General features: G+C 37.1%; 1 protein-coding gene across 1 annotated transcript; it reads left to right on the top strand.

Moving 5' to 3' along the window:
• Window positions 1-12,963: 12,963 nt before the first annotated feature.
• On the top strand, window positions 12,964-48,152 carry LOC129086111 (uncharacterized). The gene is made up of 17 exons (XM_054592603.1): window positions 12,964-13,015; window positions 13,639-13,905; window positions 19,655-19,752; window positions 20,411-20,575; window positions 21,012-21,246; window positions 21,687-21,830; window positions 24,141-24,250; window positions 24,699-24,796; window positions 31,431-31,486; window positions 35,982-36,236; window positions 39,573-39,679; window positions 40,637-40,810; window positions 41,987-42,221; window positions 43,244-43,387; window positions 44,588-44,697; window positions 46,171-46,274; window positions 48,048-48,152. The coding sequence occupies exons 1-16, from the start codon at window positions 13,003-13,005 to the stop codon at window positions 46,267-46,269; spliced, it is 2,310 nt and encodes a 769-aa protein (XP_054448578.1). The 5' UTR covers window positions 12,964-13,002; the 3' UTR covers window positions 46,270-46,274; window positions 48,048-48,152.
• The last annotated feature ends 23,937 nt before the right edge of the window (window positions 48,153-72,089 follow it).

Genomic DNA, 72,089 nt, shown 5'->3' with positions numbered 1-72,089 from the left:
TACAATTCTATTACAAAAAGTAAGAACAATTATGAATCCACACCCCACTCATACACACATAAACACCTACAGATGAGATAACAGAAGCACAGAAATATTAAATAAGTTGTCCAAAGCCTTTATATAATGAATGGAAGTTGATCCCAATATTTTGGATCTCAAAGTCCATGCTGATAACCTGCATGAAAGAGAAGGATTTAAACAAAGAAAAAATAAAATAACATGCATAGGTTAGTGCTCTTAGTAAGATGCATTAATCTCAATGCCCCAATATTCTTAAAATAATAAAGAAGAATAAGAGATACATAAACTGAGAGTGTAAGTGTCTTTCAAAGTGTTTAAAATAGCATAAACAGAGTATACACAGTGGTCTTCTACCTTCTATGTAAGAGCTTTTCATACTACATACTTTTATTAAAATTGATGTTGTTGTAGAGATTATCACAGGCAATTCTGACATGAGGATTTTTATCAGTATGATTTCTTTAAAATACTAATAGTAATTATACTGCTCCATTAATTTATTGTTTTTCAAATAGCTATTGTATGTATGTAACTATTTTCTAGGTACATATCTGAGTTGATAAACTTATCATTTCTTAAATTTATTTCCATTCTGTCTACAAGTACCCATCCAAATGTAGGGAATTCCATTTTAGTCACTAAAGTTCTATTATGGGTTTCAACTTTCTTTTGGAGTCTTGAGTATGTTCATAAAAATAAGAGCAACAGATCCTTTCCAATCTATTATATCATTATGACCATTGATTTTAGTTTTTGAAATTCAACAATATAATTTATATAACATAAAATATATGTCTTTTAAAGATATAATCTAATTATTTGGGACAAATTTATGTGGCAGAATAACACCCTCAAAGTGCAGAACATTTCCATGACTCCAGAATGTCCCTTCATGTCTTTTTCACTCAATTTTTCTCTACCTCCTCTTGTGGGAAACAGTGATCTGATTTCTATCAAAATACATTAGTTGTTCCTACTCTAGAATTTTATATAATTGGAATCATAGAGTATGTATTCTATTGTATATGGCTTCTTCCACTCATAATATAAGCATAATGTTTCCATCAAGGTTATTACATATATCAGTAATTTGCTCCTCTTTTATTGCTGAGTAGAACCACCACATATACATTTAACACAATTTGTTTACTCATGCAAGAGCCTGTAATATACATTTGCAATGTTTCCAGGTTTTTAGTATCTTCATTTTGAAGATACAGTGGTCCTTTGCTATGTAGTCATTCCCTACTTAGCTCCCAGGATCAATGCTTATGGTTCTATATCCCTAGGTATAAGGCCTGGCCATCTTTCTGTGGTTTTAAGGCCATGTCAACTCAGCGGTGTGTGACCTTGGCTTATACAGAAACCCTCATGTGAAGTCCTTAGCATTTCAGAAATAATTGAATAAATATAAATGTGTAAAGGGAGCAATGTACATGCAATTTCTGCTTTCTTTTCTACAAGTTTCCCTGTGGTAAAAAGTAAAAGATTGTGCTGCAAACTGGATCAGGTAAGTAGCAAAGTAAAGATAAAAACAACCCAAGAAAACCTTTAGATTAAAATCTACACAGCAGGCTGAGTTGAATATGGCAGTATGTAGGTGGGAGATGAGCCCACTTGCTCATGCACCCAACTGGGATACTTAGCCAATTTTCTGAAAAAACAAAGTGAACAGCCAGCAGGATCTCAGCCAATATGAGATTTGGAAGCCCAGTTGTGCAGAGGATGCTTCAAAATGGGCAGAACGGAGGTTTTATAGCCTAATGGAAAAGGTCCCCTGGCCTGGCAAAGGAGGCTGTGGCTGCCATAGGTACATTGGAGGAGAGCAGGGTCAGTGATAGCAGGCCAGGGGCTCCCTCCCCTCTCAAGGCATGGAATTCCCAGACCTGCACCAGGAGAGACGTTGATGCATAAAATCCTTGGGGAAAAATTAAAAAGGCAGCAAGGGAGACACAGCAGGCAGAGTACCCAGGTTGAGGCAGTGGTCACTGGCCGGGGCCTTGCCAGTAAATTTGAGAGATCCTGGTGACATCTGGAGCTGAGAGATGAGGTGGGCCTCAACTGGCTGTGACCCAGATAGACTCTGGACATGCTAGATGGTTGGACTGTGTGGAAAGCTGAGCAGTGGCTTGGAAGGCAGCAGCACTCAAAGGGACTTTTTTCAAAAGGGGAACTGATGTGCACTAGGCAGGGACTTTGTGTGCTCAGCTGCCAGGCCAACAAGGAGGGAATATTGTGAGCTCGATTTGTTCCCACCAAGTTCACCTCAGAGACTGATCAAAGGGGTGCAGAGTGAAGTGGTTTATCAGTGCCAGTGGGGTGCAAATGTGCAAAGTGGAAAGTGTGGGCTGCATGGAGCGCTGAGGACAGTAAGTGACAACTGAATACCTGTGATTGGTGTAGCCCAAACTGAGCCCCCATTCTTGTGAAACCACAGGAAAAGAAATAACGGAGCCCAGCCCTCCTCTGTCTGCAGGAATGAGGAAGATCTACAAAAATTGGCTGGGCAGGCTTTTTTCTTTTTCTTTATTTTTCTCAAGAGTAAGACATTAAGATCTGGAGCTGAAAGAAAACCAGAGACAGATTCAGAAAGAAGTCAGAACGTGAACCGAACACCAACAGCTGAGACAAATTTCACTTTTTTCTTCAGCAGAACTTGCATTTTTAAAAGTTTCTCTTTCTTCTTTCTGTTTAGTTTTTCTTTGTTTTCACTGTTCACTTTAGGTTTTTGGTTATTCTCCCTTTCATATTACATTTTAATTTTTTATCTTTCACTTCACTTGTATTTCAAACAACTCGCTACTCTTGGTCTTTTACTTTTTATTCTATTTATTCAGATTATATATTTTTTATCATATTATTGCTATTCCAAATCCCATACAACACCTTTCCCTGGGCTTAATCCATTCTGCCAACTTCTTGAGCTTTATGACTGTCATGTGGAACTTTATTTCTCTCACACTACACCAAGTTACTTTCTCTTACTCTTACTATTTTTCCTCCATTTCATGTCACATAAGAGCTCTTCTTTCTACAGCTCACACTGTATTTCATCTCTTATAAGAGCCTTATTTCTTTTCCACCTTTTATAAACAGTGGAAGATTGGATGAAATGCCACAATTATTGCTGTACTTCTCCAATAGAATTCCTATTTGTTCACTATTTGTACTTTGAATCCCATAGAATACTCTACCACTGTCTTACTCTATTTTGCCTTCCCCCTGTCCCTGATAAGTTGAGTGGGAAGTTTTATTTCATTGTTTTCTCCTTCCCCCTTTTTTTCCTCTCTCTCAACTTGGGCTTTATTCATTACTCTTATTAGGTAGCTTACCGCATCCTTTCAAAATCATTTTTCTTTACTGTAGACATCTCATATTCACTTTGTTTTGTACAATATTCTTATTCCCATTCTACCTTCATTAAACTTCATTCAGCTGTCATTATTACTGACTCTGCTGTGTTTTTCCTGAAATTTTGCCCCCATTGGTCCAATACTTTTCAATTTTACTTTAGAACTCATAGTATATTCTTCCCTGTTCATACTTCAATGTTCCCATCTCCCTTTTGTGTTTTACCTGTTTTAAATTGTGTTCTCTCCATTGCATCACCTCAGTTCTATCCCAATCCTTATCAATTCTCCTCCTTCTTACCACACAAAAACATTTCTCCCTTTTTTAGTCATCTCATATTCTATTTGACATTTCCTATAATATCTGCAATCTCTCTTCATCTTTATTAATCTTAGAACAACTGTGAGTGAGATTGCTGATGTGGTAAGGAGGTACGTTTCACTGGCATAGGTTTGATTGTCTAGTAGCACTGTGTTGTTAAACAGTACCTATACAACAGCATACAAGAGAAGATTGGAGTTACAAATTCCAATAAGCTCACTGGAGGGAGGAATCCACCAATTAAGAAGCCACCAACAGCTAAAGCCCTAGTACAACAAGAGAGTCCACACAAAAGAAAGAAAGGGCAATGCTAGAGGGTCCACACAAAGAGATCAAAGAGACCACACCACTGAGTCTCACAGAACCCCTACCACAAAAGTTCACTCCATGAAGACAGCTGGCAAAGCAGAACATCTGGAATTGCAGAAGCAAACAACAACAAAAAAAGAGTCACCTAAAATGGGGAGAAAAAGAAAGAACCCAAAATCAAAAGGAATGGAAGAACCCTGAATAGATGAGATAAATGAAATGGAGGCAAGCAAACTATAAGACATAGAATTCAAAGAATGGTTATAAGGGTGCTCAAGGAACTAAGTGACAGCTACAACTGCATGAAAAAGAAAATATAAACTATAAACAAGAACCAGGCTGAAATGAAGAATACAATATCTGAAGTAAAAATTACACTTAAAGAAATTATAAGCAGGCTGGATGAAGCAGAGAACTGAATTAGAGAGCTGGAAGATGGGGTAGAAAGAAATATCCAAGTAGAAGAGCAGCACAAAAAGAGACTCAAAAAATAGGAACATAGTTTAAGGGAACTGCAGGACAACATGAAGTGCAACAACATTCAGATCATAGGAATACCAGGCAGAGCAGAAAAGGTGTAAGGGATAGAAAACCTGTTTGAAAAAATAATGACAGAAAACTCCTAACCTGGAGAGGGGAAAAGCCATGTAAATTCAAGAAAAACAGGGCACTCCAATCAAGATGAACCCATAAAAGCCTACTCCAAGGCACATCATAATTAAAACACCAAATTTTAAAAAGACAAAGAGAGAACCTTAAAGGCAGCAAAGGAGAAACAAAAAGTAACATACCAGAGAGCTCTGATAAGGCTAGCAGCTGATTTCTCAACAGAAACACTACAAGCCAGAAGGGGATGGCAAGAAATATTTCAAGTAATGTAAAGCAAAAACTTGTAACCAAGACTACTCTCTGCAGGAAGGTTCTCAATTAAATAGAAGATGAAATAAGGGGTTTCCCAGACAAAAGAAGGTAAAAGAAAACACCTACATCAAACCAGCATTGCAGCATCTGTTAAAGGAACTGCTTTAAGAAGATGAAGAAAAAGAATGAAAGAGAGAGAGGAACAAAGATACAAAGGTGAAAAATGAATAAATACCTATCAATAATGACCTTACGTGTAAATGGGTTAAGTGCTCCAATCAAAACACTTAGGGTAGCTGAATGGGTAAGAAAACATGACCCTCATGTATGCTGCCTACAATAAATTGACATCAGAATAAAAGACCTACATAGACCCAAAGTGAAGGGTTATATGAAAATTATTCCAAACAAATGCACAGGAAAATAAAGCATGGGTAGCAATACTTATATCAGACAAAATAGGCTTCAAAATGAAGTTCATTAAAAATACACAGGACACTTCATAATACCCAAAAGAAGAACCCATCAAGAAGGCATGAACATTGTAAAAATGTATGCACCGAACAGAGAGCACTCAAATAAATAAAGAAAATCTTAGAAGACCTCAAAAAATATATAGATGGCAAAACACTTATCATAGGGGATTTTAGCACTCCACTATCAACAATGGATGGGTCTTACTAACAAAGGGTCAATAAGGATATTGTGGCATTGAACAATGCCCTAGATCAAATGTGTGTGTGTGTGTGTGTGTATGTGTATATATATATGAAAGGTGATATATATATATATATATATATATACACACACACACACACACACACACAAGTATATAATATATACACACATATATACACATATATATAATATATATCACCTCTTATCCCAAAGAAGAAAAATACACATTCTTTTCAAATGCACATGGAATATTTTCAAAAATAGACCACATGTAGATCACAAAACAAGACTCAAAAAATTCAGGAAAATTGAAAACATATCAAGCACTTTCTTTGGCCACAAGGGCCTAAAACTAGAAACCAATCTCAAAAAAAAAAAAACCCTCAAAAACATTCAAACTCATGGAGACTGAATAGCATGCTATTAAACAATGAATGGGTCAACAATGAGATCAAAGGAGAAATCAGAAAGTTTCTGGAAACAAATGAAAATGAACACAGAAGAGTCCAAAACCTATAGAACACAGTGAAGATAGTCCTGAGAAGGAAGTCCGTAGCAATGCAAGCCTACCCAAAAAAGATAGAAACATCTCAAATAAACAACTAACCCTATAGCTATAAGAACTGGAGGAAAAGCAAGAAAGCACAGAGTGACTAAAAGGAAGGAAATATCAAGATCAGAGCAGAATTAAATGATATAGAGACTAAAAGAGCAATCCAAAGGATCAATAAATTCAGGAGCTGGTTCTTTGAAAAGATAAACAAAATAAATAAGCCTTTAACCAGACTCATCAAGGCAAAAAAGAAAAAAAAAAGAGGGGACCCAAACAAATAAAATCTGAAATGAAAAAGGAGAGTTAAAACAGACACCACAGAAATACAAAGGATTCTAAGAGATTATTAAGAAGAAGTATATGCTAAGAAATTTGAAAACCTGGGTGAAATGGACAAATTTCTAGAAAAATATAATCTTTCAAAATCGAATCAAGAAGAAGCAGAAAGCCTGAATAGACCAGGAACAGCTAGTGAATTCAAAGCAGTAATCATGGAAGTCCCAGCACACAAAAGCCTTGGACTGGATAGTTCCACAGGAGAATTTCATAAAACATTTAAGGAAGGGCTAACACCTACCCCTCTCAGACTATTCTAAAAAATCCAAGAAGAGGGAAGACTTCCAAACTCTTTCTATGAGGCCAGCATCATCCTAATCCCAAAACCAGATAAAGACACAACAAAAAAAGAAAACTACAGGTCAATATTGCTGATGAACATAGACACTAAAATCCTCAACAAAATATTAGCAAATCAGACCTAGCAACATATTAAAAATATCATACACTATGTTCAAGTGGGATTCATGCCAGGGACACAAGGGTTGTACAATATTTGCAAATAAATAAACATATCACATAAAGAAAAGGAAAGACAAAAATCATATGCTGATATCAATAGATGCAGAAAAAGCAGTTGATAAGGCACATAACCCATTTAATGATTAAAAAAAAAACACTCAGCAAAGTTGGAGTAGAGGGAACATATCACTACATAATGAAGGCCATATATGAGAAACCTTCAGCCAACATCATACTCAATGGCCAAAAACTAAAAGTTTTCCCACTAAGATCAGGAAAAAGACAAGGATGTCCACTCTTACCACTTCAATTCATTATTGTATTGGAAGTTCTAGCCACAGCAATGAGACAATAAAAAGAAATAAAAGGCATCCAAATTGGAAAGGAAGAAGTAAAACTGTCATTGTTTGAAGATGACATGATAGTGTACATAGAAAACCTTATAAACTCCACCAAAACACTACTTGACCTAACAGACGAATTTGGCAAAACAGTGGGATACAAAGTAAATATTGAGAAACTAAAGCACTTTTGTACACCAACAATGAAATATCAGAAACAGAAATCAGGAAAAAAAATCCCATTTGCTATAGCAGCAAGAAAATAAAATACCTAGGAATAAACCTAACCAAGGAGGTAAAAGACCTGTGCTCAGGAAACTATACAATACTGAGGAAAGAAATTAAGGAAGACACAAACACATGGAAGCAAATGGTATATGCATATACCATTTGCTTCCATGTGTTTGTGTCCATAGACTGGAAGAAGTAACATTGTCAAAATATCCATATTACCCAAAGAAATTTATAGATTCAACACTATCCTTATTAACATACCAATGACATATTTTGCAGATCTAGAACAAACATTTCAAAACTTTATATGGAACCATAAATGACTCTGAATAGTCTCAGCAATTTTGAGAATGAAGAACACAGTAGAAGGGATCACAATACCTGATATCAAACTGTATTACAAAGTCACTGTAATCAAAACAGCCTGGTACTGACATAAGAATAGACACATAGATTAATGGAACAGAATAAAGAGCCCAGAAGTAAGCCCCTATCTCTATGGTCAATTAATATTTGATCAAGGGGACAGGAGCATAAAATGGAGTAAAAAGAGCCTCTTCAACAAATGGTGTTGGGAGACCTGCACAGCTACATGCAAAAAAAAAAAAAAAAAAAAAAAAGAAACTCAACTGCCAACTTACACCACACACAAAAAATAACTCAAGATTGGTAGAAGACTTAAATATGGGTCACGACACAATAAAAGTCCTAGAGGAGAACATAGGGAAGAGAATTTCAGGTATTCCACAGAGTGATATTGTCACTGCTAGGTCCTCTAGATCAAGGTACATAAAGGAAAGAATAAACAAATGGGACTTCATCAAATTTAAAAGCTTCTGCATGGCTAAAGAAAACATCAGCAAAATGAAAAGGGAACCAATTGTATGGGAAAATATATTTGCCATTGATAACTAAGATAAGGCTTTTATCTTCAAAGTATATAAAGAACTCATATGACTCCACACCAGGAAGACAAACAACCCAATTAAAAAATGGGCAAAGGACATGAACAGACACTTCTCCAAGGAGGACATACACAGGGCCCAGAGACATATGAAAGGGTACTCAGCATCACTAGCCATCAGAGAAATACAAATTAAAACCACAATGAGATGCTACTTCATACCAGTCAAAGTGGCCATCATCAACAAATCAACAAATAACAGGTGCTGGCAAGGCTGTGGAGAAAAGGAAACTGTAGTACACTGTTGGTGGGAATGCAGACTGGTGCAGCCACTGTGGGAAACAGTTTGGAATTTCCTCAGAAAACTAAAAATGGAATTGTCTTTTGACCCAACAATCCCACTGCTGGGATTGTACCATAAGACTCCTGAGACACCAGTACAAAAGAAACTATGCACCTCAATGTTCATAGCAGCACAATTTACAATAGCCAAGTGCTCGAAATGGCCTATGTGCCCATCAGTAAATGTGTGGATCAAAAAACTGTGGTACATTTACACAATGGAATACTATGCAGCAGAAAGGAAGAAGGATCTCCTACCTTCTGTGACGGCATGGATGGAACTGAGGAGCAATATTCTAAGTGAATTAAGCCAGGTGGTAAAAGACAAATACCTATAAGTGGAACCTAAACAAGAAAACAAACAAGTGAGCAAAATATAAACAGAGACATGGAAATAAAGAACAAACTGACAGTAACCACATGGGAGTCAGGATGGGAATAATAGGACAAAGAAGGAGAAGGGTCATCAAGGAACATATATAAAGGACCCACAGTCAAAGACAATGATGGGGGAAGGATTGAATGTAAGAGGTAGCAGTGGGTAGGGCAAGGGAGAGTAGTGGGGGAAAATGGGGACAACTGTACTTGAACAACAATAAAAAAATAAAAATATTTAAAAAATAATTAGAAGTGAAAGCCTGAGAACAATTAATTTGAATGGGAAAATTGATTGGTTTCTGCCTGATTTCAGGAACTATAGCCTTGCTGAGAGGCAAGAGGGCCCCAAGGGTGGAGCTAATAAAGGAGACCTTGGGAAAATAGGCCACTGAGGAGATAAAACCTGTCCCCAGGCAGGGGCACAGCCCTTGCCTCCCTCACATCAGGCTGTTTGGCCCTAGAGGATGGCTGGTTAGTCAATGACAAGTAAGACCTCTTGATGGCAGGGGCAACCTAAGACAGGCACAATCGCATAGCAACCATTATGGGAAGGACTTGGGAGACAGGGAAAAAGGGCAAAAGACTCCCCCTACTTTGGCTTTGTTATGGCCAGAGTCCTCATTCTATTTGTAAGAAGTCTCATTGTGTCTTTACTGCTCTGTCCAGCCACCTGGTCAGTCAGTGAAACAATCGAAAGGCAGGTACAGCCCTGAACTGGATCTGGCAGTTCCCAGGGACAATTAAGCCTGGAAAAGGAATGCACTAAATCTTATGAAACTTAATTTGCTAAGAATGCCCTTGAGTTAGTGAATACTGTTGTTGGGGACCCCTTTGTGAGGCATTGGGAACTGTAACCCTGCAAAAGAATACATTGTATCCACTGAAGCTTGCTCTGCTTCCCACTGCCCTGATAAGGAAAAACCAGGTGTTTTACTTCACAACAAGGAGATCATTTCTAAGCCCTGAAAACTGTGCCTTAATGAGCATCTGGTGCCAACTTATCTGATGGACCTTGATTTAAACAAACCTCTGTATTTCTTCAATTTATTATCTATAGTCTTTTCATTTAGATTGATAGGTTTTGTAAGCATGCTGTAAACCCTTGTGCATATCGTTCTCAATAAAAACCACTTCTAGGGAAGGGCTCGGGGTGTTCTCTGCTAGAAGGAATCACCAGCCCCTTTTTCTGACAGGCAAATTGTACCTGGTATAGTTTATTTCCCCATCCGTGGTGACCCAGAGTGGCTCTGTGGGACCAGAGCCCCTTCCCCCTACAGGCAGTGGTAGGAACCAAAGAAAATTTAGTGGAAAATAGTCATCTGAGCCAGAGCTAGCTAAATAATTTGCAGAGTTCAGTGCAAAGTGAAAATCTTCAGTTTTTTGTTCAAAAAAGAACAAAAGTATGTCTTACATGGAAAAGCCATTTCCTTTCTCAGTCTCTCTACTTGTCTGATTGTTTTTTGTTATTTAATAACATCCTAAATAAAGAAAAATAAAAAAGGAAAAGAATGTGCTACATTTGCATGATAGAATACTACTATGCCATAAAAATAGGAACTCTTACTCTTTGGTACTATGTGGATGGACCTGGAGAGTATTATGCTAAGTGAAATAAGCCAGTCAGAGAAATACAAGCACCATATAATTTCAGTAATATGTGGAATCTAATGAGCAAAATGAACTAACAAGCAAAATAGAAACAGACTCACAGAGAGCATGCTGACAGTTGTCAGGGCGTGGAGGCTGAGGTGAAGATAAGGGGGATGGAAAAAAGAAAAAAGAAACTCACAGACATGGACAATAGTGCAGTGATTGCCAGGGGGTGAGTTGGAGCAGGGGGAGGTTGAGGAGGATATAAGGGGCATAAATGGTAATGGAAGGAGACTTGACTTGGGGTGATTAACAGATAATAAAATATAAAGATACTGTGTTGTAGAATTGTGCACCTGAAATCTGTATAATTTTGTTAACCAGCGTCACCCCAAGAAATTCAATAAAAAGGAAAAAAATTAAAAATAAATTTAAAAATCTGCACAGTGAATTTTATTCTAATTAAAAATAAATTTAGCACTTGGCCTAGAACACAAGGAGAATTTGATGGTTCACATGTCAAAAATGCAAGTTTGTTTTTAATAGTGTAGAGTTTTAAAATAACAGTAATACAACTTTGGTTATTTAATTTAGATATATCCTACATTTATGCATATGCATACCCACATGCACACTCTGGCACAAACACTGAATTTTATAGTAACTTTGGGTTGTTTTTCTCTTAAGAAATTAGAATAATAATCCTACAAGTATGTTTAGTAAGTAAATTGATAAGTTTGAAAGACTAATAGGCTTTTTGTTAATAGTCTATCTTCCATCAACAATATCTATAAAATAAATTGGTTGAGTTTTTTTGTGGGGACCAGCAATTGAACATGTGCTTACTAAAACCGGTTATCTCTTTAGACCTTCCTGGGCTCTCTGTCTTTAAATTTAACATCCTCCAATATTTTATAAACCAGTTCTGTAATTAATTTCTTCTCCTTATCACTTACAGAGTCTTCTGACATTATCCCAGATACATATTGGGTTTCTTGTTTGTCTTCTCTCCTTGAAGGTGGAGCTGTGAGGGCAAGGGACCATTATTTCTTTTGACTGAACCCCTGGCACCTACAACATGTCTAAGTAGGTCATTCATGTATATTTGCTAAATGAATGAAGGAATAAGATGCACAAGGATTCTCACAAAAGAGAAATTTACCTAGATGATCTGCAAATAAACTAACCCTGGCTAGTCATTTTATTTTTAATTTAGAAATACTTAAATTGAAAATAATAATATTAACAATAGCATTGTGTACTTACAATTTGCCAGAGAATGTTCCATAGCACTTTGCACATTTTTATTCACTTAGTGCTGACAGGTGTGTAGCTATGTACTATTAATTAAATTATCTTACTAATAGAGGAGCCAAAGAATAGGAAAGTTCAATACCTTGCCCAGGAATGGAATGTCATTCTGATTCCAAAGCCTGAGCTGTTAGTCTCTCCACAAAACAGAACCATCTGAAAATAAAGAGTATTAGATAAGATATTGAATTCTGGTAAAAAATGTCTCCATTTGTAGTAGCAGAACTGTTTCTCAGGAACACATAGTTCCTGGGACACAGCCCAGACGGGCAGTGTGGGGACAGAGGTCACAATGATTCAACTGCCCCAAATGCTGTTGATTGAATGTATGTGTTTTTCCAACATTCATATGTTGAAAACTAATGCCCAGCCTGACAGTATTTGGAGTTGGGGCTTTTGAGAGTTAAACTGATCATGAGGGCAGAAGCCTCATAAAAGGGATTCATGCCCTTATACAGTGACTCCAGAGAAACACTGCACTCTATCTGATATATGAGGGCATGGTGAAAAGTAAGCAGTATGCAACCCAGGAAAGGACCTTCCAACCACCATCCAACCATGCTGGCACCCTGATCTTGATCTCCCAGGCTGCAGAAATGTGTGTTATAAATTCCTTTTGTTTATGAGCCACCATGTCTGTGGTTTTATAGCACCATGAATGGACTCTGACACTGACAGATGAGTTACTTTTCCAGATTACATTAACTAATGGGAGATTCATTACTGTGTAAGTTTAATTGTGTACACATTTTCTTATTCTTATCCTATGTCTAGGCTCTACTCTCTTCCTACCATTACCTGATCTAAGGGCTGGTGAAGGTATTTTTCAAGGATATAATCCCTAATACAATCTAAAGTTAAGCACTATGATTTCTACTTGGAGATTTAAAAACATGCATTTGTAGGAGCAGTTAGCATTTCCTAATATATGCACACACCCTGCTGAACAGGAAGCTGGAGCATGCTTTCAGTTTCACATCGCACATTGAAGACAAGAGAGAAAAGCGATGGCCATGGCCGGTGAGCTTTTGCTTGTTTGATTGTTTTACTGTCTAAAAGGGCATGTCTTTGGGAAAATTTCTGAAAAATAGATGTCTTTGGGGGGAAGCCATAATCAGGTTCTGTGAATGTTTATATGAGCAGAACTGAGGGAGAGGGAAGAAAGAAGAGGAAGGGCAAAGTAAGTAAAGTGGGGCCAGAAAACTTTCAGAGCTTTCAGAAAGAAAAAATCTGAGTCAGAAAGGAGCTGGGCTTTACTGGTATTCTGCTGTCATTTTGCAATCTTAGAATTATCTGACTGTGGGTGCCCAATGCATAAGATAGGTGCCAGCAGCTGTTGTCCCCAAGGGAAATGACATTCGCTGTCTCATTCTTTTATTATGCAGAGCTGAATAAACATGAGTTACTCTCAGGCTGGTTTTCAGGCACTGACAGGCATAGTAAATGTGAGACTTCAGGGCATTCAGTGAGCATACCTGGGTAACACTGATGGAAGAATAAGAGATGTGAGTATCCTCAGTATGGCTGAACTGTGTGGAGGGGACATTTAATGGGTTAAACCTAAAGGAGCTCTTTTCTGCTGCTGACATGAGAAGAAATTAAGGTTGTTTTAGTAACTTGAGGAATATGTGTGCTTCAAACAGACATGGTCCTGAGGTCGAAGAGGAAGATATTTATCCAATCAGTGAGCAGTGGCACGATAAATGGCTTGTTGGATGGATTATTAGATGAAAAAGTGCTGAACCAGGAGGAGATGGAGAAAGTAAGAAAAGAAAATCACACAGCTATGGATAAGGCCAGAGATTTGATCGATTCTGTCATTCAGAAGGGGGACCAGGCAAGCCAAATACTTATCAATCAAATTGTTGAAGTTGACCTGCAACTTGCGGGCAAGCTGGGGCTCTCCTCAGGTAAGGACAACAACTCAGACTAAAGTTCACATAAGCCTTGTGTCTTTGTACCCATGTCTGATTTCTTCATTGGTCTTGTTAGTTTGCAAACAACTTCTTTATGTCTGGCTTCAGGAACCCGTTTGTAAATCTTTGGCATTATTGTTTGTCCTGTCTCTCTACTCTTTTTCTTATTTTTTTAGACCTCAGTAGCCTTCTTTGGTTTCATACTCATTTTCCATCCTAATATGCAGTAGCTCAGTTGTTAAAGTACATAAGACCAATTTCAAAAGCTTCATACCATATTTTCTAGTCCTCCTGGCAAGGCAAATTGTTCATTTATTCAGTTAATTACTTAGAGTTAAGTCCAGGCCTCCTTATAAATTTATAGTTACCTGACATGAAGATTTAAGATGTGTAAGTAAATAAATTTCATTTTCTCTCTAAATTTTCCTCTCCAGGAAGAATAAAACATATTTTAATGATGGTGAAAAACTCAGAGAATAAATTCAATACTTACTGAAAAGCTGAAATGGTAAAAGTGGACTCTTTTTTCTGATTGACCTCTGCATTTTCTGTTGAGTATGTTGAGTAACGTTGTCCACTAGCATGGAACTAGGCTGTGGACCATTGTGTAAGGCTCACCCCTCTACCTCCTATCTTTCTGAGGCCCTGATACAGGACTTGGGCAATTGACTTGCCCCTCCTATAGTCCCTTATTCCCTCCAAAGAGCTGAGTTGGTATCTTGGGAGAACTCTCAGCCACTGGTCTCTCTATGCTTCCAAGGTCCAGTCAAAGGAAAAGTTATTCTTTGAAAGCAATAAGCCATATTTCCTAGGGACCTGGGAAAGCTATGCCTCTCCTACTGATTGAAGAGACTTTAATTCTGGGTAATTTCTAGTTTTTTGTTCCTTATTTTTTCAATAACACTTTTTCCCAATTTAAAGACAATCAATCAATAACAATTAGGGTTCAAAATAATTGTTTTCTTTTTTTCTTTTCCCTATTTCTTTCAATTCCTAGTCCTTGAATTCCAGAGGCACTTGTACAATCCACTGTGTTAACTGTAACATCTGGATTTAGCCTCTTCATTTGTCAAAACATACCTCCTCATTCAGGGTTGTCATGGATTCATCTCTCTCTTATCTACTTGCTGAGATAGATAGTAATTAGATGTCCTATTTGAATGACTCTAATAGGAGAGATCTTTCTAAAAGAAAATTCTTTGCATGTACACTACTGCCCAAACAAGGCCTCCTCCAGAAGATGTTCTTGAATTTATTGAAGCTTAATGTAGTCCAGCAGTGTAGATGCAAAAGATGGGACAAGTTGTAGCCTCTTAGCTTGCATTTGACATTTTGTGGGAAGCCTATGGCTCTCCCTTTTTCAAAACAGAGAAATGGACCACATTGTGTCTAAGGAAAGCTTATCTTCAATAGGAACTATGTAATACAGACTCATTATTTCACATTGGTTAGCTCCTGACAATTCTAAATTTTCTGGAATAAGCTTCTCAGGTATGTATTGTTACATTGAGACCCTTATAAAATCTAAGAGAAATTTAAATTTAATTCTTGAAATTGACAGTAATAATAAACCATGACCTCAGACGATACATTATAGGTTTGATTGATTTAATGCACCAAATAAAGTAACTGAGCCTTTTCAGTATTTTTCTAGAGTGTAACACTGAGTATAGCAAGTGCAGATTACAGTGATTGTGGTCAACACTCCTGTTATACGCAAAAATCTACAGTGTCCTTTGTGCACTGACAGAACAGTTTAGTAAATAAGAGCCCAAGATTAATAGTCAGGACAGATTTGTGTTTACATCCTATCTCTACCACTTTCCTGTTCTGTGGCACTTAGGAAATTGACTTACCAGTGATTGAGGGTAGACCAGTGAGTCACCCCATCATCACTTTCTTCTGTGATAAATCTTGGCAAGGCTAACTGTCAAAGTTTAGATGCTTTTTCTTAGTTTTCTCCAAAGTCCAGGTCAGCTCTGAGTTAGACAACTTCACTTTGCACATGCTTTTTACGTAGTAGTGGTCACCTCAGGATCCACCTTGAAACACGCATATTAAGAGAATTCTTGACTTTAAAGCTGATAAAATCTCAATTCCACCTTATCATAGAAAACAGAATTCAAGGGATTTACTTGTAGACACTCTTTTGTTCTGCTTCAAATGTTAAAGTCCAGTAATTCATATGCGGAGGTTTTATTTCCCAGTAAAATGTGTGGTACCAGGTAAATCACATTTTGAACAGGTTTAAAATTTGTAGAAATTATTTTCAATAGAGAGCTACTGACACATTGGGTCAAGATATTTCAGACATGGTAAGTGACTACTTTAATGTCTTTTATCTTTCCTTATGTCCAGAATCAGAAAACTGTCATAATACACAAGATTCCCAAGCACAGATACTTCCCATTCCAGGTATCATATGCTCAAAGCAAGGACATTTTGAAGCTCAACTTCTTTGATATTAAGTACTAAGTACAGATTCATGTGATGAAACTAGAGTGAGGATACAATGGGTATTCTCCTAGTTTAATCCTATGCCTTTTTATCTTTTCTATTCTCCTCTCACAGAAGTCATTCTTGCAGTTTTACTACCATGTTTATACTTACAAATTATGATCCTGTATCGCAAATTGTGACTATCCACTTGAATGCCATACTTCACTATCCTAGTGGCTACTGAACATATGCACTCATCTCCCACAGACCCCATTTTTATACATATCCAGAGCTGAGTTTGCCATTTATTCTTCCCCATATGTTGCTCTTCCTTGGGTTTTCACTCTTTGGTTCCTGGTGCCCCCATCGCCAAGTTATTTAAACCGAAAACATTACCTGAGCTGTTTAGCTCTTTCCTCTCCCTCACACCTTTCAAGCAGTGGCCCAGTTTTCTTGATTCCACTCTCAAATTCAGATCTGTCAAGCCTCTTCTAATTTTACTGCTATAGTTCACGCCCCTATTCCCAGGTCCCTATGACTCTTCAGCCATAACTCTCATTGTATTTTCTCTTGTGTTTTTAAAAATAAATTCACCACTGTCTCTCACTGGGCTTTAAGCTTTTTGAAAACATTGGACATTCTCGACTTATTCATAAGTATGATCCGATCTAACAGTAGTCGACTCATAGTGTGCGTGCAATAAATATTTGTCAGAGCATGATTTTACCAATGATTTCATCAAACTGTTATTATTTGCTACACCATTAGAAAAATATTTAGCATATGGCAACTGTGTCACAGACCTTGACCTATAGACTGTTTAGAGTGTAACAAACAAGACAAACAAGCTTCCTGTCTTTATACACAAGTTATGGATGACAAGGTATTTAAGAAACTCTACCACCACATTAAAGTTAGGCAAGAATTTAAGGATGACTATAACACTACACACGCCCATATCAGTTAAGATGGTACAGAATGCTGCTGCAGTAATTCAAACGTTTTTAATGGCATGGATACAATAGACGCCTATGTCTCGTTCGTGAGTGGGCGAACTTCATCAGCAGGCATCTCTCCACCGAGTGCTAAGTCAGATACTTAGACATCATCCATCCTATGACTCTGATATCTGTCCTATAAAATGCCAAAACAGCTGTGGTCTTAACCATCACTTAATGGCATTGGAAGAAATACGGAGAATCATTTGTGAGGGATTGTGCTGGGCTTGGTATGGCTATGTCACACCATAATCCTGCTTGCAATCCTTGCTTTGAGCTCAGTCACGTGGCCACACCGAACTGCTACGGTTCTGGGCAGCACAGGCTAGCTGTGTGCCCAGGAAGAAGAAGGCAGTGTCCCGTCGAACAGTAGCCAGTCTCCGCCACGAAAATTTAAATGCAAACCGTTTCATTTCTCACAGTGTTGAAGGCGGCCCAAGGAAATCCCAGGTCCAAGGTGACAAGGAAGATCTTTAAAATGTTTCATGCATCTATTCTGAAAAAAATGCTCTCAGATTTACTGAGTCTTGACAAGATCAATATGTGCTTGATTCCTTAAACGGCAAACTTTATATTTGTTTGCCTATTAAGCAATCCAGCTTCTTTCTTATGAAATAATCATTGTTTATTTGTCCTGGGAAAGTTTTTCACCCTCAGTCCTCAAGTTATTTAATCAGAAAGTGACCTTTTTCTCTTACAGTAAAAAGACCTTAGATCTGGAGGAAATTTAGAGACCATGGAAGTGAACATGTCATCAAGTTGAGAAAGTTCTGTAATAAATCTATTAAGGGTGGCTGTCCCCTGCATGTTTTCTTAGGTATTTCAGTGGATGGGGCATTCACTACATAAACAAAGACCTTATTCCTTAACTAAAAAAAAATTAACTCTGATAAAAACCCAGTATTTCTCTTTCATATTTTTCCTTGTTCTCTGGACTCATGTATCATGAAAGAGAACATTTCTTCCTCCTAATAATGACTTTTATAGTTTTGTCCAATACACTTATTCTAATTCTATTTTACGTTACCCACAGTAAACATTTTTCATGTTGTCTGGGATTTATATATATATATATATATCTATATATATATACACACACACATATATATATATAATCATTTCTTCAAATTTCTCTTCCAAATTGAATATAACTTTCTTGAGTAAATAGTTTAGCTTCTGACAGATCATCCAAATATTGAGAACATGTATTTATTTTGAAACAGAGGTTATGTTACTTTATTAGCAAGTACATCACACTGTTGGATGATGTTAAACTTGTAGTAAAATAAACCCTAAAACTTTACTTACCTAAACCACTATGAAAGCTCTTCCTCACATATTTACATAATCAATGTTTGGTGTCATGAATTCATCTAGTATGTATCTTGATGTTAGCATTTAGCATTCTGCTCATAGTCCATTCTACTTAATACATTTAATATTCCACATCCCCCTCCCCATATATACATGCAGTAGAGAGATCCTGAAAAACAAAAGAAAAGCCTTTCCTTCCTTCCTCCCTCTCTTTTTTTCCTGTCTTCATTCTTTTTCCCTTCATCTATCTCTCTTTCTCCCCTACTTCATCCTCTTCCTTGCTTCCTTCCTTCCCTTTTCTTCCCTTCCTTCTTTCATTCTGTCCTTTCTTCTTTTCCTCCCTATCTGACCCCACCTCACCCTGATTCTCTCTTTCTTCCTTCGTTCCTCCTTCCCTCTCTCTGTCCCTTCCTCCCTTGCTCCCTCCATTCCTTCCATCTTTCCTTCTCTTCTTCGTTCCTACCTTCCTTCCTTTCTCTCTCTTTCCTTCTATCTCTAATGTCTACTGTCATACCTAGTAAGTAACTAACTAAATAAATAAACATATATATATTAAAAACATTTGAAATAGAGTAATTAAGCTCTTCCTCCATTAAATTTTATTCTCAAATTTAAATCAGTTGAAATAATTTTATATATTAACTATTTCATCTAACCTATTATTTTCTGAGATATGTCATGCATGGCCTTGAAAATTTTCTATTTTATTTTTTATTTTAAAGGTTTTGTAAAATTCCTGCTCCTAAGAGATAAAGGTAGATCCTTGTATCTTACCGCAGGAAATCTCCTCTGGTTTGAGATATGTTCCAATAGCAGTGACTCACTCAATAGTGTTAACGACTAACCCAGAGTTGGTTTTGTTTTTTTTTTTTTTTTTTTTTTTTTAAGGATTTATTGCCTCCCCTGTGGCTTCATACACAGATGATGCTGTGAAGATCACCAATTGGATCCTCAGGGATGTCATTACTCATAATGTTTCTTGTCTGTTGCAGCTTCCCAGGCAATGCAAGAAAACCGAGGTCCAGGAGGGAGCATCAAGCTCTGCCCTGCAGAAACAGCTGAAAGAATAAGGAAAGAAAAGTCAGGAGAGGTACTGTGCTTAGGACACAAAGACCTGGGTGAAAAAAACACTGGACACCGTTGTTAAGGGCAGTGGCACTTTCTTAGAACCAATTTCCTTGAGACATTCTGGAAAATCATCCTGCTGTTTCCTATGCATAAAAGATTAGTAACTCTTAGAATCCCAGGGTTACGTATAGAGTTCCAAGGTGGACACAACTCCCTGGGTACAAAATTATAATGATAACAACAATGGCATCCACTGAATTCTTAATGAGTCAGATAGTGTTCTATGAAAGTTGCATGTAATAATAAAACTTTAAATCCTTAAAATGGCCCATTTTATAGATAAGGAAACTGAGAAATGGATTACAAAATATTTTGGCAAAACCAGTAAGCTGAGGAGTCAGTTTTAAAATTCTGTCATTCTTGTTTCAAAGCCTGTTTCTCACACAATCTTAGCTTTAAAAAATAATTAAATTAAATGAACAGTTGTCATCTCGGCATTTGTAAACTCACTTTCAACTCCAATAGTAAGAGTCATTTGCCCCCCCAGTTTTTTTTAAATCTATGATTAATCGGATCTGGTTTCTAGATAAAGCTAGGGAAAGACAAGCAGTGTTATACCATCAGGGTGAATATTTAATCAAAGAGAACAAGACTGTTCATGTTATCTGTATTTCCTACAGATTTACCCAATAATGGGAAAGGCACGTCTTGCCCTCATTATCTGCAACATAGAGTTTGACAAGCTTTCTAGAAGAGCTGGAGCAGAAGTTGATATCAGTGGTATGGAGAAGCTGCTAAAAGATCTGGGATACACTGTGGATGTAAAACGAAACCTCACTTCCTTGGTAAATTCTTCCAGATTATAGGGACAAAGATCACACCCTTTATATTTCTACAGAAGTTCTGGTTGTACCACTAGAATCTTAATACCCTGATAGTCTAAAATTCAAATTTGCCCTTGGAAGTGTTTAATGTACAATAACACCTTCGTTGTTAAAACAAAGAGTTCATTTATTTGTTCTTTTTTAGCTAGAGCCTGGTGGAACTTTTATTTGGGAATTGTTCTGTTACAACAATAATACCTTTTCCTCTCTACTAGGAATTACTTAGTAGCATACTATACCGCTATATCGCCTTTCTTTGAATTTAAAGTGAAATTTTCTTTTGTTCCCAATGATTTTTATATCACTCAGAAATTTATTAAGTGTCTCTTTTTTGAATTCCCAAGGTTCCATGATAATGAATCTCATAGTACAAAATCAACGGTATGGTCTCTTCCAGGACATGACTGCAGAGCTGAAGGCATTCGCTGCCCGTAAGGAACACAAGACTGCTGACAGTACTTTCTTGGTGTTCATGTCCCATGGTATTCGAGAAGGCATTTGTGGGAAGAAACACTCTGAGGAAGTCTCAGACATATTAACCATCAACACTATCTTTCAAATTTTGAACACTAGGAACTGTCCAAGTTTGAAGGACAAACCGAAGGTGATCATTATTCAGGCCTGCCGTGGCGGTGAGTGCTGATGTTTGATTCGATACAAGATATACAAGTATTAATTTCATGATTTATATTCATCCAGTATTGTGTTTGTGTGTGTGTGTGTGAGAGAGAGAGAGAGTCTCTTCCCTAATGTCAAAAACACCTATTGTCATCAAACAAAATTATAGCTGCTGTGAGTTGTTATGAATGGTTAGTAGATATTTATTCTATTTTCAACTAAAGAAATACAGTTTTAGTCTTAAGACTTTGATGTTTTAATTGTCATTAGAATTCATTTAAGGGTTACTAGAAATAAGAGTTATTAAAAAGATAGTTATTGGGATATGTGTGTATATATGCATATGAATGAAAGATAGAGACAAATTAGTACATATGTTTGAAAAGAGATTTAAGGGAGAAAGCAATTCTCTTGGCTGTTGGAAGTCACAAGAAACAAAATCTTGTCTTTCTAGAGAATGAAGGGGTGGTGTTGTTAAAAGATTCAGCAGGAGCTTTTGGAAACAGCTGCTCACAGGATCCAGAAGATTTTGAATATGATGCCATTAAGAAAGCCCATGTAGAGAAGGATTTCATTGTTTTCTGCTCTTCAACACCAGGTAATAAGTTCCTGTGTAGGACACCACTGTGGGAATCACTAATGCAGAAATTCACACACATTCAGTAGAGAATGAGTATCTGTTGAACTGTCCTTGAAGCTTCTGAAAAACAACTCAAGTAGTCCTCCCAGTTAAAACCTTTAACTACCCTTATCCACAGATATGAAAGTGCATATATTTTTATTATATTAGTAATTATAAATTCCCATGGTACAAAAATAGTTTCCTGGAACTGTAGGGATAAATAGAGGAAGATCTACACTGAATAAATTAGGATCTGACTCCACATGGAAAAGGTTCACAATGTTGGGTTCATTCATTAGTTCAATTTGCCTAGACATCATGTATTTACAGAAAAGTAGAATTTACAGGTAAAAGGAGAGGTAGAAAAGCAGATGAGTCAATTCGAGGTTCTTAGTTAAATTGGTTTCAACCAGAAGCATAGAATGAATGAAAAAAGAAACTTTAATGATTTTTAAGTCTAGACTATGGATTACGAGTACTACCATTTATATTCTGACCCTGCCATTTAGTATTTGTAAACTAGTTCTAGTTATTTATCCCTTCCGGGGTTTCTTTGAATTCCTCACTGATATATGTAAGTTCAAATATCATCATTCTAAGAATTAAATAAGGTAATATATGTGAAATATTGAGAATGATACCGAGTAAAACAAACATTAAATAATTGCTATTATTAAAGATGTATCCATTTGTAACTTAAGTCACGGTTTTTACCTTGAGCTTAAATAAAAGTCATTTCAGTTCTTTTATCTATTACGCTTTGAAATTTTTTGACCATTCACACTTCTCTTTGATTACCTGTGGCCTTAAGGCCTTACACCTGTTCAAATAGATTCAATTATTTCCTTTAATGCGTTACCATCTCTCAGGACATAGCCTGTTTCTGCAGTGTGCTGATGATGTCTTAATGTAGAAATCAATATTTTTTTTAATAAAAGTCAAAAACAATGACACTAGGCAAAAAGTCCCACACATTTACATCTTGAGTGTACTTAGCAGACTTTGGTATTAGACATAACTGTTCTTTGATATCCATTGATCCTAGCATTCCACACACATTTACCTCTAACTATGTAGTTCTTTATAGACCACTGCCTTCTCAACATCCATTTTCCTGATTTCTTTCTCCTTTTCTTTTATTTTCCTCACCCACTGTGATCGCACCTAAAGTCATCAATTCTGTTATCTTCAGGTAATTATTTTCCACTAGTAAACTTAGCCCCATATTTTCTAGTGCTAATCCCAACTACATTATAGTGCTGTCCAGAAGACACAAGCCCATTACTCTCTTAATTTCACAAAGAACTTGTGAAGATTTTTGCCTCCACCCTCTTTCTCTTCCCCTTCCTTTACCTGGAACCAGCACCATAAAATAGCTGTGACTTTAAATAGAATTTTAATCTGTTATTACTATATATTTTATTACCATTATAATTGATTAAAAGATTTTGTTAACGCTTGTGTTTATAGTTATATAGATAACTAGTTATACCACTTCTATATATTTCTTTGTATAATTTTAAAATGGCTTCATGATTTCTATGTCTCTATATTTTATATAATCGACATAATTCTTCAATATTCTCTTTTATAAGACTATTTTGTCCTGCAGTAGAATCTTTTTCTCTTAAACCTTTTCTAGGCTTGTACTTCTTTTATATTTGTACCATTTTCATATTTAGTTAACATTTTCTTTGTACAAATACCTTATGACCATTATTATTTGATTTAAATTAAATTATTTACAACATAGATATTTAGAAAGTTATTAATATAATTATCCTCTATAAACTGAATATTAACATATTCTACATTCTCTCAGGCACTTATAATACATTATATCTAATCTTTAAATGTATTTTATGGAAGAAATTATTACCTTAACCTCTATAGTCAAGTTCATTGCATTTAGAGTGTATCATTAACTTTGATCAGAGTTAGTAAACAGTACACTTGGGATCCACACCCAGTTTCTTTCCCAAGGCCCAATCACTTCCCTCTACCCTTTCCTTTTCTATCTATCAGATTTGCAGATCCTTTAACTAAGAGACAATGCCAACCTAACTTCTGCACCATATGGCATCCTCCATATGACATTAACAATTGTCAAGTATCAGTAAAGATATACTCACTAACATTGAATATATTCAATAAAGAGTGGTATACAGTATATAGAAAACAGCATGACCTCAACAAGCATCCTCAGCTGGAATGAAAATCTTAGCATTCCATCTTTCTGTCCAGACAAGGGATTTGCATGAGATTTTGGATGTGCTTTATTCACAGATAATGTTTCTTGGAGACACCCCCAAAAGGGCTCACTTTTTATTATGAAACTCATTGAACACTTTCAAGAATATGCTCGGTTCTGTGACCTGGAGGAAATATTCCGAAAGGTAAGGCTCTAGATGTTTCTCATACTCTACTTCCCTGGATATTTGACTATTTCATTAGGAAACCTAGGGAACAGCTCTGGATATATTTATCGTCCAGAAATGCACTTCTTTCCAAATGAGCTTTGAGGGTCTTTGGTGAGTCAGCAAACCTGAAAGCTAGATCCAACCTGCTAGGATCTAGAAATCAACTTCTAAAAATTAATAATTTATTTTAACTCCTCTCAAGCCCTAAATACACAAAGAAGTGGAATCCAATTTGTCTGTGTTCATAGCTATTTGATCCAGCAACAGACTTAAAAAGTTTGGTTAGTTCCATGCTTAGATATCCATATAACTATGATTCTTACAGATGCATAAATTTTTGTTTTGCCATATATTTTGTAATTTTTCTAGCTTAAGTGAAGATTCTCCCACTTAAAAAAAAATACTGACTCTCTTTTCCCTGTAGGTTCGATTTTCATTTGAACAACCAGATGTTAGGGTACAGATGCCCACCACGGAAAGAGTGACTTTGACAAGATGTTTCTACCTCTTTCCAGGACATTAATATAAGTAAGTTATATTAGTGTCAAAGAACAGAGGGGTGGATGTGGTGAAGGTGCATAACGTTGTGGACAGGGCCTAAACTTCATCCTGGTCAAGGTCTCAAGGTCTAGTAAAATAAATGAGAGGTACTAAAAATATGTCTTTCTGCTGGTTCAGTGCAGAGCACATTACTCTTCTTTAAAGTTCAGTAGAGTTAGATGGCTCTTTCTCAGGGTCAGCTGATAGAGATTGAGATGTGACCATAGATGATGAAAGTTTGGTTTTAGATGTTTCTCCTTTTCAATTCAGCAGAGCAGTATTTAGACATAGCATGGCCTCTTCCTTCTCATGAGTGTGGATGTCCCAATAAGTGGAGTGCTTTTTCAACTTGTGTTTCTTTTAATAGAATTGAGTTTTTAATGTTTGTTTTATTTCTTTACCTTTTTTTGTAGAAAACCAGGAATTTTGACTTTCTGTTCCTGTTTTTGGAATATGTCAGCAGGAAACAGATATTTCTTTAAACATTCTAATAAATCTGAAATTTAAAAAAAAAAAAAGGTTTTCTTGGGTGTTCTTCCATTTGGAGAAGACAGAAGGTAGGATTTCCAACAGGTAATGGATGTCTTTAGACTTGATCCATGAGAGCTGAACTGCCTAACAGCACCATTCTTTCTTTCTAGAACCATTTCCAGGCTTTCCCTTTCAGGGATATAGATGCAAATCTCACAGTAGGCATTTATCTTCAAAGATTCTTGAAGCTCAGCAGGAGAGATGCAGAGAGTGATAAATGACTTATCAAGAGTTTATACCTACCAAAACCTTGGCCAGAAATTACACATCTATCCTTCCATAAAGTATTTTAGGGATGAAAAGTAATTTTGATTCAGTCCCAGGAAACTCTTAGTTTACAATCATATTAAGAAGACAAGATAGTCAACAAACACAAAACAATTAGCTGATAATACATGATGCCCTATGAAAAACCACTAGGATGTGTTGTATAAAAAGTAATGTCTGCCCTAGCTGGTGTAGCTTAGTCAATTGAACATCAGCCTGAGAACCAAAGAGTCGCTGGATCGATTCCCAGTCAGGGTACATGCCTGGGTTGCAGGCCAGGTCCCAAGCACGGGGCACACAAAATGCAACCACACATTGATATTTCTCTCCCTCTCTTTCTCCTTCCCTTCAGTTCTCTAACAATAAATAAATAAAAGGTTTTTTTTTAAAAAAAAAAAAAAGTACTGTCCTTGTTGATGCAGTAGTAATGAGTTTGGGGTGAAATCATCCACTCAGCAATATTACACTTAAGAAGGACTGAAAGGACTAGTTTTTAACTTGCAATTATAAGCCCTTTGTAATCCTAACCCATTGGGAGTAAAGGTGAATTTCTGGCTTTTTGAAGACATTCAGAAGTAAATATCACAGTCTTCCCCCCCCCCCCCCCCATTAACTGTTCTTCTGGGCATATCTCTTTTGTATTGCCATGCATTTGTTCTTCTACAGCCTGAGACTACCTCTATTATCATTCACTGTAAAAGGGTAATAAAAAGTCACCCTCAGAGAATTCAAGATGATGGAAGAGTAAGTGGAAGTCACACTGGCCTCTTCCCAGGTCCAATCTGGACTTACAACTTAAGTGTGGAGAAATCACCTGGAAAACAACAGAACAATACTGAGAGAAGAGATTTAACACTTCAGATGGACAGAGGAATCAGTTTTAGCACAACCTAACTGGTAAAGAGTGTGGTAAAGACTCAAGAAGGCAGGCTAGGTGCCCAAGGTGGCAGCTCCAGAGGGATACTTAAATGGACAATTGGATCCCCCTGAAAAGAGTAGCATCTGAACCATAGGCGGGTATCTCCAGCCTACAGCACCAGAGCCAATAAAGTATTCAGATAATAGCTAGCTGCGAAAAGTGGCAGGGTTGCTCTCTGCCAGAGACAGGCAGCTAGATACCCAAAGAGCCATTTAAAAAGCCAATGTATAAATTTGTATTGGCTGCCAATTACCCTGGGTTCTGGAAAAGGTGGGGGCAGAGGGGGCTGGAGCTGCTTAATGAGAGACTGGGGAAGGAGGCTTTGGAGGGAGAACTGAGAGAGTAGCCAGAGGGGTCCTGGTGTTGACTCTTTCCCCATTCAGTAGCTGTCATCTTGCTCAGGCAGACCACTCCCCTGAGCAGCAACAGTGTGGAAGGACACAATAGCCCCACCCTCAGGAGGCTCTGCCCTAGTGGCAGTAGTGTACAAGCCTGATTGATGAGTTCAGAGCAGCAGTCACAGATAGTAGATCCCTGGATAAAGGGGATGCAGAGTGGTCTAGACGCTTGAGGAGAGTCTGGAGACAGAGGCTTTGGGGAGAGAACTGAGGGAGTAGCAAGCCGGAACCTGGTGCTTACTCCTCCCCCATACTGCAGGAGCCATCTTGCTCAGGCAGCCCACTTCCATGAGTGGCAGCAGCCTGAGAGGACACAATAACCATGCACACAGGGGACTCTGCCTGACCCCGTGGTGCCTATGCCTGACTGCTGAGAGAAAAGAAACTAGATTAACAACTGAAGGAAACCCTCACAGACAGTAAATTCCTGGAAGTCTCTAAGAGACTGCTTAAGGTCAGTTGGGGCCAATAGCTGACATCATGAGAGGCAGATCCAGAAAGAAAAAAAAAAAGAAGAGCAGTCTCCTACCGCAACAGTTCATACCACAAGGTCAGGAAGTCAAGACAGATCAATTTAAGAAGCATAAGCAGAAAAAATAGTTTCACAAAGAGTGGAAAAACAAGGAAACACCATCCAATTGAAGGGAAAGGAGGAATCCCCATGAAGAGAACTAAATGAAATAGAGGTACATAAACTCTCAGACATTTGGGTTCAAAACAATGGTTCTAAAGAAGCTCAGTGAGCTCACGGAGCTCAAAGAGAATTACCAAAAACTACAGGGAAACTATGAGGAACTTACTGCAAACTATATCACCATGAAAAAGGACATAGAAACTATCAATAAGAGACAAGAGGAAATGAATAATACAATTTCTAAATTGAAGAACACAATAGAAGAAACCAAAAGCAGGCTAGATGAAGCAGAGGATCTAATTAGCCAGCTGGAGGACAAGGTGGAAAAAAGCTCTCAGAAAACACAAAAAATGTAAAAAAGACTAAAAAAGAATGAAGAGGCATTTAGGGAAATGCAGGAAAACTGGAAACATCATAATATCCATACAATAAGATATATCCATATAATAGGAGGAAGAGATGGAGAACCTGTTTGAAAAAGTAATGATGGAAAACTTCTTTAATTGGAGGAAAGAAAAAGTCACACAAACTCAGGAAGCACAGATGTTCTCATTCCAGAGGAACCCAATGAAGCCACATCATGATTAAAATGGCAAATATCAAAAAAAAGAAAGAATCTTAAAGGCAGCAAGGGAGAAACAGGTAGTAACATATAAAGGAGCACTGATACGGCTAGCAGGTGACTTCTCAGTAGAAACACTACAAACCAGAAGGGAATGGCAAGAAATATTCTAAGTCATGAAGAGCAAAAGCCTGCAGCCAAGACTGCTCTACTCAGCAAGGCTCTCAATTAAAATGGAAGGCGAAATAAGGAGTTTCTCAGAAAAAAGAAGGCTACAAGAATACATCTCCATCAAACCAGCACTACAAGATATGCTAAAAGGACTCCTTTAAGAAAATGAAGAAAAAGAGTGAGAGAGGAACACAGGTACAAAGTGAAAAAATGAATAAGTAGCTATCAATAATAACTTTAAATGTAAATGGATTAAATGCTCTAATCAAAAGACATAAGGCAGTAGAATGGATAAGAAAAGATGACCCACACATATGCTGTCTAATGGAGACCCACCTCAGAACAAAGGACCTACACAGACTGAAAGTAAAGGGATGGAAAAAAAGTATTCCAAGAAAATGGACAGGAAACAAAGCCGGGTAGCAATACTTATGTCACACAAAATAGACTTCAAAACAAAGGCCATAAAAAGAGACTCAGAAAGATACTTCATAATACTCAAAGGAAGAATCCATCAAGAAGACATAAGCATTGTACACCTATATGCACCCATAATAGGAGCACCCAAATGCACAAGGAAAATCTTGGAGGACTACAAGAAAGATATAGACAGCAACACACTGAGAATAGGGGACTTTAACAACCCCCTGTCAAAAATGGGTAGATCTGCCATACAAAACATCAACAAGGATATTGTGGAGTTGAATGACGCTTTAGATCAAATGGACTTAACTGACATATATAGAACCTTTCATCCCAAAGAAGCAAAATACACATTCTTTTCAAATGCAGATGGAACTTTTTCGAAGACAGACCACGTGATAGGACACAAAATAATCTTAAACAAATTCAAAAAAATTGAAATCATAACAAACTTTTTCTCAGACCACAGGGGCTTGAAACTAGAACCCAACCTCAAGGAAAAACCTCAAAAACATTTGAACTCATGGAGACTGAATATCAAGCTATTAAACAATGAATGGGTCAACAATGAGATCAGAGAATAAATAAAAAAGTTTCTTGAAACAAATGAAAATGAACACACAAGAGTCCAAAACCGATGGGACACAGTGAAAGCCATCCTGAGAAGGATCAAATACCTAACCTCAAACTATATTGCAAGGCCACTGTAATCAAAACAGTCTGGTACTGGCATGAGAACAGACACATAGATAAATGGAACAGAATAAAGAGCCCAAAAATAAACCCATGTCACGATGGTCAATTAGTATTTGACAAAGGGGGCAGAAGCATAAAATGGAGTAAAAATATCCTCTTCAACAAATGGTGTTGGGAGAGCTGGACAGCTACAAGCAAAAAATCGAAGTTCGACCACCAACTTACACCATACACAAAAATAAATTCAAGATGGATAAAAGACTTAAATATAAGTTGTGACACTGTAAAAGTCCTAAAGGAGAATATAGGCAGGAAACTCTCAGATATCCTGCACAGCAATATTTTCACCGATATGTCCTCTAGATCAAGGGACATAAAGGAAAGAACAAACAAATGGGACTTCATCAAAATAAGAAGCTTCTGCAGAACTAAATAAAACATCAAAATGAAAAGGGAACCAACCATTGGGAAAATATATTTTCCAGTAATACCTCTGCAGGGGTTTGATTTCCAAAATATATAAAGAACTCTCACGACTCCATTTCAGGAAGACAAACAATTCAATTAAAGAATGGGCAAAGGACCTGGACAGACACTTCTCCAAGGAGGACATACACAGGGCCCAGAGACAAATGGAAGGATGTTCAGCATCACTAGCCATCAGAGAATGCAAATTAAAACCACAATGAGATACCACTTCACAACAGCCAGAATGGCCATCATAAACAAATCAACAAACAACAAGTGCTGGCTAGGCTGTGGAAAAAAAGGAACCCTAGTACACTGTTGGTGGGGATGCAGACTGGTGCAGCCACTCTGGAAAACAGTGTGAAATTTCCTCAAAAAGCTAAAAATGGAACTGCCTTTTGACCCAGTGATTCCACTGTTAGGATTATATCCTAAGAATCCCAAAACACCAATTCAAAAGAACCTAGGTACCCAAATGTCCATAGCGGCACAATTTACAATAGCCAAGTGATGGAGGCAACCTAAGTGCCCATCAGTAAATGAGTAGATCAGAAACTATGGTACATTTACACAATGGAATACTACACAGCAGAAAGAAAGAAAAAGCTACTACCCTTTACCACAACATGGATGGAACTTGAGAGAATTGTGCTAAGTGAAATAAGCCAGGGGGTGAAAGACAAATACCATATGATGTCACCTATGAGTGGAACCTAATCAAGAAAACAGACAAGCAAGGAAAATATAACCAACAACACTGAAAGAAAAAAGAAACCAACAGTGGAGTGAGGGAAGGAGGGAGGGGGTTAATGGGGAAAGGAAGAGGAAGAGTCAAATTAAGAAACATGTATAAAAGACCCATGGACAAAACCAAAGTGGGGAAGGATTGAGGGTGGGGAGGTAGGGTGGGTGAGGCAAGGGAAAGTGGTGGCGGGAAAAAGGAGACAAATGTGTTTGCACAATAAAAAAAAAGAATAAAAAAATTAAAATGATACATAACCATAAAAGAAAGGTCACCCTCAGTAAAAATTCAATATGAAGGTAGGCTTAGGCAGTTCAGGAAATGCACGAAGGGTGTGAAGATGAAGATTCCTTAAGAATTTATCCATAAAAACTCAAAATGACAAGGAAACAGGGAGGGAACTATGCCCGCTAGAGTTGAAACAGGAAACATAAATAAATTTGGGTAATTTTTATCTGAAATTGAAATGAGATCTGCTAATTTTAACTCCTTCAGAGGAAGTACTGAGAGATGAGAAAAAGAACAGAGAGAAGGAATTGTGATGGAAATAAAGTGAGAGAAGGAAAAGGAGGAGAAAAACAGTCAGAGATGTCAGGCCACAGAAAAACATTTTGTCATTCACATGTTCTTTCCTCCTAAAGGAGGAACCTTTTCTTCCCCAAAGCCTCAGAAACACATTTTTTATCTACCGGGGAATTCCAGTCAAACAGTGAATACTGCTGTTCCAAGCAGCAGTTGACCCATCTGTGGTTAGATATTCCCGCCCTCTGCACTAAGGAAATGCCCAGTAACTTTCAGTTTTCAGTCTGTGGCTCATTTACAGCAACAGGGAGAAGCTGAGACTGTTGTTTCCTATGGCTGGTGAGTAGGGGTCTTTTCTGACTAAGGGTCAGGCACTTGGGTCTTAGAAAACACTTTATTCATTGCTCTGTGACAAACAGAAGTAACAAAAGGGAAAGAACTAATGGTCCATAAGCTGAATTCTTCCCCTGATTCTGTGTAACTTGAATCTTTGGGGGACATTGCATTAGACAGACTGAATGAAAAAAAGGTTTCCAGGTATTTTAGACCCAGGGAAAGTTAATTCGTTTCTTTCAGTTTATGGTAATGAAGGGGAGGGCAGAGACAAATAGAGTAAGTTATTTGTGTGTAAGACAGCTCTCAAAGGTTCTAAATGCACTCTGAAATCTTACTTCTTGTTGATTCAGAATTGTTCATTTGGGTAATAAACACTCCTCCCAGAATCACATAAGTAAGCCTTTTAATTCTGTCCTCTTTGCCATTGTCCATATTGAATTGCATATTTGGTCTTAAGGTGACTCTATTTTTTCTCCATTCTCTAGTTCTGGTGTTACTGACTAGTGCAGTTTTTCCTAGATTGCTATTATCAGTTTTTTAACTGATCTCCCCTCTAGGACATAACCCTCCAATCCATCCTGTAAACTACTTTCAGGTCATGTTTCTTATACACAGAAGCTGAAAAAGCAAAAGAGGAAGAGTCATTAGCTATTTAGGCAGCTAGTATTCAAACATGTCATACCACATTCTTAGTTTCATTCTCATCTGAAATGGAAGAGTTTCAAGTAGATTAACAAATCTGAAGAATCTGTGGTCATTTTTCAAAATTCAGTTTATTCGGATTATCCTGACCCTGTGTTTCTTAATCTTAAATAGACTGTAGACATTTATAAACTTTTAAATATCTACAGATAATTCTTATATAACTGGCCTGGCATAGATTTGTTTGCAGATTAGAATCATTAGGAAAAATGATTAGTTAGCTATCTTTCAGTTCTTATGTTCTAAGTATCTATGCATGTAATGTTCTTACTCAGGAACTACAGTTCTTCCCCATTGCATCTTTAAAAATGTCTGAATTTTTCAGACAGTTTTTCCCTCACTTCTAAATATATTTATCCATTTTTTCCATTAGTCCTTCTAAAAGATGATTTCAGCTTCACAAAAGATTATATTTGCATTTCCCCTCCTCATACCCCTTGCTCTTTTATTTCTTTATTTCTTTCTGCGGTATCATTCTTTCCAGGTTTTATGACCCATCTCGCAACATTTAACTTAAATTCTGAAAATTAAAGGATTGATTTTTTTTTTTGCTTTTTGTTTTGGTTTTTGCTTTTTGCTTTTCTTAATGACACTAATCCAGGATTCAGGAGAAGAGTCGTAAATTAAATACACATTCATGGCTGTGTCTTTGGCCAGGTAAGATGACCTTACAGATTATTAGATTGCAGTAAAAGAAAGCGAGTAAAGTGACTCAATAAATAAAAACAACTGAGTTTGGTTAGACATGAAATAATTAACAACTACATGAAAAAAATTGCTAGTTTAATGAGAAACAAGGTGTACTGGGAGCATATACCTCTGATACTCTGACTAGTCTGGGACTATCAGGTAGAATTCTGAACGAATTTATGTGTAATCTGAAGTACAAAGGATAAATGGAGCAGTGTGGGGACAAGAAAAAGTGTGGGGTGGGAGACTGCCCACACAGAGATTCCCAAGTAAGGACTTCCTAAAAACTTAAAGAAGGGCACAAGATTTAAACTGTAATGAACAAGGTGGGTAGAGTGGCAGAGGGTGAGAATGAATAAATAAGATTACCTAAATTAGAGTAATCTCAGAAGTTTCATTATTAAATCTAGATTTTAGAATACTAACTATGCTTCATTGTGAAGAACAGATTAAAAGGGGGCAAAAGTAGATTTATAAGGTTCTTGAAGTAATTAAAAAGGGAAGAATGCAGGCCTGATATAGAATAATGCACAATTTGGAATGAGAGAACTAGTCAGATTCCACAAATATTTAGCATATAAAATCAATACAATTTGATGTGAGATTGAAGATAACTTATTCAGAAAATGGAAGAGATTCACGATCACCGTATTTTACTGGTGTTATGTATTTGATGTTTAGATATCATTTATTAGTACAAGGATCAAAACAGGTGAATAAAAAACAAACAGGTCAACTTTATGAAGATAAGTTTAACAAGTGTGTGGGACATTGAGAAGAGATGGATATATGAGATTTAATTTCGGAATCTACATCTGGGATCGATCTGTTAACTTGAGAGTAATTTAGAATGAAGCCATGAGAATATATGGATAACAAGAAGAAGACGTAACACCAAACTTCTTTGGTTTTATTATTTACCATATTTCTCCCCATGCCATGTGTTCTGTCCACACTATACCACCTTGCTGAAACCCAGAAATCAGGGACACTAAATGTTCCATACACTATCCTGTATGTTGTTTGCAATTCTTCCAACTTCTAGCATCTGTATACTATATTGCATCTCAGTGTTTTTACTACCTTTTTAAAGAAGCCTTTGTGGCCTCACCTGCAGGAAATGACCCAGACTTTGAGTCCCTGCAACATTTTGTATTATTTTAAGTAACTCTTCACCAGGTATCATGTAATATAGTTTGATGATTTAAGAGTGGGGGGATCTGACCCCCTGAGTTTGAATCCTTTTTCCCCACTTACTGTACATACTATGTACTATACGTATGATTTGGGTCAATTACTTAACTAACTTCTCTGTATCTGTTTGTTTTTTAATATAATAAAATTATTAATATATCAGTTTCATGGAGTTCTGGTAAAGTTTAAGTGAGAAGTTCATGTATAGCACTTAACATCAGTGGGGGATCAGTGAATATTAACTGGTATTACTGAAGCTGTGCTCTAAGAGCAGAATGTGAATTCTCAATTTGGGTGATTTGGGGTAAATGATCTATAAAATAGGGGAAATAATGGTAATCTCATTGAATTGTTGTGAGGATATAATATATTAATATTGGTATTTAGTACAGAACTTGGAAATAATAATAACAATGATGATGATTTACATTGCTTTTTATGTATTTCTTTTTTAATCATTATAAGTGGGCAAGAGACATTAGCTGCTATTAATCAATTTTAACTAACTTTTAATTCATGTTTCATAACTTCAATGTTTCTTTATCATAATCATTGCCCAATAAGCATTTACAGTAAATGCTCACTGCACAATAAGCATTTATTGAAAAAATAATTCAAGGTAACATGGAAAATGAAGCTGTTGTTTCTAGATCCAAGTTCTTGTTCAATGTCCTGGCACATTTTCTTTAAGAAGTGTCATTTTGTGCCAAAGCCATTCTTATACCTAGATGGATTGGATAATTATCTTAGAGTTAATTGAGAATTGAGGAGATATCCTGCCTTCCCATATATATGTCCAAATCATACCTGTGGTATTAAGAAAAAAGGTTTATTACTTTGACTCTTACAATCTTCTATAAAAATTCAAATTATCTTAGACAGTAATAAATTAACCTTGTATCAAATTAATCTACCAATTGAAAGATTAGTCATCAGATTATTTTCAACTCTGAATTTTGGTTGAGACAAGATTTTAAAGTGTTAGGACGCTGGGTGCATTCATTCACTTATTCATTAATTCATGTATTCAGCAATCCTATATGTATTGATAAGTTTTTAAGCACAAAGATGTGAGTAAAAGATGTGAATATAAAAATGTGGATTCAAAAGCATAGCATTTTCACCAAGACAACTAAATACATAGGAAGGAATAGGTCCTGTGGTCTAGTGCAATGATTTTTAATGTTTCCCACTCATGACACACATAAACTAATTACTAAAATTCTGTGGCACACCAAAAAAAAATATTTTTGCCAATCTGACAAAAAATAGGTATAATTTTGATTCCTTTACATGGATGGCTCTGGTTGTGTTGTTTGATGTCATTTTTTAGTTTTTTTAAAACTTTTGTTCAAGTACAGTTGTCTCCATTTTCCCCCCACCTCTCTCCCCAACTCCACCAACCATCATTTTTTTCCCTTTGATAATCTGAAGGAAAAGAGATCAGTTCCCCTGACTAAATAGTCAGGTATTGCGTGTTTTAAAAATTATTGAGGCACATTGGTTGAAAAATCATTGCTCTAGTGGAAAAAATGTACAGTACAGTTAAGAGCATGGACTTTCCTTGGAGCATGCATTTCAGGTAGATCATCATCATCACTATGAGAAGGAGAAAGGTAGAAAGATAAATATAAAAAGAGTGGATGACACTAGGCCTAATGTCAGAGAAAGGAGATTAGAAGGTATGAAAAAATCTTAAGCACCAACAAATCATTAAACAAAACCCAGTATGTATTTGATGCACTGAGAGAATTCCAGAGGTATAATGAAATAGTATGTACTCTACTCGGGAAATGGTGAAATAATCAGAAGGTATTTCAGTGGTATCTCACATTACAGGGAGCCCTCTAAATACAGGGCAAAACCCTTTAAGTTGTGCCTGCAGTTAAAAGAGTCTTCATATTGCTTGCAGAAGACCAACACAGCAAAAATACACTTAAGGCTTTGGAATCTGTTGGTAAAGAAATCTTAACTGGATTTTTGGATGGCTTGGTGAAAAGAAATGTTCTAAAATTGGAGGAAACTGAAAAGAAAAAATATTATGATGCCAAACCTAGAGACAAGGCCTGGGTCTTGGCAGACCTTGTGCGACAGAAACGCGATGAAGCAGGTCAAATCCTTGTCCAAACCTTCTTTAACCCAGACACACTTTCCATCGGCACAAAAGGTAAGTGTGGAGTCATTTACCACAAATATCTCAAATCTATTTTTCTCAATCTATTTAGCCCCAATGCCTCTCCAATGTCCTCAATGCTCCTATCCTTAAATTACTAAAATATTAATTTCACTAACCCTATCGTTGTCATTTTAGGGGCTACTTGGCTTTTGTGAGAAAGGATTCGATTTCTAATCAGTTAAGAAGCTTAGTCTTTGTGTTTAAATTATTCATGGAAATATGTTATTGTAGAGACACTTTGGACACAGTGTAACTTCCTTCAAGTTTTCTTAATCTCCTTAAGCATCAGCCTCAGCATCTTTGACATGGGACAATTTCAGTAATTCAGTGGGGTTTGTAAGGCTAGGAACATAGTGGTAGGAATATGCTGACAACTCCTAAGATTTTAGCTCTCATCTAGCACTCTTCTAGGAGTTCCAGCTGTATATTTAACATTCCATTAAAATATTCCTATGGCTTCAAAAACTAAGATATCTGAAATGACATACTTGATTTCCCCTCACCAAATGTATTCCAGTTCCACCCCCTTTCAATCACATTAGAACTGTAATCCATGAATGTTTTTAATTCAGAGTACAACTCTTTTCTTTGCCAATGAATAATAGCTCTTAACAGAGTGCCAGGCACAAAGCGGGCACATAATACATATCACATGAATAGATACATGGAAGATATGCATTAATAAATATTAATTACATAATTATTATTTGGCTTGTAATATTTAGAACTTTCCAGTGCTTAACTCATTTCTGTAAGTTATGAAATATGACCAGAACATGTACAAAGTATCTAATATATTAAAATCTTTCAAAAATTTTGACCTACATTGAATTATGAGTATTACTAGAGCCTAAATATCCTCAGGCCCAAATTCACCAGTGAAGGAATCTACTACTTGCTACAGAATTTAACCTGAAATCCTGGCCCTGAATATTGGAACTTATCAATAATAATAAATAATAATAAGCAAGCAAAAAGCTATATACATTATAAAGCCCTCACTAGAACACATAGCTTTTTTAATTAACCCTTCTCTAGGTAGAAGGGAAATTCCCACCAGCATGAAGGACATGTGTATCTAATAGATGTCCAAGATTGTGGCCTAAGCTGTATTCACATTAATATTTAAACTGACCTTTGGCAAGTTATTACTTTCTCTCCAATCTGGGATGAGATGGGAACAATTTTGATTTTGTTCAAAAATAAGAGATCTGCAACTTGGAACCAGAATTGAAGTAATGGAAGCTTCAAAATAATTTTAGCTACCCCAGTGAACATTAAACCAAACTGAGAAAAACTACTGCATCAGCAGAGACAGTGGTAGGCAGGACATAGACATAGACGCTGTCATGCATATGGTGCCAAGTACTGTCAAGTACTGCTATTTCACCAGAGAGATAAGTACTCAAATGCCTCCAAAGGAGATGGCTTTTTCTCATCTTAGAAAGACAATCTCTTTCTTTTTCTATCAAGTGAAGGGGTTTTCAGAGTATTTCATTAGGTAACAGATAAGACTGAGATATTAACAGTTTTATCTAAACTCCTAATTCTCCCATTTTTTTCTGCTGCACTGCCAGTCTACCAGAAACTCCTTTTGTACTGCCGGCTGCACTATAATATTTATATGTTGCAATGAAAGGAATTTTTTTCTTATTATACTTTTAGATGCAACATAGAAATATTAATTCCCAATTTTAACTGCAAACACTACATTTACATATAGACATGTAATGGTCATTAGGAGATGATGTTTCAAGTTAGAGAGTTCACTGAACTTGTAAATAAACTGGAAAAAGAGGAGGCTTTGATGAGAAACATATCCTCTAACATATCTCAGGGCCTTGGGTGTCTTTACATTGGCAAAATCTTCTGGAATGGGAATGGAGAACATGTCACTGTTTATTAAAAAATGTTCAGAAAGTTTGGTTTCCTTAAAGATTTATAATTTGCTGCATCTCCTGAGCATAAGTTTTTAAACAACATTTATCAAAAAAATAAATGAAAAAAGCTAATGAAAATAAATGGATAAAAAAGAATAAAATATGAAATATAAAAACTGAAAATTTTATACAGGGTAATATTACCTTTTTCCTTAAAATAAAATCAGAGATTGATTTGGTTGGTTCATGTAAGTAAACATCAAGGTTTGTTCCTATCATGGACAAAACCCTTGTTAGTTAGATCATGGTAAACCTCTCTTTCAGTTTGTTTATTAATTCTTCTTCCTTCCTCATACAGCTGGGGAGGGGAGGGATCTGGATTTTCCCAGTCTCTTGCAAAATCTGAGTCAAATGATATCAAGCAGTGTTGTGCAATATTTCATATCTTTAAGTATTAGGTCAGGATGAGTCAGAAAAAAAACTTTTCCAAATGGGAGGGGTTATTACTTCACATTTTAAAACATGGGTAGAAAATTTAATTCTAGTAGTTCAGCATTTTGGAGGCAAGGACATTCAGTGTACATTAGAATCTGACCAAAATGTTGTCCCTCTGACTGTGGGATCAGCACTCTGGTTGCTATATAGAATTTCTCTTTGAAATAGCTGACTTCACAACTTGGCAAAGAATCGTAGAAGCTCATCTCCTCTGGAAAAGTTAAGAATTCAGGCTGAGGTTGCAGAAAAAAAAACAATACCTGGATAGTACAGGATTCAGGAAGCTGTCAAGTGTTAGTGTGTGTATGTGTATATGTGTTTTCTGTAAATTAGGAGCAGACTTAGGAAGTTATACCATCCAATATGAGAGCTACTAGCCCCATTGAGATGACTAGTGCTTCAATTGTGGGTAGTGACACAGGTTAAACTGATAATAGCTTGGACACAAAATATTGTTAAAATTAATTTTAATTGCTTATTTGTACCTTTAAATGAGACATTAGAAAAATGTTCGTTGTGCATGTGACTCAATTGTATTTCTAATGGATAGCGCTCTGATATATGTTTACTCTATATACTCTGCTCATGGACAAGAAAAAGTTCACTTAGGTGCATGAGATTTCTAGATTAAAAAATTGAAAACTCCAATTTTTTGATGAACATAAAAAGGCTAAATTTGACCCAAATCATCAAGGTGTTTTCCTCATAATAATCAGAATTTATCATTATATTTTTGGGTGGATCTGCTGCCAAAGATTTCTTCCTTCTTTCCCACTCATAATACATCTCTTCATACTAGAGGTTAGATGTAACTATAATTCCCACATTAATATGTTTTTAAAAATCTTCTCAGGATTTACCTTCTTTGTCCATATTCTTAAGTGATACTTGGTTCATAGATGCAGATGTTAAAATTTCTATCATGTAATTTCATGTGATATATACCATTCAGTTCCTACAGAAATGGCTGGACCAGCTGAGCCAGCAGAATCTACAGATACCCTCAAGCTTTGTCCTCGTGAAGAATTCTTGAAACTCTGTAAAAAAAGAGCTGGAGAGGTACTGTGTTCTGTACATAAGCTAGAGAAAGAGGGAGAAACAACTGCTTTCACTGAACACACAATATCTTAAAGCACTTATGACAGAAAGGGGAGGTGCAGACAGTGGTAATATCGTTCTTAAATGCTTAGAGCAAGGAGAAAATAGTGTATCCTCACAGAGATTCCAATTTTCTTTCAATCCCATGATAAAATATGGATCTTTCAGTATATTTTTTTGTTCTCATACTTATTTGGGATTTATTAAAATTAAGCTAGAGTCATAAAATACAAATATTTATGAGTATAAGATAGCATGGCTGAGTAGTAATTATTTGTATACTACTTGAAAAGCCTGGACATGAATTATGTATTTATTCATTTTTAGAAATAGGGGAAGTGAAGGAGAAAGAGAGGTAAACATCAATGTGTGGTTGCCTCTTGTGCAACTCTATTGGGGATCTAGCCTGCAACGCAAGAATATGCCCTGGCTGGGAATAGAACAAGCAACCCTTTGTTCCTCAAGCCTGTGATCAATCCATTGAGCTATACCAGCCAGGGCTGTTTCTTGGTTTTTATAAAATTTGACCTGAACCTTGAATACCAAGAACGATTTGTCTAGTTGAAGAGGAGAGAAGAGGAGAGAAGAAAATGTACTTGTAGTCTGCTCAAGATTCTTGAGTAGATATCACAAATATGTTCAGGGTCCAGTTCTGGGATCTTGAAAAAATTAATCACTTTCATTATTTTTCAGTATATAACATTTATTTTTAAATAATCGGAGGGTTCTAAGTAACTTTCAGTTCTTACTTCTTTATATTATCAATTCAATTCAATACAAAGAAAAAGGCAGAGTTTCTGGTACAGGAGAGGGGAGAGAGCAGCTATATGAACCAGTGACAAAACAACAATGATTAGTGTATGAGGGTTTAAAAGAGATTTAGGTAAACCAAAGTCACTGCATTTTTATTTCTTTCAGATCTACCCAATAAAGGAGAGAAAGGGCCGTACTCGTCTGGCTCTCATCATATGCAATAGAGAGTTTGATCATCTTCCACTGAGGGAAGGGGCTGAGCTTGACATCACAGGGATGAAGGAGCTGCTTGAAGGTCTTGACTACAGTGTGGAAGTGGAAGAGAAACTCACAGCCAAGGTAAGGACTTCGTATCCACCCCATGCATGTACATATTACATGTTCAATACACATCCTCGTACTAACAAAGCTCTATAATATAGTTAGGCAAACACTATAAGAACCCTCAGCCACATGTTGTGTATGTGTGCGTATACAATGAAATTATTAGAACAGGTGAAGTCTCTGTATTTTTTGTGTTTCTAATATTCTCAGTTCTATAAAAAGAGACAAAAAGTGATTGTCATTTGTACCCATACAATTCTTAGTTCTTAAGAGATGATTGGGATTCAGACCCATTATACCCAGAAAATCTAAAGTAATAAATGTTTAGTAGACATGTACTCACCATGACAAATACTGAGTCTTAACTTTGTCCCGTTGTCTATTCTTAGCCCCAGGGGTAGGTCTGTGTCTGAGGCAGGAAGTTCCAAGCTCCACTAAATTATGTTTACCAGTGGGGGTCCAGTCCAATTAAAAGCAAAACCAAAAATTTCAGAGATTTGGTATGTCTACATGACTCTCTGTAAGAGTGAAAAAGCAGTTAAGAGTAAGTGAAAGGAAGAGCAAATTGGTGATCATGGACTACTTGTTTTGATGGAATGGTGAAGAAATGTCTCTTTAGGAGAAAATATTGGAGCTGACAGTGGACTACAAGTAGCACGACAGGTCTGAAAATATGTGAATAAATACATCCTAGGAAGGATAACTACAAATGAAAAATCTAAAATAATAAAAAATTGGAACATGAAAAACATAGGAAGACCAGTGTGACAAGAGCTTACAGGAGGAAGAAGACAGGCAGGCAGAAGTACACATTAGTCGGAAGTTAGATTTTATCCTAGGTACAGAGAAAAGTGTTTCTGAAGGAAAGTGGTATGATAACTTTATGACACAAGGCGCCTACCTATTAATTAATGAAATAAAAGACAGAGATAGAACAAACATGTAAAGGAAAATAAGCAAATGTAAAATATATCAAGAGGACAGTTCATATAATGTTAGCAGGAACAGACAGTTGAACCCCCTGCACCATTGCAGAAAGAAAAGGTAAACAGCTGTCCTTGAGCAACCACTACTTGAAGAAGGCACAGTGACTGGAACATTATAGAGGCTTCTTATATTGCTCATGATAAATAGGAGGTCAGATAATGTTAATGATTGTCCTATTAAGTAAGACATAGTGGTCTTTTTCAGGAGATGGAGTCAGTCCTGGAGGCATTTGCTGCCCGCCCAGAGCACAAGACTTCAGACAGCACGTTCTTAGTGTTCATGTCTCATGGCATCCTGGATGGAGTTTGTGGGACTATGCACAGTGATGAACAACCAGATGTGCTGCCTTATGACACCATTTTTCGGATGTTCAACAATCGCCACTGCCTCAGTCTGAAGGACAAACCTAAGGTCATCATTGTCCAGGCCTGCAGAGGTGGTGAGTTCTGATACGGGAAGTTCATGGAGTGTTTGCCGAGGACTGTGATGTATGTTTTTGTTTTAGGGGAAACAATCTTAGTCCCCACTCAGTGCAAATAAAGCACATTGAATTCTTAGGACCTCCAGTTATTATGAGGGGCTGATATCATGAGAAATTGGCATGTCAGCTGAGAAACATCTATTCATTTTAATCCAGGGTAAGTGATGGAGGAGGTCTGCAGAGTCCCTAAATCAAAGTTGAACAAAAATATTTAAACCTTGGAGTGAAATCATTTTAATGACTGTTTTACTTGTAATTTTTTACAGTTATTTTGACATTCTCTAGCTTGAGAAGAATTTCATTTGAAAGAGGAACTCTTCCCTTTTTTGTACCCCATACAATACTGAAAGGGAACTGAGTAGGGAGATGAGGATACTTGGCATTGCTCTCAAAATTTTACTTGTTTTTATTCCTGAGTTCCAATTGCCTCTTAGCTTTTTGAAGCAGTGTTTGGGAAGAGAGTAGAAATAATGTAGCTAAAAATAATGACTATGCTCTGAAATTATGCAGATATGGCTTCAACTCCTTTGCTCTTCTTAGCAAATGGGTTTATGATACTGTCACTATTTACAGACAAGATGCTCTCAGTGTTAACTGGCACATTGCTCAAAGACATTAGAGAGAAGCCAAGTTATGTGCGTGCAGGGAGGAGTTCAGTATATATGTTTGAGTAATGTGTGTGGATACAACTGGTGAGAATAAATATTTACAAATTTTATTTTATTTATTTTTATTTGTTAATTAGAGAGAAGGGGAAAACATTGATGTGTTTTTCCACTTATGTATATATTCATTGGTTGATTCTTGTATGTGCCGTGACCAAGGATGAAACCCACAACTTTTTTGTATTGGGATGAAACTCTAGGCAACTAAGGTACCTGGCCAGGGAAAGAATAAACATTTACAAAGAATGAGGTGGGCAACAGTAAGAGTTAAACTGAGGGAGGCGCACAGTATTTACAAAATTGATGTCTCTACAGCAAATCGTGGGGAATTATGGGTCAATGACTCTCCAGCATCCTTGGCAGACAGTTCTTCACAGTCATGTGAGAACATGGAAGAGGATTCTGTTTACAAAGCACATGTGGAGAAGGACTTCATTGCTTTCTGCTCCTCAACACCACGTATGTGTCTCTCAGTTGTAGACAAGGATTTGTGGGCCTAAGGCCACCTGTGAATGATTATCAAATATTAAGATAAGCCCTATGCAGCAATGATTAAGACACATTTTGAATGCTATCAAAATAATTTACATTTATCTCACCTCCTCTATGGGAACAAAAATTCTATATTTTTTGACTTTGTAAAATGATACTTTTATTATAAGTCCTGCACATTTTAGTCTAAAATATACCAAACATTAAAACGACCTAATTCAAACAATCTTATTGAGCATATGCCATTAAAAAACAAATGAATCATTCCATTTTCTAATAAATCTATTTAACATTTGGAATAGAATTTTATGGATCCTGGGACTGGCTACTCTATCTCATACTATCAACTCCAAACTCTTTTCTCCATATTCCCACTTAATGCTCTTTAGAGCAGTGTTACTTCCTGCCTCAGAAGGGTATGAATGTCCTTTAAAAGAGGTAGAAAATGATACTCTGGGGCTTAGTAGGCCTACTAATAGGGGATCAGGGTTTAGTCCTTGACCTCTAGGTAGTCGTCTTAAGAAGACTTACATTGGAATGTTCCTGATTTGAACATTTTTGTTTTAAGTCTTTTTTTGAAAACCTCTCCATGGAGTTTTAATTGACATACAAAAATATGTGTAATTAATGTATGTAGCATGAGTTGGGAATTAAGTACACTGCTGTGATGTTATAAACGTTTCCCTCCCCTCAAAAAGTTTCTTTTGGTTTGTTCATCTACTTTGTTTACTATACTCTGAGAGACAGTATGAATTTTACTCTGTAATCATCCTTGGAGCCAGGTGCCCATTTTTTGATGTTTACTATATGAACATGGGAAAATTACTTAACCCTTCAGAAAGTCTATTCTTTCCTCTAGAAATGTGATAATTCCAATTATCTCTCAAACTTCTCAAATCAAGGGAATGAATCAGAGGCACAGAATAAGTGTCAGTTCCAGGAATATAATACAATCATTATGCAATTTTGAGTTATCCGTTTAGTTAACCTCTGCCAGCTTTTTTATCCACTTTGCTAAAAATGAGTTAATTTAAATATATGTGTTTTCCTTAAACATGTCAAGTTAATTCCCAAGCTATGCTTAAAAAGCAAACTCATAAAACAAAAATGTAATAAAAAAAATAGTTGAGGCCACAGCCAAAGTCTTCTCACTCCTTTTTTTCACAGATACTGTATCCTGGAGAGACATCAGAAAGGGTTCTCTCTTCATTACAAAATTAATCACATGCTTCCAGAAATATTCTTGGTGCTGTCACCTAGAGGAAGTATTTCGGAAGGTAAGCTTCTACTTCTATTTCTAATGATATATTTTGTTCATAAAGACTTTCCTATGATTTTTATTTCAAGTGACAACAACAGATTTTGTCAAGCAAATGAGTGTAGAGCATTACCTGGTTTCTGCTACACAGGGCTTTATCATCTGATTTAGAAAAAGAAGGTGTCAATTCACTACAGCATCAGATCAATGTAAACCAAAAAAATATAAAACAGAAGCTTGTATGTTTTAGGCTATAAACTATTAAAATTCAAAATATGAAAAATATTTTGAATTAATATTTATTGCTTAATTAATTGGGCATTCTGCTTGGTAACTTGTTATCCTGGTGACAAAGGGGTAGAGGAGACATTGTGTCGTAGACTACCTAAGACCTACATTTTTGTGAGCGAGATGAATGTTAACAAGTAGGACATTACAGTAAACAAATGTGTCATTACAGATTGTGATACAGTCCATAACAAACAAAAAATAATATAGGATACTGAAAGAAAATACAGGAAAAGACAGTGTTTGAATGGAGGGGTCCAGAAATGAAGATTATATTTCCTAGCTCAGGGTGTTCTTAATTCCCTGCTCCTTCCCAATTTGTTTTCCTCCACAGTTCTGACCATCACTCATTTGGTAAATATTTTCTTTGCTTTTCTACCTCTATTTACTCACTTGAATGCATACCTCATGAAAGCAGGAATTTGCTCAACACCTTACTATGCTGGCACACAGGAATTAATAGTCATTCAATAAATAAATGCATGAAAAAATCAAGAGATGCTCCCCCTGCCTTCTTCTTTAGGGAGAAAGGTATTGACAATAAGAATATGAGAAGACGTGGTTGTTTTTAAATTCAAAACTGTAGAGAAAAGTAGCAGTCCAGTGGGAAAGGAGAATACACCTTTATTAGAATGGAGAAGATTGCATTGTAATGTGAGTTAGGGTCTCTGTAAATGGGAACTCAAGTGGTTGAGCCCTGTTGGGTGGATAAAAATTAAACACTGTAATCTCAAGGGCATTGCTAGGAGACTATTACAGAATCTCATTGGTCAGTCCATGGCAAAAAAAAAAAAAAAATATTCAGAGCTCACCTTGGTGGTAGGGATGTGAAAATTGTTGTGTCCAGGGTTTAAGGACAAAATTTTGGGTTCTGTGCCTTATTGAATTGATGACGTAGCCTTGAAGGTTTAAGGTGTAGGATACTTGAGATCCAGCTCAGATATGTAGAATAGAGATAAAAAAATAGAGAAGAAATGCAGGGAGAAAGGCCTTGGATTAGACATGAGATGAGAGTATATTCTAACATGGGGAATTACTTCTAAAGGTAGGGTGGCAGTGACAGGACACTGACGGGACCCCATGGTCTTGGTCCCTCAACCCTCGTAGCAACTTTCATTCCCAGAGATTTTTGGTTCACGGTGCAAAATATTTTCTGAGAGTGGCTGAGAATTATGTTTCATTTATAGCCTCTCTTTCTTTTTAGGTACAACTGTCATTTGAAAAACCAGATGTTAAAGCCCAGATGCCCACCATTGAGCGACTATCCATGACGAGATATTTCTACCTATTCCCTGGCAATTGAAAAATGTAAGTATCAGAGCTTTTGGCAGTCCTGGAAATTGAAAATAGTAACCATTAACGTTGCTGGCAGGTGAAATAAATGAGAGAGTAATATTGGTAGTGAGGCCCAATAACAAAAGACAGACAATTGGGTGGTCAAATTAGTGTTACTTGTTGCTGTAGTTTGGTGATTAGATTTCCGTTGTTCTTCTACATATACCCACCTGGATCCTCCTCCATCTCCACAATCAATTAATCAATCTGTCAATCAATCACGGAGATAAGCCAGACAAAGACAGAAAGGAATAAACAATAAAGGACCCAGGGTAGCAATTAAGAAAACAATACTGTAATCATGCTTCCATTATTACTTATACATCCTTCTCTCTCTCCCGCCCTCTCTCTCAAACATACACACACAAACACTCACAGACACTGAGGTACCAAACTTGTCTCAGATCCTGAAAAATACTAAAAACAGAGGAGATGACTTTGAGTGCAGCTATCACAGTACTGACACTGAGCTCCCATTACCAGACAGACATATCTAGGGCTGTAATGTCTGTGCTGATACAGATTCTGGTTCTCTGCCTTTTCTCACACTGTATATCACAGAACACTCAGCGTCTGCTCTCAGATCCTTAATTACTGCTTAGAAACTGCTGTAAGCGCCCATGTCAACACTTATACATTTTTTATAGTGGAGGGTGGAAGGTGCGGTCAAAATATTTTAGAATGGGCCCATCAAGTTTAGACCCATCAATTACTTTACTCACAACAGCTTTATATCCCACTATATAATAAGAATATATCAATCTCGCTCTCAGCATAATTTAAAGTATTTTTATAGTAAAGTTTATCTCAGTCCTTTAAATCTTTCTTCACCATCCTTTATCCCTGGCTTCCGTGTCCCTGCTCAGATAATTGCATAAATACTTCCTCATAATAGCTTTTATTGACTAGTTAGTACAATTGAACCACATTTTGGGATTGAGCTATTTGACTATTCTTTATCAAGCACTTACTATGTTCTAAGTTCAGTTCTAGAATCTTGGAATATACCAATGCACAAAATCTGTGTAGTCCTTGACCTCAGACAGCTCACACTCTAGTGAGTAGAGACAGACTAAATACACAAGTGGATATGTGTCAGAGAGTGATCAGAGCTAAGAAAAATAAAGGAGGTTAAAGAGATGAAAGAGATGGGTGCTGTACTGTAACAGATTATATAGGACAGTAGGAAAATATTGAAATCAGAACAACAAGTGGACTGAGTTGGTTAGTGAACTTTGAGATTCTATGCTGAAAAGGTGTTCCAGTGCAGGGACTAGCAAGTAGAAAACCCTGAGGCAGAAATGTACTCAGATATTTTTTTCTTTTATCTATTTTTTAAAGGTTTTATTGTTATGCTAATATAGTTGTCCCACTTTCCCCCCTCCCCCGCCCCACCAAAAAGCAGTGGGCTGGAGGAGAATGAGAGTGGGGAAAATGACAAATTGAGAAACATGGTGAAAAGCCTGATCATATGGGACTTGGTGATCCTGTGATAAATGTTCCAAAATTTTTATCCTGATGAAATTGGAAACCCTTTGACTCGAGAAATGAGGTCATCTATTTCAACTTTCCAAAGCCCACCCTGTGTACTTTCTGTGAATATACTAAAATTATCACCATCTGAAGCCAAGAGAAATGGCAAAAGCACATGGAAGAGGATGAAAAAAGAAAAAAAAATCATCATAAGGATGGTTGAGGCTCACTAAGAACTACTATTTTGATCTTCTGTTCTTTTTTCTTCTTCAGGAAATTACTGCATCCAGCCCTTCTTTATCAACTTCCAGAAGCACTTTTATCAGAATGGCACACATCTTTAATCTCTGCATTTAAATAAAAATGAAAACAAATAAACTGCATCTTTGGTTCCTTTTTCTTTTTTTAGATTTACTTTTCTTTTAAATAATATTTTTCAATTGTAATGAACATTCAATATATTTTAGTTTCAGTACACAGTGTAATGGCTAGACATTTATATAACTTGTGAAGTGATTCCTATCCCCCAATAAGCTTTGCACCTATGTGACATCATACATACTTTATCAATATTATTGACTATATTCCCTATGATGTACATTACATCCCACAATTGTTTTGTAACTACCAATTTGTATTTATTAATCTCTTCAACTTTGTTATTCAGTCCTCCCATTGTCCCCCTCCCATCGGGGAACAATCAGTTTGTCCTCTAGATCCATGACTTTGTTTCTGTTTTGTTTGTTTATTTTTGTTCTTTTTCCCCCCCTTTATTGAATTTATTAGGATGACTGTGGTTAATAAAATTATGCAGGCTTCAGGTACACAATTCCACAACACATCATCTGTACATTGTACTGTGTGTTTACCACCATAAGGCAAGTCTTTGTCCATTACCATTTATTCCTGCATACACCACCTTCTTTCCCTTGCAATCCCCACACTGTTGTCTATGTCCATGAGTTTGGTCTTTTTTTTTTCTTTTTTTTTTTCTCAATCCCTCCAACCCTCTTCACTGAATTTCAAATATAATGGTGGGTGAATGGAAATGAAGTAGAGGAAGCTAGCTGGATTTTCTAGCTTATGACTCATATAATACCTGCATTTCACTGAGTGAAGAGACTGGCCAGACTTGCCATCAGTAACAGTGTGAAAGGAGATGGTGCTGATACAGAAGAGCAGAACTGTAAACTGGTTAGCTTCTCATCAGTGTACTCAATCCCAAGGTCTACAGTGTCCTGAGAAGTGTTCTAACTCATTACTTAACCAGCATCATAGGTTTGGCTAATTTTTTCCTCAGTAAACTAACATTTTAGCAAATTATTCCCACTTACCTTTCTTTCTACAGAGTAAATATACTTTCTTGTTGATTATTTTCTTCCCAGATGTCTGCCTATTTCCAAACTTCAGGAAAATTTTATTCTTTCACAACCACTTGGCTATTGTCTAAAATAATTTGGTTTTTGATTGAAGATGGTATAACCTTGCTTTATTTATGTAGAAATACAAATATTATCAGCACAAGGACAGAAAGAGAATGGAGAGGGTCTGCAATGGACGAGAGAGAGTTAAAATTTCTGGGAGGGTGAACTCTGGTTGAGGAATTTTGGCAACATGGCTGTCAGAACATGTTTGGCAACATGTTTCTGAGTAAGGAGATGTACAACTTCTGTTACACACATGCAGAATGCTGAGTAAATATTTTAATATATAGCTGAAATGAGTTAAAATAAGAGGATACTCTAGGTATCAAGTATAACCACAATTGTCAATATTTATGATTATTAAGTTCATATCAGGATTATTTTAAGAATTTTTTTAAATTATATTTTATTAATTATGCTATTACAGTTCTGGGTTTTCTTCCTTTGCCCCCTTCCACCCAGCATTCCCCACTCCCTCAGGCAATCCTCTCACCATTGTTCAGGTCCATGGGTCATGTGCATACATTCTCTGGCTATTCCATGTCCTATACTGTACGTTACATCCTCATGGCTATTCTGTAATTACCTATTTATACTTTTTAATACCTTCACCTCTTCATTCATTCCCCCACATCCCCTGCTCCTGGCCACCATCAAAACGCTCTCTGTATACATTATTCTCTCTCTGTTCTTGTTTGCTTAGTTTGATTTTTAGATTCAATTGTTGGTTGATTTGTATTTTTTGCCATTTTATTGTTCATAGTTTTGATCTCCTTTTTCTTAAATAAGTCCCTTTAACATTTCATATAACAATGGTTTGGTGATGATGAACTCCTTTGGTTTTACCTTGTCTGGGAAGTTCTTTATCTGACCTTTGAATCTAAATTAGCTTTGATGGGAAGAACAATCATGGCTGTAGGTCCCTGCTTTTCATGACTTTGAATATTTCTTGCCAGTCCCTTCTAGCCTGCAAAGTTTCTTTTGAGAAATCAGCTGACAGTCTTATGGGAACTCCTCCATAGGTAACTAATCTCTTGTCTCTTGCTGCTTTTAAGGTTCTCTCTTTATCTTTAAACTTTGTCATCTTAATTATGATGTGTCTTGGCGTGTTCCTCTTTACATCTGTCTTGTTAGGGACTCTCTGTGCTTCCTGGACTTGCATGTCTATTTCCTTCACCGTATTAGGGAAGTTTTTCTTTTTTTTAAATAGATTTCCAATTTCTTGCTCTCTCTCTCCTCCTTCTGGCACCCCTATGATGTGAATGTTGGAAAGCATGAAGTTGTCACAGAGGCTGCTTATACCATCCTCATTTTTTTAGGATTCTTTTTTCTTGTGGTTCTGGTTGGTTGTTTCTTGCTTCCTTCTGTTTCAAATGATTGCTTTGATTCTCACCTTCATCCTCTCTACTGTTGTTTCCCTGTAAAATGTTCTTTATTTCATTTAGTATATCCTTTGTTTCTGACTGGATCTTTTTTATGCTGCTGAGGTCCTCACTAAGTTCTTTAAGCATCCTTGTAACCAGTGTTTTTATTTCTGCATCTGATAGTTTGCTTATCTCCATTTCATTTAGCTCTTTTTCTAGAGTTTTTATCTGTTCTTTCATTTGGGCCATATTTCTTTGTCTCTTTTTTTTGGCAGCTTCCCTGTGTTTGTTTCTCTGTATTAAGTAGAGCTGCTTTGACTCCGTGTCTTGGTAGTGTGGCCTAATGTAGTAGGTGTCGTATAGGGTTCAGTGGCACAGCCTCCCCTATCATCCAAGCTCTACCCTTTGTCTGGGTTGAGTACACCCTCCTCTTATTGAGCCTTGGTTGCTGTTGGCAGATGAATGGGAAGGATTTACCCAGGCCAGTCAGCTGCAAGGATTGGCTGTGACCACTGACCACCAACCTCTACCCTTCGTGAAGGATCAGCTGTGCAGGGGCAGGGTGGTGCTCCAATGTGGTCTGTAGCTGTCCACTGGCTGCACGGGCGCTGGGGTTTCCCCGGTGGTGCAGGTCAAGGTCAGCCCCCACCTGTGTTTTGCCTGGGGCCACCCTGCCTGAGCTGTAAGGCAGTCTGAGGTGGCTGGTACTTGTGCTTAAGAATTTTGATAATTGAAAGGATTTTATATATAAACAACTAATTTAACTTCCATAGCAACAGTATAAGGTAATTCCTATCAGTATTGCCATTTCACCTATAATAAAAGAGCATAGAGCTTAAATGACTTGCCCAAAGCCACACAGTTCATAGATGAACACACCAGGATTTGAATACAATTTGACTTGCTCTAGAATCTGACTTATTAACCACTGTACTGCATTGTCTCTGCAAAGCAATGAAAAACTGAAATGACAAAGTTCTGAATTCAGAGGTTTAACTGAATTTTGAATTATAAGGTTACTAGCAGTACAAAAATTCATGATTTTTATATTACTGGACTTAGCTTTCCTTGAGGAAACACAAGACACATCACAAAGATCCAAAAATATACACTATGGAGGCCTCATTCTCCTACTGCATGATGATAGTGGAAACCCAAAACAAAGATTTTCAAACATCACCACATAGTTGGAAAAAACACACACATGCACAAGCACATAAATTTATGTTTCTCATATATATACTAACTGTATATGTACATATATATACATACAAACAAAAATGAATAAATGAACCTAGCATTAAACTTGAGAAGTCAGAAAAATACTTATATCAATAATAAAATAGAAAAATTAAAATAACATTAAAAAAACAAAAAATCAATGAAATGGTAATGAGATAAAAAATATTGAGCAGATCACTAAAAGTGAAACCTGGGTTTTAAAAGGATTAATAGCAGACATTTAACAAGATGGAATATGAAAATTAGAATTAGCACAAAGACAGTATTGGTGACTAAAAAAAAAAGTACACTAAATACAAAGTACAGAAAAAAATACATGAAACTATCATATATAATAGAGATGGAATTCTAAATAAGTAATTAAAAAAATTAATCTATGAAGAAATTAAAAATAAACAAAACAAAAAAACAGCCCTGGCTGGTGTAGCTCAGTGGATTGAGTGCTGGCCTGTGAACAAAAGGTTCACAGTTTTGATTCCCAGTCAGAGCACATGCCTGGGTTGCAGCCAGGTTCCCAGCGGGGGGCACACAAGAGGTAACCACACATTGATGTTTCTCTCCCTACTTTCTCCTTCCTTTCCACTCTCTCTAAAAATAAGTAAATAAAATCTTTTAAAAAAAGAAAAAAAACAAATGAATCCATAAACATTGAATAGATTTACTTTTCTTTTTCACATCTACCTGAAAAAAAAAGTTAACAGGCACCAATGGTGTAAAGAAATGTCTTACAAAACTTCTACGAAAGTGATAAGTTCAAATTTATATAAATACTTTCAGGTAATGAAAAGAGAAGTAACCTTGTTAAATTCTTCCTGGCGCTAGCACAGAACTGATGCAAAACTAGAGAAGTGGAGTCCAAGTTAGAAAAGTGCAGGCTGATTTTTCAGGAATATTGATGGAACTATTCTAAATAAGGTGTTAGCAAGTCTTATAGTATTAATAATTTTTAGCGAGCTAGAATTGATTCTGGGAATGCAATTATGATTTAATAACAAATTCTTATGGTAGCACTTCTCAAATTAAGAGATTAAAGAAACAACTGTGATTTTTAAATATGTTTAGAAAGGCATTTAATAATATTCATAATTCATGTGATTGAAAAGGAAACCTCAGAAAAACAGGAAGAAAAGCAATTCCTTAATTTGAAAACATGTATCTAATAAAAGTTTAATAGCAAAATAAGAATAGAGAAAAACAACATGAGAAAATATATAGCCTTCTTGTGCAGAAATATTACAGTGTTCTTTTAAAATAAAATACAAGTAAAAAATAATTCTATTAAATATTGTAGTAAGATTCAGGAAAATAGAATCAAATGTAAGAAAGTCTGGAACACAAGAAATGAAATTATCATTATTCCTGAAAAACGTTATTTAATTCATTAAAATATTTTTTATTTTATTATTTTAAATCATTTTTTCTTTTTTCTTTTCTCCTTTTTTTTCTTTTTTTCTTTCTTTCTTTATTTATTTTTAAATACATTTGTCTCTGCCTCCCCCCCACCACTTTCCCTTGCCCCCTCCCTCATTCCCTTCCTCAGCTCTTCCCCTTTGGTTTTGTACATGAGTTCTTGCTACATGTTCCTTGACTTTCCCCTTCCCTTCCCTTTCCCTGCCCGCCCCTCGCTCCTTCCCTCTCGTCTCTGTTGATTTCTTTTCCTTTCAGTGTTGCTGGTCATATTTTCCTTGCATCTTTGTATTGTTGGTTAGGTTCCGCTTATAGGTGAGATCATATGGTATTTGTCTTTCGCCCCCTGGCTTATTTCGCTTAGCATAATGCTCTCCAGTTCCATCCATGCTGAGGTGAAGTTTAGTAGTTCTTTTTTCCTTTCTGCTGCGTAGTTATCCATTGTGTATATGTGCCATAATTTTTTGATCCAATCATCTACTGATGGACACTTAGGTTGCTTCCAACACTTCGCTATTATAAATTGTGCTGCTGTGAACATTGGGGTGCATAGGTTCTTTTGTATTGGCGTTTTGGTGTTCTTAGGGTATAGTCCCAGCAGGGGAATCACTGGATCAAAAGGCAGTTCCATTTTCAGCTTTTTGAGGAAACTCCACACCGCCTTCCACAGTGGCTGTACCAGTCTGCATTCCCACCAGCAGTGGACTAGGGTTCCCTTTTGTCCGCAGCCTCACCAGCACCTGTTGTTTATGGATCTGTTTATGATGGCCACTCTGACCGGTGTGAGGTGGTACCTCATGGTGGTTTTCATCTGCATTTCTCTGATGGCTAGTGATGCTGAGCATCCTTTCAAATGCCTCTGGGCCCTCTGTATCTCCTCCTTGGAAAAGCGTCTGTCCAGGTCCTTTGCCCATTTTTTGATTGGATCGCTTGTCTTCCTGGAGTAGAGTCGAGTGAGTTCTTTATATATCTTGGAGATCAAACCTCTATCTGATGTATCATTAGCGAATATATTTTCCCATATGGTTGGCTCCCTTTTCATTTTGCTGATGTTTTCTTTTGCCGTGCAGAAGCTTCTTATTTTGATGAGGTCCCACTTGTTTATTCTTTCTTTTATGTCCCTTGCTTTAGGAGACATATCAGTGAAAAAATTGCTGCATGGGATAACTGAGAGTTTCCTGCCAATGTTCTCCTTTGGACTTTGATGGTGTTGCGACTTCTATTTAAGTCTTTTATCCATCTTGAGTTTGTTTTTGTGTATGGTGTCAGCTGATGATCCAATTTCAATTTTTTGCATGTAGCCATCCAGCTCTCCCAACACCATTTGTTGAAGAGGCTATTATGGCTCCATTTTATGCTTCTGCCCCCTTTGTCAAATATTAGATGCCCATAGAGACCTGGGCTTATTTCTGGGCTTTCTATTATGTTCCACTGGTCTACGGGTCTGTTCTTGTGCCAGTACCAAATTGTTTTGAGTATAGCGGCTTTGTAGTAGAGTTTGATATCCGGTATTGTGATCCATCCTACCTTGTGTTTCTTTCTCAAAATTGCTGCGGCTATTTGGGGTCATTTATGGTTCCATATAAATTTTTGAAATGTCTGTTCTATTTCTGTGAAATACGTCATTGGTATCTTAATAGGGATTGCGTTGAATCTATAAATTGCTTTGGGTAGTATGGACATTTTGATGATATTAATTCTTCCAATCCATGTGCACGGTATATGCTTCCATTTATCTGTGTCTTCCTTAATTTCTTTTTTCAATGTTGGATAGTTTTCTGCATACAGGTCTTTTATGTCTTAGGTTAAATTTATTCCTAGGTACTTTATTTTCCTTCTTGCTATATCAAATGGTATTTTTTCTCTGATTTCTTCTTCTTCTATTGCATTGCTGGTGTACAAAAATGCCTTTGATTTCTGAATGTTGACTTTGTATCCTGCTGTTTTGCCAAATTCACTTATAAGGTTGAGGAGTTTTTTTGCTAGAGTCTACAGGATTCTCTATGTACACTATCATGTCATCTGCAAACAATGATAGCTTTACTTCCTCCTTTCCTATGTGGATGTCTTTTATGTCTTTCTCTTGTCTGACCGCTGTGGCTAGGACTTCCAATACGATGTTGAAAAGAAGTGCTGACAGCGGACATCCTTGGGGTGTTCCCGATCTTGGTGGGAAAGCTTTCAGTTTTTGCCCGTTGAGTATGATATTGGCTGTAGGTTTTTCATATATGGCCTTTATTACGTTGAGGAAGGCCCCATTTATTCCCATTTTGCTGAGTGTTTTGATCATAAATGGGTGCTGTACCTTGTCAAATGCTTTTTCTGCATCTATCGAGATGATCATGTGGTTTTTGTCTTTTCTTTTATTTATGTGATGTATCACGTTTACTGATTTGCGTATGTTGAACCATCCCTGCATCCCTGGGATGAATCCCACTTGATCATGGTGGATAATCTTTTGAATGTATTGCTGGATGCGGTGTGCCAATATTTTGTTGAGGATTTTAGCATCTATGTTCATCAGCGAAATTGGCCTGTAGTTTTCTTTCTTTGTAGGGTCTTTATCTGGTTTTGGGGTCAGGGTGATGCTGGCCTCATAAATATAGTCTGAGAGTCTTCCCTCCTCTTGGATTTTTTGGAATAGTCTGAGAAGGACAGGGGTTAGCTCTTCCTTAAATGTTTTGTAAAATTCTCCTGGGAAACCGTCTGGCCCTGGGCTTTTGTGTGCTGGGAGTTTCTTGATGACTGCTTCAATTTCCCCAGCTGTTATCGGTCTGTTCAAGCTTTCTGTTTCTTCCTCCTTCAGTGTTGGAAGATTATACTTTTCTAAAAATTTGTCCATTTCATCAAGATTTTCAAATTTCTTGGCATATAATTGTTCATAATAGTTTCTGATGATCATTTGTATTTCTGTGGTATCAGTTGTTATTTCTCCTCTTTCATTTCTGATATTATTGATTTGGGTCCTCTCCCTTTTTCTCTTGATGAGTCTGCTTAAAGGCTTGTCAATTTTATTTATCTTTTCAAAGAACCAGCTTCTGGATTGGTTGATCCTCGGAATTGTTCTTTTTGTCTCTATGTCATTCAGTTCTGCTCTCATCTTGACTATTTCCTTCCTTCTACTTGCTCTGGGATTTATTTGTTGTTGTTTCTCCAGTTCTTGAAGTTGTAGTGTTAGGTCTTTTGTTTGAAATGTTTCTATCTTTTTTAGATAAGCCTATATCGCTATGAGCTTCCCTCTCAGGACTGCCTTTGCTGTGTCCCATAGGTTTTGGACTGTTGTCTGTTCATTTTCATTTGTTTCCAGAAATTTTTTGATTTCTTCTCTTATCTCATTATTGACCCATTCATTGTTTAATAGTGTACTGTTCAGTCTCCATGAGTTTGCAAGTTTTTGAAGTTTCTCTTTGAGGTTGATTTGGAGTTTCAAGGCCTTGTGGTCTGAGAAAAAGTTTGGTATGATTTCAGTTTTCCTGAATTTGCTGAGGCTTGCTTTGTGTCCTATCATGTGGTCTATCTTTGAAAAACTGCCATGAGCATTTGAAAAGAATGTGTATTTTTCTTCTTTGAGATGTAAGGTTCTATATATGTCAGTTAAGTCTCTTTGATTCAGTGTGTCATTCAGCGCCACGATATGTTTATTAATGTTTTGTTTGGAAGATCTGTCCATTTTTAACAGTGGGGTGTTGAAATCCCCTACGCTCAGCGTGTTGCTGTCTATATCTTTTTTGAAGTCATCCAACAATTTCCTTATAAACTTGAGGGCTCCTATATTGGGAGCATATAAGTTTACAATGTTGATGTCTTCTTGATAGATTCTTCCTTTAAGTATTACAAAGTGCCCCTCTGGGTCTCTTTTTATGGCCTTTGTTTTGAAATCTACTTTGTCTGAGACAAGTATGGCAACCCGGTCTTTTTCTCATGCCCATTTGCTTGGAATATTATTTTCCATCCCTTTACTTTCAATCTGTGTAGGTCTCTTGCTCTGAGGTGGGTCTCTTGTAGGCAGCATATGTGTGGGTCATGTTTTCTTATCCATTCAGCTACCCTGTGTCTTTTGATTGGGGCATTTAGTCCATTCACATTGAGAGATATTACTGATAGAAACTTACTCATCTTTTCTCTTTGTACCTGTGTTCCTCTCTCTCATTCTTTTCCTTCATCTTCTAAAACCAGTCCCCTTAGCATATCTTGGAGTGCTGGTTTGGTAGAGATGTATTCTTTTAGCCTTCTCTTATCTGAGAAACTCCGTATTTTCCCTTCTATTTTAATGGAGAGCCTAGCTGGGTAGAGCAGCCTTGGCTGTAGGGCCTTGCTTTTCATGGCTTGGAATATTTGTTGCCATTCCCTTCTGGCTTGTAGTGTTTCTGTTGAGAACTCAGCTCCTAGACGTACCGGGGCCCCCTTGTATGTTACTTTCTCCTTCTCCCTTGCTGCCTTGAGGATATTCTCTTTGTCTTTGATAGTTGCCATTTTGATGATGATGTGTCTTGGAGTGGACCTTCTTGAGTCCCTCTTGAGTGGGGTCCTCTGTACCTCCTGGATCCATGAGAGCCTTTCTCTCCTCAAAGTAGGGAAATTGTCCATCATTACTTTTTCGAGGAGGTTCTCTATTCCTTGCTCCTCTTCTTTTCCTTCTGGTATCCCTATTATACGGATATTATTGCGTTTCAGGTTGTCCTGCATTTCCCTAAATGCTTCTTCATTTTTTTTGAGCCGTTTTTCCATTTCTTGTTCTTTCTGGGAGCTTCTTTCTACCTTGTCCTCCATCTCACTGATTCGATCCTCGGCTTCATCCAGCCTGCTTTGGATTCCTTCTACTGTGTTCTTCAATTCTGAAATTGTATTCTTCTTTTTCTCTTGTGTCTTCTTGATAGTTTCTATGTCCTTTTCCAGGCTGATATAGTTTGCTGTAAGATCCTGATAGTTTTTCTGCAGTTTCTTTGAGCTGGCTGAGCTCATTGAGCTTCCTTAGAACCATTGTTTTGAATTCCGTATCTGATAGTTCCCTTGCCTCTATTTCATTTAGCTCTCTATGTGGGGAGTCCCCTTTTCCACTCATTTGAGGGGAACTTCTTTTTCTTCCCATTTTTGTGAGAGTCTGTTAAGTATTTCTGTCCTTTACTTTTCTTTCTGGGCCTGCCTCTGATGATGTCAGTTGTTGACCCTATAGGATCTTGGGTTGTTTGTTTGAGCCTTCCAGGAATCTAATGCCTGTGTCTGACTCCTGCTTGGAGCTCTGTGACCCCTTCGGTCAGGGCTGGGCTATTTTTTGGGATCTCTCCGCGGTCTCATGCAGGCTTCTTGAGCACGCTCTCAGTGTGGCAGGATCCGCGACCTGCCTGGGCTCGCATGTGCTTGCCCCAGACCAGGGGGCTTATGTGGGACCTTGCGTACTCATCTGGCCCCCTGGCCGGGCGAGCTCCGCGGCACTGGTCAGTTTAGGGTCTTCTATTGTGTATTTTCCCCGCTTTTGGCTCTTTGGGTGCGTTGCTTGCCCTCGCCAAATGGGGACTACGAAAATGGGAGGAAGTCAGCTCCAGGACTCTCCGGTTAATCCTGTCTCTGGTCTCTCCTCCAGGGACTCTGGGCAGCTCTACTAATTTTGTGGGCCGCTCCGCAATCACGGGCGGGCGGGTCAATTTACTCCTGCCCTTGCCGCTCTGTGCACTCCCTCTCAGGCCTTATCGTTGCCAATCCGTGGGAGGCCTTGCCGGCTGGTGCAAGCATTCGCCAGCCCGCGTGGGTTACACACACGCTCGCCAACCCTCGCTGGTCACTTGGCGCAAGTGTGCGCGTCTATGTGTGCTTTTCGGCTTTTGGCTCTTTGGGGGTGTGGCCTCTTCCCACGCAATGGAGACTACGGCAAGGAGAATGAGTCGGAACTCCCAGGTTCCTCCTCCCGTTCTTTCCCCAACGCCTCAGTTTCTAGTCTCTCCTCAGGGGTCTCTGGGTAGTTCTGTGACCCCTTGGGCCAAGGATCCACCACCTGTGCGGACTGCGTTTCAGTCGCAGGCAGTCTGGTTCCTGTGCGCCCTGCTTCTGCCTCTTTGGGTCGAGCCTTCCAAGCCCACAATGGAGACTACAGAACTGGGAGGGAGTCGAGACTTCCCGGTTCCTCCTCCCATTCTTTCCCCAATGCCTCTGTCTCCAGTCTCTCCTCAAGGCTCTCCCAGCCAGTCTGCACTCAGCCCCGCAGCTCACATGCGTACAAGCTGTGTGCGGAGCGCACAAAAGGCAGGTTAATTGATTCCCTTATGCCTGAGCAAGATGGTAGCTGCCGAGTGGGAGGCGTGCCATCACCGGGGCTCCTCCAGCCGCAGTGTCCGTTCTCTTCACAAAGTTTTCCTCACCAGTCTTTTCCCAGGCACCAGCCCACCCTGCTGCCGCCTCTACCTAGCGATCAAGGAGGGTGGCTGCCACTGCAACTTTTGCGTTTGCCCTTTAAATGTCTCTTTGCACCCCCAGCCACCTGTCTCTGGCAGAGAGTGCCCCTAAGCTTTTTGGGGTTATGTTTTGTCTGTATTTTTTTGGCTTTAGCTGCTGTAGTTTAGGGGTTCCTGTTTATGATTCAGACCCCGTTCTTCTCGGGGGAAGCTAACTGGCCGTTTCAATGTCCTGGTGCCAGTGCCCGTGGGCACCCAGCCCATCCTCTCGGGCCTCCACTGCACTTCTCACTCGTTGGGATGTGTGAGAGTAAAATCCACTGTCCGCGGCACCAAGGTTCCTCTCCCATTATTGCTCCACTGCTTGCCAGGTGATTACTCCCTTATTTAGTTGCAATTCCAGTTTGGTTTTGGGAGGAGGTCAGCGTGACTCCCTTTCACTCCTCCGCCATCTTCTCCCCTTCCAGATATTCTTAATAGGATTCCATTTTTATTTTTTAATTACAGTTCACATATATTATTATATTAGTTTCTGGTGTACACCTCAGTGATTAGAGACTATATATTTTTTTAAATTAATTTATTTTTTCAAATACATTTGTCTCTGCCTCCCCCCCACTACTTTCCCTTGCCCCTCCCTCCCTCCCTCCCTCAGCTCTTCCCCTTTGGTTTTGTCCATGAGTCCTTGCTGTATGTTCCTTGACTTTCCCCTTCCTTTCCTTCCCCCCTCCCTCCTTCCCTCTTGTCTCTGTTGGTTTCTTTTCCTTTCATTGTTGCTGGTCTTATTTTCCTTGCATCTTTGTATTGTTGGTTAGGTTCCACTTATAGGTGAGATCATATGGTATTTGTCTTTCACTCCCTGTCTTATTTCACTTAGCATAATGCTCTCCAGTTCCATCCATGCTGTCGCGAAGTTTAGTAGTTCTTTTTTTCTTTCTGCTGCGTAGTATTCCATTGTGTATATGTACCATAATTTTTTGATCCTATATAATTTATTATGTGATCATTCTGGTAAATCTCATACCCATCTGACACCTACATCCCCACAGCTATTCCGTGACAACAAATTTGTACTTCCTGATCACTTCACCTTTTCACCCATCTTCCAACCTTTCTCCCTTCTGGCAACCATCAAAATGTTTTCTCTATGAGTCTGTTTCTGTTTTGCCTTCTCATTTATTTTTTTTTAGATTCAATTCTTGATAGATATGTATTTATTGACATGGTATTGTTCATGTTTTTTATCTTTTTCTTTTTTCTTCTTCAGAAGACCCTTTAACATTTGCTGTAATACTGGTTTGGTGGTGGTGATGAACTCTTTTAGCTTTCTTGCCTGGGAAGCTCTTTACATGTACTTTGATTCTAAATGATAACTTTGCTGGGTAGAACAATCTTGGTTATGGGTCCTTGCTTTCCATCACTTTGAATGTTTCTTGCCAAATCCCTTCTGGTCTCTAAAGTTTCTGTTGAAAAATCAAGTGACCATCTAAAGGGAGCTTTCTTGTAGGTAACTACCTATTTTTCTCTTGCTGCTATAAGATTCTCTTTTTGTCTTTAATCTTTGGTATTTTACTTCTGATATGCCTTGGTGTGGGCCTCTTTGTGTTCATCTTGTTTGGGAGTCTGTACTTCTTGGGTTTGTATGTCTATTTCACGAAGTTAGGGAAGTGTTCTCTCATTATTTTTTCAAACAGGTTTTCAATTTCTTTCTCTGTCTCTCTTCTCTTTCCTGTACCCCTGTAATACAAATGTTGGTACATTTTAAGTTGCCCCAGAAGCTTTTATGCTACATTCATGTATTTGGGTTCTTTTTTATTTCTGATGTTTTGATTGGGAATTTTTTGCTTCCTCATATTCCAAATTGCTGGTTTAATTCTTGGCTTCATGTGCTCTACTGTTGATTCCCTGTAATGTGGTCTTCATTTTAGTAAGTGTATCCTTCATTTGCAAATGGTGATTTTTATGGTTTCTCTGTCTTTTATTTATGCTCTTGACTTTCTCATGAAGTTCTTTGAATTTCTCACTAATTTCCTTGAGCATCCTTATAACCATTGTTTTGAACTCTGTATCTGCTAGTTTGCTTGCGTAAAATTCTTTTAGCTTTTTTCCTGGAGATTTGTTCTGTTGTTTCATTTAGGAACTGTTTTTTTGTCTGTTTCCCTATTTTGTTTTTATTTATTAGGTAGAGCTGTTATATCTCCTAGACTTGGGAGAGTGCCCTTGTATAGTAGGTGTACAGTAAGGCCCAGTGGTTCAGCCTCCCCTGTCACTCTAGCTGGGTGCTCTACTTGCATCCCTATTTGGGCTGTGTTCACTGACCTATTGTATTGAGCCTTGATTGTGCTGTTGGGTGCCTTTGCAGAGATCAGCTGCAACTACAGTGGAAGGGCTACTGTGCAAGTATCAACTCTATGGAACAGGGCTTGCTTCCATGGGCCTTTGATGCTCACCAACTCTGCCCCTTGAGTGTGTCACTTGTGGAAGTGGTAAGGTTGTAGTCTGGTGTGATCTAAAACTCTCTGCTTGGTGCCCTGGCCCTAGAACCTCCCAGGAGATCCTGCCTGGGGCCACCTGGCACTAGCTATAGAGTGATCTGCAGATGACTGCTACTTGTGCTGGGCTTGGAGGTGCCAAGGAAATGTCATGCAGTGAACCAGGGCTGGCTGTCACTACTGCTGGGCCTGAGACCACTTAGCAGAGGTACAGAGTATGCAGAGGCCAGATGCTACTTGTTTGAGGGTTTCAAGAAAGTCTGAAACATTAGGCAAGAAAGGCCATATGTATGGAAAAGCCACTGTTAATGGCTTGGGTGGGCTAGCAAATTGAGTGGAGCTGGTTCACAGGGAATTACCAGGACCAGATTAACTGTGTGAGACAATTTGGTGGAAACTCAGATATGGTGCCTGCCTGACAATTGTGTAGAGGGTTTCTCAGAAAGGAAATAATGGCTTCTGCTGACACCTTTGTCTGGCAGAAAGCTGCTCCCAAGCTCTTGTCCCTATGCCAGGCAATTCAGTTCCTCCCCATATGTCCCTGATGACTTTTGAGCTGCTGCCAGAGGGCCAGAACTCACAGCCAGTGACTTCGAGTAAGTCCATGCACACTGCCCCTTTTAAAGGAACTGCTTGGGACTACAGAAAACTTCATTCCCCTGAGCCATAATTCCCACTGGTTTTTACAGCAAAGAATTATGGAAACTTCTTTCTCGGCACTGGAATCCTAGGAGGAGGCCTGATGTGGGGATAGAACCTCTCACTCCTTTGGGAAGTCCTCCACAACAGAGATATTCCTTCTGATTTTTATCCACCACACACTGGTGTGGCACAAACCTATTCTACCTCTCTGTCCATCCTATCAGTCTCGATATATCTTCTTCTTTATATCCATTGTTGTAGGACTTCTATTCAGCTAGATTTCAGGTGGTTTTGAATGATGGTTATTCTGTAGTTTAGTTGTAATTTTGATGGGGTTGTGGGAGGATTAAAGCACTGCATTTACTTATACCACCATCTTGACTAAAAGGCCACACAGAAATCTCTTAGAATTAAAAATAAAGTCTTCAAAAGAAATTAAGGAAGACAAAATAAATGGGAACATATACCATGTTCATAGATTGGAAGAATTAACATCATCAAAATATCCATACTACCCAAAGAAATGTGTAGATTCAATAAAATCCCTATTAAAATACCAATGATGTATTTCATTGGTATCTAGATCTAGAACAAACATTTCAAAAATTTATGTGGAGCCATAAATGACCCTGAATAGCTGCAGCAATTTTGAAAAAGAAAAACAAAGTTAGAGGGATCACAATACCTGACACTAAACTATATTAGAAGGCCACTGTAATCAAAACATCCTGGTATCGGCATAAAAACAGACACATAGACCAATGGAACAGAATAGAGCCCAGAAATCAACCCATGTCCCTATGATCAATTAATATTCAACAAACAGGGCAGGAACATAAAGTGGAATAAAAACAGCCTCTTCAACAAATGGTGTTGTAAGATCAGGACAGCTACATGCAAAAAATATGAAAATGGACCACCAACTTACACCATACACAAAAACAAACTCAAGATGGATAAAAGACTTAAAGATAATCCACAACAACATAAAAGTCCTAGAGGAGAACATAGGCAGGGAACAGATATCCCATGCAGCAATATTTTCACCGATATGTCCTCTAGATCAAGGGACATAAAGGAAAGAATAAACAAATGGGACTTCATCAAAATAAGAAGCTTCTGCATGGCTAAAGAAAACATCAGCAAAAGGAAAAGGGAACTAACTGTATGGGAAAATATGTTTTCCAGTGATACCTCTGCAGGGGTTTGATTTCCAAAATATATAAGGAACTCACATGATTCCATTCCAGACAAACAATCCAATTAAAAAATGGGCAAAGGACCTGAACAGACACTTCTCTAAGGAGGACATACACAGGGCCCGGAGACATATGAATGGATGCTCAGTATCACCAGCCCAGAGACATATGAAAAGATGCTCAGTATCACTAGCCATCACAGAAACACAAATTAAAACCACAATGAGATATCACTTCACACCAGTCAGAGTGGCCATTGTAAACAAATCAACAAACAAGTGCTGGCCTGGCTGTGGAGAAAAGGGAGCCCTAGTCCACTGTTGGTGGGAATGCAGACTGGTGCAGCAGCTGTGGAAAACAGTATGGAATTTCCTCAAAAAGCAAAAAATGGAACTGCCTTTTGACCCAGAGTTTCCCCTGCTGGGATTATATCCTAAGAATCTCAAAACACCAATTGAAAAGAACCTATGCACCCCAATCTTCATAGCAGCGCAATTTACAATTGCCAAGTGCTAGAAGTGACCTTAGTGGCAATCAATAAGTGGATGGATCAAAAAACTATGGTAAATTTACACAGTGGAATACTACACAGCAGAAAGAAAGAAGAAATTCCTACCCTTCGCGACAGCATGGATGGAACTGGAGAGCATTATGCTAAGCGAAATAAGCCAGGTGGTGAAGGACAAATACTATATAATCTCACCTATAAATGAAACTTAATCAACAAAACAAACAAGCAAAAAAATATATAACCTTCAACATTGAAAGAGAAAACAAACCAACAGTAATGAAAGGAAAAGGAGGGAGGGGGGTACTGGGGAAAAGAAGGGGAAGTGTCAAATCAAGGAACATGTATAAAGGACCTATGGACAGAGCCAAAGTGGGGAAGGAGTGAGGGTGGGAGGTGAGGGGGGGGTCGGTGGGGCAGGGAAAAGTGGTGGTGGTAAAATGGAGACAAATGTACTTGAAAAATAAAAAAAATTAAAAAGTAATTAAAATAAATAAATAATCTTAAAAGCAAACAAAAAAGAATATAAAATAGTTTATACTATAATACTGATGGTCCTATGTGCTGATATGCTTGGTAAAATTTTTAATAGATTATTCTAAATGGTATGATGATATATAATACTGGTATGCTATTACATTATACAGTTTATTATAACCTTTTGCAGATATTCAGGGAGAGTTGAGGGAGTGAAGGGATTGAGCAAGAAGGAAAAAAGATTCATGGACACGAACAACAATGAGGTGATTGCTGTGGGGAGGGAGATATAAGGGGACTAAATCTTAATGGAAAAAATAAAATACAGATTACATCAAAAAAGAAAAAGATTAAGGATTGTAAATTTAATTTGGCAACATTGAAGTAATGGATTATACTAACAAGAGTTGTTATGATAGAAGGGTAGAGACAAAGAATAACTGGAACTGGTTTAAGAAAGAATGGAGAACATTTAGGAATAGTAAGGATAAAAAATACATTTGAGGAGTTGTGGGGAAGAAGGATCAAGTGAGTTCTTTTTAATAAAGAGGGACTATAGTTTTTCTTATGTTTATAATAATGACATGATTAAGTGGTAAAATAATGAGGTAGTACAGCAATGGGACTATTGTTGAACAATGTCCTTGACTAAGTAAGGGTGAGTGAATAGAATAAAAAAATGATGGCTTAGGCTTAGAATTGCAAGAGTAAAGCCCAAGTATATGAAACCAGGTAATGGTGAGTTGGTACATCTTAAGACTAGACATATTCTTCGCTGAATAGAAAAATATTTATGAGACTGAGCTCAAAGAGAAAGAAATGTAGAACCAATATATCACTTTCCCATATATATATATATATATATATATATATATATGTGTATATATATATATATATAATCTCCAATACTAATATAATTGTCTTTCATTTCAATCACATTTAGTTATTTCATGGACAAGCACAGAAAATGTGGTAGGGAAAAAAGAATTGAATGAAAATTTTAATAATTTTGAAAATGTAAAATAAAAATATAATTTAAAATGGCAGTATAAAGATTAACAGCAGAGGAGAGAGTCACAGATAGTACATTCCTGGAAGCCTCGAACAGAGTGCCTAAGGTCAGGCACTCTGTCATCATCGGAGGCAGATCCAGAAAGTAAAAACAGCGGTCTCTTACCATAGAAGTTCACACCACAAAGTCAGGAAATCAAGACAGATCAATTTAAGAATAAGAAGCAAAAAGAAGAATCTTACAAATAATGGAAAGACAAAGACCCCCCAGTCTTCCTTTCCCAGTAGAAGGGAAAGGGAGAATCCCCAGAAAGAGAACTAAATGAAACAGAGGCAAGTAAACAATCAGATAATTGAGTTCCAAACAATGGTTCTAAGGAAGCTCAATTAGCTCAGTGAGCTCAGAGAAAATTACAAAAAGCTACAGGGAAACTATGAGGAACTTACTGCAAACTATATCAGCATGAAAAAGAACATAGAAACGATCAATAAGAGACAAGAGGAAATGAAGAATACAATTTCTGAATTGAAGAACACAGTAGAAGGAATTAAAAGCAGTCTAGATGAAGCAGAGGATCGAATCAGTGAGTTGGAGAACAAGGTGGAAAAAACCTCCCAAAAAGAGCAAGAAATGGAAAACAGACTCAAAAAGAATGAAGGGGAATTTAGGGAAATGCAGCACAACCTGAAATGTAATAATATCTATATAATAGGGATACCAGAAGAAGAAGAGGAACAAGGGAGAGAGAACCTGTTTGAAAAAGTAATTATGGAAACTTTCCTAATTGGAGGAGAGAAAAAGTCTCTCAGGTTCAGGAATCAGAGAGTGTCCCATTCAAGAGGATCCCAATGAGGCCCACTCCAAGACATATCATCATTAAAATGGCAAATATCAAAGACAAACAGAGAATCCTAAAGTAAGCAAGGGAGAAATAGGTAGTAACATATAAGGGAGCCCCAATATGACTAGCAGCTGACTTCTCAATGGAAACACTGTAAGCCAGAAAGGAGTGGCAAGAAATATTCCAAGTAATGAAAAACAAAGGCCTGCAACTGAGATTTCTTTACCCAGCAACGCTCTCGATTAAAATGGAAGGTGAAATAAGGAGTTTCCCAGACAAAAGAAGACTTAAAGAATACACCTCCAGCAAACCAGCACTGCAAAATATGCTAAAGGGACTGCTTTAAGATGAATAAAAAGAGTCTATGAATACCCACTTCCTTTCACAGTTGCCAATACTTGATATTACCAGTATTTTTAATACATATTAATCTTATTGTGACAATGATGTGTTATATCAATTGCTCCTTTATTATTTGTTGAAACTAAACCTGTTTTTGTATATTTCTTGTCTATTTCTATTATTTTTTAAAAAAGCTTTAAATGACTTTTTGGTATTCTTTATCCATTTATTGATTAAAAGTTTGTAGAAATGTTTTCCTTAAAAAAAAAAAAGAAAACACAACTATTAACTCTTTTTTACATGTGTTGCAAATACTTTCCCATTCTATAATTTGTCCTTTAACATTTTTTATAGGTATATTACTATATAGTCTTAAATGTTTAATATAGTCATATTGTCAATATCTTACTTTATAGCTTCTGGGTTTGAATATTTTACTTTAGGGTAAGAAAAATATTAGTTTGTATTTTCTCCTAAAACTCCTGAGATTCTACATATTGATTTTTAACTCACCTGAATATTTCTTGTATAATATGTGAAATAGGGCTCTATATTTGTTTTATTTCAAGTAATAGTGGTCCATGCACCTTATTTGTTGAGTAAGCCTTATTTTCCCCATTGATTTGAAATATTAATTTAATAATATATTACCCTGTTAGACAGATATATATGTTTGTTTCTAGAATGGTCATTATATTTCATTGATCTACTTGATTATTTCTGCACTGGTGTCATGCTGTTTTAATTGCTTAGACATTATAATGTTTTAAATTTTTTAATATTTTTAATTGACTTTGACATTTTAAAAAATAAATAAAATAAATCTGCATTTAAAAAAGAAAAAGAAGAAAGACAGAAAGAAAGATGGAGCTCCTACCTTTTGTGACAATATGGATGGAACTGGATAATGTTATGCTAACAGAAATAAGCCAGTTGGTGAAAGACAAATACCATATGATCTCACCTATAAGTGAACTCTATTCAACAAAATAAACTAATGAACAAAATAAACCACAGGCATGGAAACATGGAGCAGACTGAAAGTGTCCAGAGGGGATGGAGAAAGAGGACAATGGTGGAAAGAAGGGGAAGGGACTAGACAAAGAATATGTATGAATGACCCATGGACATGGACAGCAGAGTGGGAATTGAGTGTGGGAGCAGGGAATGGAGGTGGGATGGGTGGAGTGCGGCAAAGGGGGAAAAGTTGAGACAACCATAATTGAATAAACATGACTAAAAAATATAAATAAATAAATAAAATTCAAAAGAAAAAGAAATTCTGATGGTCCCAAAAGTGTAGATTAGAAATTGTAACTTTTAATTAAATATTACTTGATATTGCATATTCAACTAGAATAACTTTTGGCAAATGTTTAATAATAATATTATGCATTATCCATCTCATTTTACTTCAAATATTCTCAATGCCTAATTCTCAAAGAAGAGAGAGCTACTACATGGACATTAGCCAATTATCTTTCCACAACATATTTCAGAGCTATGTGTGAATCTGTCAAAAATCATATTTTCAGAAGCATGTCACAATTCCAGCTAAACATAAACAAAACTGGGAAAATAGCCGAATCCACGTGGTAAGGATTTGTTGGATATTAAAAGAACAAGTCCAGATATGGGGACCAGGGATTCACCTTGGTTACAGGACAAGGAGTAGAAACCCAAGTAAAGACTGCATCCATGAGAACATGGTGGCAGGGTAGTTTCAGAAGTGTGGAGAGAGACGAGGTGGGAAAAAGTCAAATTAAACAAATCCTTGACAAATTATTCCCTCAATTTTGTACCCATAAAATTAAAAATAAAGAAGCCTGAAATCCTCAGTCAGATAGATAGAAATGGGGCCTCATTCTACCTGCAAACCCTAGGTCAGTTGTCTCTGTTCTGGGGCCACAGTGTAATTTCAGGAGCCTCAGAAACCTTAGAAGAAAGAAGTAAGATTGATTAAAAATAAGTAAGTAAGTAAGTAAATAAATAAATAAATAAAATGGCAGTATCACTGGAAGTGAAAGAAGATGGAGGGAATTGTATGAAGCCAACTATCATCAATTTACATAGAGGAGAACTGTTACTGAGCAACACCGATGGAAGAAAAAATGAAGGTTAAATGTTATTTAATATTAAAATGTTAATTAAGAAAATAATTCAAATCATACCAAATATTAGGTAAGATTTGTAGAAGTGAGGCAGTATAAGTAAACTACATCTCTTTTTTGTTAAAGTAATCAAAGACATTGTTTTAATTTAGTATCAGGAAATAGGAGGATAAAATAAGCATGTTGAGAGTTCTGAAGATTAGCACCAGAAAAAAAGAATATTTTAGAGAAATGAAATGTAAGATGTGGGATTAAAAGTGGAAAGGGCTGTACTGGAGAAGATACTTTTCATTATGTTCTTTTCAGTATTACTGGATTAATCATTTTATAGATCTATTAATTTGACATTCTAAAATTATAACCTGGCAACACTTTTAATATTATACAATCATCAAAAATTGAGATAGTTCTTAAAGTGTTGACTTTTATAAGTATTTTCATCTATTCTCAAATTTAAAAAACAAATTATTAATAATATGGGAAAAAAAGGCATAGGTAAGTATGTATTTGTCGGTTACTTATAGCTGAGTAACAAACTACCCCAAAACTTAGTAGTTTAAATGAGTAAGTATTTACTAAGGTTCACATACCCACCAGTCAACTGAGAGGTCTTCTTGTTTCTGGGATTATCCATGTGTCTGAGATCACCTGAATGTGGGATAAGTATCTCCGCTGACATTGCTGGTGCGGGGTTAATACATGGCTTTTCCCCCTCCCATGACTAGTGGCTAGTCAGAGTGTCTCTGGCAAGAAGGAATCTGTATTATTTTAAGAATGGATTGTGATTGCTTCCTTATCTTCTCTTGGGAGTGGCTTCTTGTCCTGTGACAGCTTCTTGATCCTTTCCATCTGCATGCACACACTGATGTAATGTAGCTCTGGGCCATGCATAGGTTTGTGCAACCTGGACCCATGCTGCCTTTGTCTGGGACCCTTTATAATGACCCTCAGTCTGGGGGAGATGTGGTCTCTCTCACACCAACCTGACACCGTGGGTGCACTTCCCCTGTAATGTGAGTAATAAATGGCATGTCCACATCTGCTAGTCCACCGAGTGTTTTGTTTTTTGTTTTTTTTTTTTAAATATCATGAACACTTAAGCAGCTCCTTGGTTTTGGGCTCTGTGCTATAGCTGGGATCTCTCATATGTTTGAAAAGCATCTGGCTTAAAGGTGATGTAGGGTGAGGAAACCTTGGTTGACACAGCTGGGCTTTCCTCCATGTAACGCCTCTAATCTTTCAGCTGTCTAGGGCAGACTTAATTGCTTGTGGGTGCAGGCAGTCATGAGGGAGAGATTCACCCTGCTTCCAAAGATCTGGGCTCAGAATTGTTCAATGTCCCACTGCTGCATCATGTTTGCCAAAACCAAGTCATAATGCCAGTCTGCAGTCAGGGCAAACATGGATCCAGGGAGGCCAATGGTTGGGGCTATCTAAAATCAGTATTGTATTAAGTGTTTTTTAAAAACATAGGAAAAAATTCACAAATATGTAAAGTAAACATAAATTGTGGTAACTTTGTAGTGAGAGATTAGAGAAGCTAGATGATTAGAAAAGGCAGGTGTGTGGAGGTGGAAGAGGATATAAGGGGGAAAAGTTGTAATGGAAAAAATAAAATAAAAATAAATTTAAAAAAGAGGAAAGGAAAAATAAATATATTTTTAGGCAAAGAAAAACTGAAGGAATTTGCAACCAGCAAACTGCTTTAATTGAAATACTAACATGTTCTTGAGATACAAGAAGGAAAGAAGGACAAAGACAGGAGTAAATATATTGAGGAATCTGAATAAATATTGTATGAAACAATGGAAATGCTTTGTGTTTGTATGCATATATGTTTGTAAAAATATATATAATTATATTAATAATATAGACAATTAAAAATGTAATTGATATATACAAAAAGAAAAAAGCTAGATGATCATACTGTATTTAAAAAATTTTTCTATTGTTTAATTTTAATGGCAAACTATTGCCTTTTTAATTAAGTAGAAGAGTCCTTTTTGTATTTATCAAATACAAAATATACACAGGAATACATGGATAAACAACACCCAGAACTAACAACTAAGGAGATCAGGAAAGAGAGAGAAAAGGTTGGCCTAAGTTTAATGAGTATGGGGAAATAAGCTATCCTGTTTCATCAAATACTATAAATTATGCAGTATTTCAAGTATTGATATATACAATTGTTTAATAAATCTAAACTGAATTTTTTAAACCACACATCTAAACATTTATTTTCAAAATGAGTACTGAAATTTTCTTAAAATATGTGTAGTCTCCATTGTAGATACCATTGAATTTAACTACAGTATAATAGTTCTGATGTCCTCTTTATTTATTAATGTTAGTTACACTGAAAAATAATCTTTATGTGCATTTCACTAAAATGGAACTTATCTTTTTCAATGTACAAAATAAAGTTGTTTTTTACTTTCTAACAAAAAGAAAGAAGGAAAGAAGGAGAGAGAGAAGAAAGGAGATTACTTATTTGGGGTTTTAAAACAGTGATTCACCTATTAAGTTAGGCAGTTTTCAGCTGGTTTCTTGCTCCCCTCAAGCCTTCCACATGAACACTTCCTTTCCAGGGTTAAGCAGGCATCAGTCAGATGGTCCTCCCTCCAATTTAGTGGCTAAGGGGTGAAACAGAGGCAAATAAATGTCAATTTGATTTAGTAAGTGTGTTAAAAATAGATTGGAAACCAGAACAGAAACTCTGTGTGTATGTGTGTAATTCTGCAGACTTTGTTCTATCAAAATTAAAAAACAGGTTTTTCTCTGTTTTCCAAAGGGAAGAAGCTACAAATCTGAGGAAGAGTCAAATTCTATCCTGGCAAAGAACAAGAGAATTTGAGTAGAGGTTTC

This window comes from Pteronotus mesoamericanus, unplaced genomic scaffold (genome assembly GCF_021234165.1).
Source record: "Pteronotus mesoamericanus isolate MK-2021 breed Mesoamerican mustached bat unplaced genomic scaffold, CSHL_Meso_final scaffold_36, whole genome shotgun sequence".
Classification (NCBI taxonomy): domain Eukaryota; kingdom Metazoa; phylum Chordata; class Mammalia; order Chiroptera; family Mormoopidae; genus Pteronotus; species Pteronotus mesoamericanus.
Note: the sequence above shows the minus strand (reverse complement) of the source record. Positions and strands in the feature narration are given on the sequence as shown.

What these genes read in the sequence shown, in the direction of transcription:
- LOC129086111 (XM_054592603.1), top strand. An exon ending in ACTTTCCATCGGCACAAAAG is followed by an intron (nt 36,237 to 39,572) that starts GTAAGTGTGGAG and finishes TATACCATTCAG; the next exon opens with TTCCTACAGAAATGGCTGGA. An exon ending in TAGAGGAAGTATTTCGGAAG is followed by an intron (nt 44,698 to 46,170) that starts GTAAGCTTCTAC and finishes CTTTCTTTTTAG; the next exon opens with GTACAACTGTCATTTGAAAA.